The sequence below is a fragment of the Branchiostoma belcheri genome, unplaced genomic scaffold (genome assembly GCF_001625305.1).
Source record: "Branchiostoma belcheri isolate BF01 breed outbred unplaced genomic scaffold, Haploidv18h27 scaffold63, whole genome shotgun sequence".
NCBI lineage: Eukaryota > Metazoa > Chordata > Leptocardii > Amphioxiformes > Branchiostomatidae > Branchiostoma > Branchiostoma belcheri.
In genome coordinates, this window is record NW_017804276.1 from 1,605,107 (window position 1) to 1,669,253 (window position 64,147).

Genomic DNA, 64,147 nt, shown 5'->3' on the forward strand with positions numbered 1-64,147 from the left:
TTCGCACGCTCGCATCAGTTTTGGCCTTACCGTATACGGGTTCATACAAATACATTGGATCGACGGTTCAAACCTGAGCTACCTCGCTCAACAACAGAACTGAACCCTCAGTCACACTCACTGCTCCTCGACTGCCCACTAGTAGTGATGGCTCAAACCAAGAAATTCAAATTTTCCCGCCATCAGAAATGTCAAGGCATGCCCAGGCTTGCCCAGGGACCTTTAACCCGTCAAATTGGGCTAGTCTATACTTCAATTTTCAAAGGGGACACAGTATTTTTCATTTCATTTTTAATTTGCTGTATACATCAACTAGTATCATTTTGTAATATACGATATTTAATAATAATTATTTTGAAAGCAGTTTAATGCATTTGCTTGAGATTGTAATCTTTTAGCAGCTTTTTGTTGTTACCCCACTTCCCCATATATGAAAAGAATCTCCCAGATTTCCCACCAACCATAGCGAGCCAGTAAACAAGCAGTTGGCGGGAAATGCGATGCTGGAGGCGAGGGCTCTGTTGACTGTGATGCCCGGTAAGTCCCTCAAATTCCTCACAGTGTACACAAATAACGCACACACACGCACTCACAAGGTAGCTAGAACTAGATTATCGTTCTGGTAAAGTTTTAGAGGTATCAGCGGCCGGGAAAACTGAAACGACAGCTCGATCTTGGCGCCGAAACTTGCCTGAAGAATTTTCCACTCCCCGCGCCTCAGTTCCCGAGTTTCTCTCGCGTTCTTAGAAGTAAAATCGCGGGAATATCCTCCCCGTATGTATGGATCTGGGTTGTAAAGAATTAAAAGCACAAGTTTGTATAGCTAGTGACTTTAATATATAGTAGTCCTCTCCGGCGCTCAGATTGGGAATTTGAAAAGAAGAAATTTGTGGGGAGGGGGTGCTCCCAAGCCTCTACCAGGCACCGCGATCGCTTGAAAAATAGTAGAAATTGGCCAAAATAAAGGGTATACCAGGGGAGTTAGCCGGCCAGAGAATATCCAAATCGTGGGTCGCAAATTTTATCTTCTCTGGCCGGCTAACTCCCCTGGTATACCCTTCATTTCGGCCAATTTCTAAGTATTTTTCCAGCGATCCGCGGTAGAGCCTGGGTGTGCAACTTCAAGCTGGGGTGTTTTCATATGCAGATGATAATTTATGCATCACATGCAAACAAGACGCCTTTGTCCAAAACATTGGAGGCAGGATAATTTGGGCTCTAAATGCGATAATAATATCAATATGGGATCCATATACAAAGAAGGACAAAGACAAACTGGAAAGGGTACAGAATCAAGCTGCAAGACACGGAAAAAAACAACAACAACCTACAGTGGATGTCACTGGAAAATAGAAGAAAAAGGACCAGACTGTGCCTATACTAGCCCGGAAGAGAACAACAAATAGCCATGCCTTCAAGTACCAGAGTTATGAAGAATTCATTCTTTCCTAGAACTATCGCAGAGTGGAACTCGCTGTCACCTAGTACAGTAGGGGCATTGTCATTAGATAGCTTTAAACAATGTCTAGAGTTAGATGTTCAAGGGTTAGGTGTAACAAGTCGTTCAGTGTGATATAGCCAGCTGCCGCCGCGCCGCGTGCCTGCGAAGCTGGTGTGTTACGCCGAAGGGTGATTATACCGGCTATACAGATACAGAAATGGTTTAGAAAATTATCTGCATTCTGCATGTATAAAGTTGTGGACATGGTTGTTATCCCAGATTCTAAACCGTCTGGGGTCAAATGACCTCTCACTCCACTGTTCTCACATGGTTGCATCACATTTTTGTTCTAAAAGGGCAGTAAGAAAGACAGACTGCAGCGACATGGCCAGGTCACAGAACTCTGACGGGAGACCGCAGTTCCACTTACGCAGGATCAGCCATCGCACACTTTCTACTGCAGCGAACAATGTCTGGTAAGATTGTACAGTCAAACTTGTCCAACTCCAAGTTAGTGCTGTGTACTGGTTCACTGGATCGGTTCTGGACTGGTAAAAATATTTAGCCTTAGGTTCAAGTCCAAAAAAACCCTAAATGTCAAGAAGCGATTCCAGACTTATCACAAAAGAACCCATGTCACATAACCCTTTCTTTCCAAACCACCTAAAACGTTCCATAGATTGCAAAATCTGTGCTGCAAAATAAAGAAAACATTGCCATCGGGCATCGTCAAGTGTCAGTCTCCATGTTATATGGCCAAAGTTTTGCCCAGACAACATTGCAAGGTTGCCAACATGCAATTTCGTATATGCCAATGGGTTTAGGTCTGGACTTATGAGTCCAAAACTGAACCTAAACCTGTGGACTTGAATCCGGACCTGAACCTAAATGTGGGTCTAGGTACACAGCACTACCACTAACCAGGATGGTACCTAGGCTAGCTTTTTCCCCCCACCGACATATAAGCATAAAGATAATTAGGTTACCACTTGTTCCCTTGCGACTGCAACCGGCACTTTGGGACCGCACATGGCCCAATCTCTGCTTAATAGTAATATTACACCTGCACCATTTTCCTTCAGTTTACTGCATAGAAACAATTCTGTAGTATAGTAGTTATACAAATGAAAATACATATTGGTCAAAATATAACCGCAGCAGTAACAATTTGACAGCCTGATGGTTGAAATTTTTCTCGTCCATGTACCAGCTTCAGCGACAGAATCACGTTCATCGGGCGCGGGGACAATGTGCACTACCTGGTCAGCTCCGCGGCGTGGCAGCAGCGAATCTTCCTGTCGCGCCGCCACTGTCGCCTGGTCCGATCGCAGGCAGACGACTCACACAGGCTCATCGACTCCAGCATGACGGGGGTGTACGTCAACGATGTCAAGATTGCTGGTCAGGAACCTCTCTCATTGGTCAAATTGCTAATTGCCTTGCTGTCATAGGTTGACTGCTAATTGTGATTGACAGTCAGGATATGTCAGCAGTTTGTATCAGACTTTTGTCAGTGTATGTCAACAATGTCAAAATTGCTTGTCAGGAACTCTTTTCCTCTCATTGGTCAAATTGCTAATTGCCTCGCTATCATTGTTTGACTGCTTATTGTGATGGACAGTCAGGTGATGTCAGGATTGCTGGTCAGGAACTTTTTTCCTCTCATTAAGGACCTCTGTCATTGGTCAAATTGCTAATTGCCTTGCTGTCATTGGTTGACTGCTGTGATGGACAGTCAGGATATGTCATCAGTTTGTTTGTGACAGACTTTTGTCAGCCCTTTTTTTTTCATCAGAATATTAAACTGGAGGCTGTTTATTACCACCTGTGCAGGATCTTGTGTGTTAGAGGAGGGAGATGTGGTGACCTTTGGCCACCCCAAGGGTGATACCATTCAGGCGGGGACCAGGGTGAGACAACCGGACTCAGAGCACCAGTTTGTGGTAAGGCATTTTTTTTTCGCGTAACCTGAATAACACACCAGTTTTGTACATGTAAGTACAAGCTACGTAAGACTGGACTGTAATGTTTGAATCACTCACACTGGAATGGACCCCTACTCTTTTCGATAAGTGCGGTGGGTTCTTTAACATGCATGGCTTGTGGCTCTTCCAAACACGGGACCTCCATTTGATGTCCTTTCCGAGGGATGTCCCTAACCGAAGCTAGGTACTCATTTACACCTGAGTGAAGTGAGGAAAGTTGTGTAAAGTGCCTTTCCAGAGGCACAAGATAGGTGGCATCGGGCAGGATTCGAACCTGAGACCTCTTTAGTCTGAGCCAAATACTTGTGTCTGTGTGTTTGATTGTTGGAGACACTGACCAAAGTTAGGTCAAAGGTCCCCAGAAAGGTTATCTGATTTCCTGGCATCAATTTTCTGTTAAATGTATTATAAGTTATATACAACAAATGCTTACAAATACATTTTGTAAGTACTGAATGCGAGTAAATTGCTGAAGCATAATCATATTTGACTCCAGGTTATTTCTTAGTTAAATATGTGCTATATTTGGAACATACTCAAACAGAATTCTTGAATTTTGCTTCTTTGCAGTTTGAAGCTTGCAGTTGCACAGCTGAAAACCATCAACAGAATGTGGTCCAAGCAGGGAGCCAGAAAAGAAACAAGCAGCTTGTGGTAGGAAAAATATTCTCTTTATTAATATATGTCACTGTTGATAATAAAAGTCCAGTTTTTGATGGTCTTAATACTTGTGATTAGAATTTACTTGGCTAGAGTTTTTGGTGACTTGTTAAAGGTATTTGAAATTTAGTGAAGGGGATCATGACATTGTGAACTGGGTTGTTTTAAAGAAGTTACTGTGACAACATTTTCTTTGTTGGATGCTTGTTTTAAAGAAGTTACATTTGCTCTGTTGGATGCAGTGTGTTTCAGTTGAACTTGAATTCATTCAAAGATCCTTCAAAGGGGAAAAGACCATTTTATTTCTCACATAGATCTCCTATTTAATGCAGGATGAGTAAGTCCAGGCATAAGATTAAAGATAGATTTGTTTATAGTTAAAGGAGTTCACTGCTGCAGAAGGGGTTATTATGATTCATCAGAGAATATTGTTATGCTGGAATCCACTTTGTTGTGTCATATTAACCATGAGTTGAAGCCTGAATACAGGATTTAGAAAAGGATTATTGTCAAAAAGACATCTGAAATAATTTAGCCAAAAGTCAGATGCCTTTGTAATTGTATCCCCCAAAAAATCTATCAAAAAATAATACCTTCCATTGGGTGTTTTTTGTCCCAGGGAGCTGCACCCACAACTCCAGAAATGCTTGGAACATTCAGAGTACCCAAGACTGTCCCTAAAAAGAAGGCAAACTCTCCAGCCATACTCACACGTGGCTGTACTACTCAGAGAGGGGCCGCTCCGCTAGGTACCTACCATACCACACCTCCCAGCTCAAGACGCAGACCGCAAACCCGAAGTCAAGGTCGGGCCGTAGGTTCAAGGACATCAACACGACCTTACACCACCCAGAAGGATGCGGGCGTCCAATCAAATGACTCGTCTTTGGAATCAGACACGGAAACAGAATCGACCAATGAAAGAAGCCTGGCAAAGGAAAAACCGTCAGGAAAAGACAAACGTAAATACAAACAGGCCAGCCGCGGTCAAAGTGCCAAGCAAACCGTCCATGCACAACCCCCTGCTATACCTACAGAGTCTCCGAGTTGTAAGAAACCAGGCCAAAATGAAGGGAGCAAAAGTGTTGTAGTAGAGAGAACAGAGGAACACACAGATGACTACCCACTGGACTTAACCCTGAAATATGGAGAAACCAGTTACGATAAGGAAGCTGATCAGGAAGAAGTGAGCCAAACTGGATGTGAGAGCCAAGTCCTAACCCCTGGAGAGAAGTTCATCTCAACAGAAAACACAGATAACAGCAGTAAAGCAGCCGAAAAGCCAGACCAGGGCAGGCAAGAACCTTCTAATATTGATGTACAGAAGGAAGGAATGCAACAGTTTGCACAGTTTCACAATGGAGGGTACGTGAGAGAGAAGCAAGATGAAAGAGATACAGGCTCAATTGCCCAGCAAGATCAGGTAGTCAGAGATAGTGCCAAAGAAGTAGTAGAGACAGAGCCTACAGTAGAGACAAAAGTAGGAGGAGATGTCAAGGAGGATAGGTGTTCACCAGTACCTGTAGTAATATCATCAAAAGATGGGGTTGAAGACTCTTTGGGACACTCTGTGCAGTCAACGGAAGATAGCCATCCTGATCAAAGTGTGCTTTTGACACAGAGCGAAGAGCAAACTCAAAATGTTCAAGGTTTGGTAGTTAACGAGACTGTGCCACCTCCCAAGATTGTGGAAGGTCCTGTTCGTGTGCCTGAGCAGGAGTTGGATGAGAGTACGACTTTTCAGGCCCTTTCAGACAACGATTGTGAAGAAGAAGTGCAGAAGACAGCCAGTGGATTTCTTGATCCACACGTGAAGCCCGTAGGCATAACAGGTGATGTGTCAGATCACTGTTATTCTAGGAAGAAAGAGAACGCTGATGTCCTTACAGACGAACAAGAGATGAAAGAGACTTCTCCTGACAAGTCAACTGTTTTCCCTCACATAGCTGCTACAGTCAAATCGCCAAAGCCATTGGAGGATAGCAGCAAACAGGCTGAAGATGATGTATCAGTTGAGGAAGATCACAGTCTTGAGAAGAAAGAGATAGCTGATGTCTCTACAGATGAGCAAGAGATAAAATATCACTTTGCAGACAAACATACAGGTGTAGACACTACAGCCATGTCTCCTCAGCAAGTGGAGGCTAACAGCACACAGGCAAAAGACAATGGATTGTTTAAGGAAGATGACAGTCTTGAGAAGAAAGAGATAGCCGCAGATGATGTCCTCACGGATGAGCAAGAAATAACGGACTCCTTACCAGACAAAACCTGTGGTGTACACACTACAGCCACATCTCCTCAGCCAGTTGAAGACAGCAGCAAACAGACTGAAGAGAATTTGTCAGCTGAGGAAGATCAGAGTCTTGAGAAGAAAGAAATAACTGATGTCTTAACAGATGAGCAAGAGATAAAAGATCACTACAAAAACAAAAGTACAGATGTAGACACTACAGCCATGTCTCCTCAACCAAAAGAGGATAGCAGCAAACAGGCTGAAGAGAATTTGTCAGTTGATAAAGATCTGAGTCTTGAGAAGGAAGAGATAACTGATGTGTTCACAGATGAGCAGGAGATAAAAGATCACTTTGAAAACAAAAATGATGTAGACTCTACAGCCATGTTTCCTCAACCAGAAGAGGATAGCAGCAAACAGGCTGAAGATAATGTGTCAGTTGAGGAAGATCAGAGTCTTGAGAAGAAAGAGATAACTGATGTCTCTACAGATGATCAAGAGATAGAGGATCCCTTAGCAGACAGAACCAGTGGTGTACACACTACAGCCATGTCTCCTCAGCCAGTTGAAGACAGCAACTTACAGGTGGAAGATAATGTGTCAGTTGAGAAAGATCACAGTGTTGAGAAGGAAGAGATAACTGATGTCTCTACAGATGAGCAAGAGATAAAAGATCACTTTGAAAACGAAAATACAGATGTAGATGCTACAGCCATGTCTCCTCAGCCAGTTGAAGACAGCAGCTTACAGGTGGAAGATAATATGTCAGTAACTGTTGAGAAAGATCACAGTGTCAAGAAAGAAGAGATAGCAGAGGTCATTGCAGATGAGCAAGAGGTAGAGGCAGACAAACAGACAAATGAAGACACTACTGCCATGTCTCCTCAGCCAGTTGAAGACAGCAGCTTACAGGTGGAAGATACTAGTAATGTGTCAGTAACTGTTGAGAAAGATCACAGTTTTGAGAAGGAAGAGATAGCTGATGTTATAGTAGATGACCAAGAGATAGAGGATCCCTTTGCAGACAAAAATACAGATGTAGACACTACAGCCATGTCTCCCCAGCTAGTGGAGGATAGCAGCAAACAGGCTGAAGGTAATGTGTCAGTTGAGGAAGATCACAGTATTGAGAAGAAAGACATAACTGATGACACATCAAATGAGCAAAAGATAGAGGGTCCTTTTGCAGACAATACACGAGATTGGTCTCCAAGTAACCAATCTTGTGAAATGGAGGAAAAAGAAATTGATGTCAAGACAGACGACTTCACCGAGCAAGAACAGAGCATAAACATGACAGCAAGTCAGTCAGAAGATGAGACATTGCCAGAAGGGGAGAAGAAAGACACTAATCCAACATCGACAGAGACCACTTTCTTGGAGGAGGAATACTTTAAAAGCCATGTTAAGGTATCGGAGCTTGTGCAATCACCACCAGAGAAATCCGACACAATATGTAAGAAATCAGCCGTACATGTAGATGACACAGCAGCACTGGTGTCAGAAGATGTGCCAGTGACTGATGGAATGGATAAGGAAGAGGATGATGAAGAGGTTATCTTGTCACATGCTTCTCAAGACAGCATCACTAGTCCTTATCCTAGAAGAGGGGAAGATAGCCTCCAAGTGGTGGATAAATGTGATCCTCCTGTCTTCATTGAACCTGCTTGTGTTATAGATGAGGAGGATCCAAGCATTTCACCTCCCAGCCCCAAAATGAAAGATGACGATGGGACCACTATGGATGACAGTACTGCTTGGGTCTTACAGGAATTTGAGAATCTGGAGTATTCACCAGAAATTCCACCCGTTAGCAATGCTAAAGGTGCATCTCAAGATTTGTCACAGATGTCATTCACCCCAAGTGTTCCTACCGCGGAAAATGAGACAGAGAAAGAGATGATACCGTCAAGCCAAGGCTCGGACAGGCAATCTGGCAGTAGTGGGTCATCTGACAGCTATATGGGAATGCTGAGACTGAGCCCAAGTGGAAAGAGTGGCGATAACGCCACGCAAAGCGACGTAGAAAGCGAGGAAGGAGAGACACCGCTGAGTCAGAACTCAACTGGTAGCGACTTTGGTTTGTCTGGAGTTGTACCCTTCCTAGCCTCCCCAACTGGCAGTCAGGAAGACAGCTTGGATGCTCTACAGAAAGAAGCCTTTGCAGAGATAGAAGCAAATGAAGACAGCGAAACCTTGCCCACAAGCCATCCAACGCAAAACAAAGGAGAAGCTACTTTAACTAGTGTTGACAATGTCACTACAGACTTCAAGAAGTCAGTGACCTGGGAAGTAAAAGACACTGGTTTAGACACAGGTACTAAAGAAAATGCTGACCTGCACAGGGTTCATTTGGAAGAGAAGTTTGAAGACGAAAACTCAAGGTTCATGGTCTCAGACTCCATCGACTACAGAGCTGAATACGACAACTATTCGGATCTGGAAAGTTCTGACGAAGAGGAGCCGGAAAGCGTAGGAGAGGTAGGCCTAGGGTTACATCTGTCTGATAGTGAAGGAGAGAGTGAAGAGAGGAGACACAGTAGCCAGTCTGGTTCATGTCACAAGGGACATTCCAGCCATGCTCAAGTTAAAGAGCAAAGCAAAAGTGTTGGTGGTACTCTTGAAGAAAGCAATAAAGAAAAGTCGAAGGAAAATGAATTGTCAGATTCTTCTCGTATTGAAGATATACTCTCTAACAACTTCCAAGGGACAAGTACCCAACTTGCAAAGCCTGAAGAAGATAAAAAAGAAGTCCTTTCACTGGAAGAGATATCTGCAAATGATGCAAGTTTGTCAAAAGTTTTGCCGAGTCAAGAGAGCGAAACTGGAAAGCTTCCCTACATCTGTGAAGAAAAAGATGACGATGCAAAGGAAATGGAAACAGAGAAAACTTTGCAAGTGGTGCCATTGCCAGATGTGGAGAGGAAAGTTGCCGATCAAACCGTAGCAGAGTCAGCCCTCTCTGAAATGAAGCCCGGAAAGCTTCACAACATCAGCAAAGAAGAAGATACTGCAAAGGAAACAGAAACAGAGGAGCTGCAAATGATGACATTGCCAGATGTGGAGAGGAAAGTTGCCGATCAAACTTTGTCAGAGTCTACTCTCTCAGAAATGAAGCCCGGAAATCTTCACAACTTAAGCAACAAAGAAGATACTGCCAAGAAAACGGAAACTGAGGAGCTGCAAATGGTGACATCGCCAGAGAGGAAAGACACTGATCCAACTTCGACAGACTCCACCTTTTCAGAAATAAAGCCTGGAAAGTTTCACAACTCCAGTGAAGAAGTTGTTGCTGCCAAGGAAATGGAAGCAGAGCAGGTGCCACTAAGAGAAAATTCAGAAACTTCCACAGAGATTAAGAGTTCACAAGAGCAAGATAAGACAATTGGCAGTGAACATGATGTTTCAAATCCATGTATCAGTCAGGCAGAGGCTATGGATCCCCCACACAGAGAGTCTGAGCCAAAGAGGCAGCTCAACATGGAATCTGAGGATGAAAGTGTCACCGAGAAACAGTCACGTGAAGATCATGTCAAGATCCACAGTCAGACTGAAGAGGAAGGTGCTGTAGTAGTTGATCAGCTCACCTGTAAAGCTAGTGAAGTTCTGTCAACTGCTAAAAGGCCACACGATGAGATTGATGCAGTTCTGCCTCAAAGCAAGAGATTGCATCTGGAGGTACAGCTTGAAGAGACAGATAATGCTGAAGGGTTGACATCTGAAGAGTGTGAAAACATCACAGAAAATCCACCATGTGGCACAGAAGACTTCTTTGACGCACACTGTGAAGTGACTAAAAATGCAGACATAGCAGCAGACTTTCAGCAAAAGTGTGTACCAGTTGTCTCGGCAAAAAGCAGAGCTGACTATGTTAGGGATGTGGTGTCAGAGTTCTTCGCCCACCGTTTCTTCGTCAACAAGATGTCCTCAAAGTTGGACAAGATAGCGGACGAGGCTAGAAAGCAGAAGGTAGCAGAGGAGGTGAAAGCATTCTTCGCAAGTCCTTCTTTGAAGGAGCAGCCCACAAGCAGTTCTAAAGATGGCTGTGAAAATGTATCTGACCACTCAAGTGCCAAAAATGGAAGGGAAGGTCTTACTTGTAATGAAATTCCAAGGCCACAGGTAGAGAAGAGGAAAGCTATTGAACAGGCTGTGCATGAATTCTTCAAGAAGAAGAACTCTGCAGCAAATAAGCCAGAAGACACTGTATCCAACGAGACAGAAAATAAACTGTCAAACAAAAGGCACAGCAATGAAGAACGTATGCTAGAATGTGCACCAGAGGCAAAGAGACCAAGGCTTCAGGAGGTATCAGAGCAGCTTGATGATGTAAGCAGTAAGAATACACCAGAAGTAAAGAGACAGGTACTTCCAGAGGTGTCATCACCACATCCTGATTATTGTAGGAATACTACGGAAGAAGTAGACAATAGCCAGGTCAACACCTCTCTGCCAGAAAACCAAGAGTCTAAGACCTTTGCTAACATTCACAAAGATAACAAGACCAACCAAGATGAACAAAATACAACACCTGAACATGATGAACTGGAAAACAACAACAAAGAAGTCGGTATTCCAGATAACAGAGGTCTTGAAACTTACAATGCAAACGACAAAGATGGCAAAGAAACAGAGATGAGTGTAGCTGTGGGGAAGGATAACAATGACAAAGGTGGACATGAAGGTGAGATCTCTACTGAAGAGATGGACACACAATCAGGACAAGATACTGATAACAGAGAACTGGTAGATGCACAAGATGTGGAGTTGTGTTCCTCTACAGAAAGTGATTCAAAGGCTTCAGACCTCGTCAAAGTTGCCTCTGAGAATGAGAAAAGCAAGTGCATGCCCTCAGCATCACTTTCAGCTGAAGACAAAGTTGAGACATTGGAAGAAACGATTAAGGACATTGAGGAAGACGTGGTTGCTACCAAGACTCAAGATGACCTCTCGGGAATGGTCACCAAACCCAGTTGTCAAGTCATGGACACTGTAACCAGCAAGGCCTGTGAGGAAACAATGCCCGATACTACTACATGTAGGACCCTTTCTCCCAATGAGATTAAAGTTGTGCAGTGTCAGGATTTGACAAAAGTACCAAGCAAGGTAGACAAGGAAGGGATGTTGTCAGATCTGACAGAGTTTGAAGAAACAAGCCACAAAAAACCTTGTAGTAGCTCGCCATTAGACAAGAGCACATCTCCTTCCTGTTGTAGTAAAGAGCCAAGTCAGTCAGATCTAACTGTGATTGAAGAAACAAGCCATGAAAAACCATGTAGCACCTCACCATTAGACGACTGCACATCTTCCAGTTGCAGTAAAGAACCAAGTCAAACGTCTCAAGAAAGTGCAGTACCAGAAGTGTGCAATGAAGAAGAAGTGCAAGAAGACTCCGATACCGACGCAAACTCTGACTCCTCATGTCTTCCCTCGCTGGACGGTTATGCCGAGTCAGACAGGGATTCTAACTGCTCAGAGAACGAAACATTTCTGTCCCCGGAGAGTTACGCCGAGTCGAGTGACGCACAGTCAGATAGGGATTCAGACAACTCAGAAAATGACAGGTTTCTATCCTCAAACTCTATGGAGTATGGAGCAGAGTTTGACAGTGATGAAAATTCGAATGCTAGTGATGAAGATGATAAGGAAGAGGACAGCAGTGATGAGGAAGACACAAGTGAAGATGATGACAATGATGATAATGGCAACTCTAGCGACCAAGAATCTCTAACAGGCACTACTGCAGAAAAGACTAACGTTCTATCAAAAGATTGTCCTGATACAGAACAGGATTCTACTGTTGAGTCACCCAAGGCTTCAATAGCTGATAAACTAGGAGACACTAACGAAGATGTTACCAAGGAGACAGATAAACAAAGTAACGAGATGTCCCTACAGGGTCTGAGTTGTGACTTCGATGATGATGATGAGTTCAGTGCACCGAACATCAACATTGATGACATTGATTTTGACGATGAGAATTTTGATGACGAGAGTCCATCCATGCACACCAGCTCCGATCAGCCTTCTCTTGTAACTAACTTCAGTTCAGGAAAAGACGTCTCAGTGAAAGAAAACAACAATAAGTCAGAAATGGCAGAACCTGAGAAAAGTAAGAAGGTCACCACAAATGTTGCACCAAATGAAGACAACCTTGGACTTGGAGCAAGCCGAGAAAGTGCAGAAAGCACAACAACAACAACAAAAACAACTCCAGCCATTGAGTCAACAAACCTATCATCAGAGAAGGAGACAACAGACAAAACTCCGAGCATAGGAAAAGTTAAAGAAAACCCAGCAACACAGATGACTGAAGAAACACCAGGAGTGCTGCCAACAAATGTGGGAAGGACAAGACGCCGACTAGTAAATACCCCAGGTATTGCAGTTCATACTTGCTCTGTATTTGGGGCTGAAATTCATTTTTGGGAATAGGTGCATCTCAACTATAACTACAGTTTTATTATGTTTTTATGTTTACCGAAGGAAATAAACATTGTTTTTGCTCCATTCCTCTTCTTCTTTCGTTCCAAACAAATAAGATCAATTACCTAAACCAGATGTCTGTCACCATGGTAACTAGTGCTGGGCTACATCATGTTGCAATTTTATAGCAGGATGGATTTAGACCCTTGTCACCATATAACGTCATATGAATGTGTTAGAATTAACAGAGCAGATCATATGGGAAGGTAAACATTATGCATTTGCTTTGCAAATATTACCTTTCTAGTTTATCCTTTTTTCCCTGCAGGAAAGGTGACCACAGACAATGCCCCTAAGTACATGGAGCAGTGTCAGACCATCCTGGCCAGTCTTCAGCAGACCTTGGACAAGGAGCCCAGCTTAAAGGACATATCCAGGGTGCAGGCATGGAAGTAAGAAAGAAAGAAATCTTTTAGACATCTTGAATATCAAGAAACAGCACTGACTGAGATGTGGTATGGCTAGTGCTGTGTACCGGTTCGCTGGACCGGCTCCGGACTTGTAAAAATGTTTAGGTTCAAGTCCAAAGAAACCTTAAATCTAGAACCGATTGCGGACTTATTACTAAAAAAATACGTGTCACATACCTCTTTTCTTTCCAAATCGCCTAAAATCTTCCGTATATTGCAAAATCTTTACTGCAAAATGAAGAAAACAATTGCTATCAGGCATTGTCAAGTGTCAGCCTCCATGTTACGTGGCCACAGTTTTGCCCATACAACATTGCAAGGTTGCCAACATGCAATTCTGTATATGCCATGGGTTTAGGTCTGGACTTCAGAGTCCGGAACTGAACCTAAACCTATGGACTTGAATCCTGACCTGAATCTAAAATTGGGTTTAGGTACACAACACCATCATTGCACTATTCTGCAGTGGTTGGCTAGAGATTTGAACCCAGAACCCTTGGTGCCCTTACATTCTAAGACAATGGCCCTAACCAGTGGTTGACAAGAGATTTGAACCCGAAACCCTTAGATTCAAAAGTTATCAACACTAACCACAAGATCAACTTCCCTCGTCCACCAAACATGAAGGAGGCTGCTAAGCTTGGTGAAATGTCCATTTGCCTGAGACCATCATTACAGTGGACAGTGGTTGGCTAGAGATTCAAACCCACAATCACGATTCTAACCGAAGTTAACAACTCTAATCACAAGACCACATTCCCACCTAACAGGAAGGATGCTGCTAAGCTTGGTGAGAAGATGTTCCTGCCTGAGACCATCATCGCAGTGGTGGGTGACACCGGCGCAGGGAAGAGCAGCCTGATGAACGCCCTGCTGGACCACGCCTCTGTCCTCCCCACCTCGGGCATGCGCGCCTGCACGGCTGTGGTGGTGGAAGTCTCCAACAATGACAGGAACAAGAACTACGAGGCTGATGTCGAGTTTCTGTCCAGGAAGGTCAGTTGTAGATCTTAATTCATGATTAGCAATTTGATCTGATTGCTTTCGACAAGAAGGCTATAGAATGGTTTTGGCACTGTTCGGCAGATTATGCACAATAACTTTTGAAGGCATGGTCCGAGGTTCATGATTTTTGGCAGGCAGGTTGTCTTAGTGATAGGTATTGTCAAGGCCAAAAATGGGCTTCGTGGGGGGGGGGGATCTTACGTGACTGGACACAGGCAGCTGTTGCTTGTGTTGTGTTTCACACACAGAAACAAAAACAGGACAGGACAATACTCATTTTCACTTGAGTTAAGTGAGGAAAGTCGCGTTAAGTGCCTTTCCCAAGTGCACATGATCAGTGGCATGTCAGGAGTCGAACCCAGGACCTCTCGGTTCCAAGTCGAGCACTCTGCCATTGCGCCACACGACCCTGCACACATGTATTATATATATATATGGGTGACTGAGCTTTCAGTTTGTGTATCCGTTGAGCCAGGTGGAGTAGGTTGACAGCACATGGATAGGTGGTAGATTGACAGGCAGATCGTCAAAGGAATTGAAAGGTATCATAAACTACTCAGGAGCCAGCAGGAACTAGAAGTAGATTCTTGTGATTTTTAATTTTTTTTTTCAAACCGCCTTCTGCAGGAATGGGACGATGAGCTACGCCTGCTGCTGACAGATCTGATAGGAGAAGACGGTAAGGCCAAGAGGAAGCCTGACCCCCAGTCTGAGGCTGGTATAGCCTGGAGTAAAATCAAGGCCGTGTACGGTAGAGTGGAGTCATACGACGTTCTCTCCAGGCTGCCTCATGTACGACATCTACTGGGGACCACCAAACACATCTCAAAGTCAAGGGTATGTATGCTTATGATATATTCCATTCCTCTTAGTTATGATAAAGGTAGTCCAATAGCCCCTTTTCAGTTTTTCAGGCCGTAAACTATTGAAGATTTCAGGCGGTATAGAACAAAAAAAAGGAGAATGTGACATGATTTTTGTTTGTAAGGCCACACCAAGTTAATTTGTTGGTTCTCGGATTCACCTCTTTTCTTTCTGATTTGCAAAAAGAAAAAAGATTCTGGTTCTGAATAAACTAAAAAATGCTCATTTTTTGCCCCCAACAGTTGAGGAAAGTCCTTTTCTTCCTAGTTATTACAGTTTTTCCATCTATCAATGCAGCGGTTTGATTAAAAGCTCAAAATTTATAGTTCAAATTTTAATTCAGCCTTTTGTGTTGACTTCATGGCTCGTATCGTAGCATTTGGGGCTATAATAGGATGCCTTGACCTGTTTTTATTTCATTTTTTTTTTTTCCCTGTCACTTCATTTTTCGGAAAAATCAGAGAACCAACAAATTAAATTGGTGTGGCCTAAGTCCGGAAAAAGGTCCAGACAATCAGTTTTTTTTTTTAACTTGTAGCTTTAAGTTAACATTTTACAAGTCTGGAACTAGTTCCAGTGAACCGGTACACAGCACTACCTGGAACTGCTACGCCTGCTGTTTCAGGCCCGAGAGTTCCGAAGTGAGATTGACAAGTATGTGGACTCAATGGACGCCCCTCCCGCCAGAGGGCCGGGGTCACGGGACAGGTCAGGTGGTCAGCTCTGGCCAATCGTGAAGAGGGTGAAAGTTCAGATCCCCAACTGTGACGTGTGTAGCAGTGGTGCCATCCTAGTGGACTTACCTGGGGTTAGGGACTCCAACGCTGCCAGGGATAACATAGCCAAACAGGTGGGTTATACATGTACATGTCCAGGCCTTGAAATTAACTTTTCTTCCTATTGTCCCAAATTATTTTTTCTTCTTATTGTCCCAGCACTGTCCCAAAAATAAATTTAGATTTTCCTGAAGTGAGGATGAACTGTCCCAGCCTGTTTTTTGGAAAGTATTGTAAGACTTCAACTTGAAGTCAACTTTATTTTGCTATAATGTTCACTCCCAGCATGGAGGTAGAAAAAAGGAAAGGAGGGAGCACGTTAGCACCCGCCGCGGCCTTTTGTTTTGCTGCGCTAGATCCCGCTGGGTTCTATTGTCCGCCGGCCCGGCGGTACTTTGTTTGATGCCTATGTTCGCCGCGGTCTCTCCCGCCAGAATTCCATATATGGCTATGCAAATGAGCCGAAAATGACGTCACTGCCAGCGACAGTAGCCGAGTCCACTCCGAGCAGGGACCGACATACCCTGCATTCATCGAAGTAATCCTCAAATTTGATACAAAGTTATCGTAGAATAAAAGTTGCTACACTTATAGTTGTCAATGCCGGGCATGCCGTCTTGTCACTGACATTAATAACAATGGAAAACTCTGTTGTGCCGCTCTGGGGGCTACGCAAATCAGGGCAATTGACAAGTTCGTGCCAATTACAGTTTTGACGCCCGCGGCCAACATCGGACAATAGGCAGAAAGTTTGAGCTCCCTCCTTTCCTTTTTTCTACCTCCATGCTCCCAGGCGCACTATAATTGCAGAGTAGACGGGAAATTCCCAGGGACTTTTCCAAATCCAAAAACCGGGACGTGTGCCTGATAAACAAAAGAAAGGCCGACATTCTGATGTTGATTATTTTTTATTGTCCCCAAAAAATGTCCCAAAGTGTCTTTTTAGTTGTTTCAGTGTAAATTTTAGTGGTCAGTGGCCATTGGACCACCTTTAATTTCGAGCTCTGACATCAATGAATTATTTCACCAGGTTGGCAAGAGACTGTATATAAAGGCTTATTCATTCAACAACCAATGATTTTTTTACTCCCAATGTTTCAATGATCATCAGTCACCTTCTTCAGGGCAAAAATGACTTAGGTGTTGCTGCTGCAATGTACAATATTTATAGTAATTTACATGTCACATGTATGCGACAAAACTATACAGGTATACATGTTTGGGGCTGCATTATTTTGCACACTGGCTTTTGTTAAGATTTGTCACAAAATGCAATGTAACCATTTCTGTGAATTAACTCTGCATTTTCTACTCACCACAGTACTTTAAGAACTGCAATGCCATCTGGATTGTTGCGAGCATCCACAGAGCGGTGGACGACAAGAACACACACATACAAACCTAGCGCACATTAGCACCACCCAAAACAGTACTTCCATCCTGGGAGTGAACATCACTCTGGCTTACTATCACTACAAAATGTATTTCTGCTGCCCACAGTACTTTAAAAACTGCAATGCCATCTGGATAGTTGCGAGTATCCACAGAGCGGTAGATGACAAGACGGCCAAAGAGCTGCTGGGTGAGGGTTTCCGCAGACAGCTGCTGATGGACGGACAGTACGGCAGTATCGCCTTCATCTGTACCAAGACTGACGACCTCAGGTGTTCAGAAATCATCAGGTAACAGTTCAGGAATACTTAATTTCCTGTTCAAGTTTATGGGCATTTCAGAGAAAGTTCTTGTAGCCTTTGATTTGCCTTCATGTGAGACTTTAGAAGTCTTAAATGCTCTACAGGACAGTCACAAAATTCTAACATACCCAAATACATGTATTTGCACATTACATTTACACAAGTTTGTACATGTTGACTTTTAATGTTACAAACTAAGTGCAACTTTCCAGCTAAAAGCTTCTAAATTGAGTCAATTCTCCACTTCTTTTATCTTTCTCTCTCAAGTTTAAAGCTATAATTATGTTTACTGAAGGAAAACATATAGTTTTTCTCTCCAAACAAATAAAGTCAATGACCTGAACCAGATGTCTGTCACCATGGTAACCATGGTGCTCTGTTACATCATGTTGCAATTTTATAGCAGCAGGAATTTAGACTCCTGTCACCATATAATATTATATAAATGTGTAAGATTAACAGAGCAGACCATATGTGGAGGTAAATCTTATGCGTTTTGATTTGCAAATGTTACTTTTTTTCTAAATCACATCATAGAGCCCTGAATCTAGAAGAAGAAGTGGAGCAGCTAGAAAATGAAATCAACGCCCTGGAGATGGAAAAGATGTCCTTAACAGAGGAGCTCGAGTCACTGAGGGAGGAGGAAGAGGAGAAGGAGGATGAGCTGTCAGCCATCCAACAGGAGGTCAACGACCTGAAGGAGGAAGTCTTTGAACTGGAGCAGATTGTGGAACCTGTTGATATAAACCCTGATGAGGTATATAATAGTGTTTGCTCGAAATCCATTTTTCGGAAATAACTGCCACCTAGAGCTGTGTACCGGGACACAGTAAAGGTTCTGTACCAGAAAAATTGATGAGCTATAGGTCCAAAATACCTATTCCTGAAGCACCAGTACTGTACCTAAATAATTTCACACTAATTATAATTTTATTTATATGCATTATTTGTGGCCTAAAAGGTTTAAATAGCTGGTCCCCCATGGGTCCCAATTCTCCCAAAGTAAGGACAGTGTGTTTGTGTTACAGACTGACAGTGTTAACTATGCTGAAAGATCTGTTACATACACGTATTAGTTATGTTCCCTCAAGATGTCACTTTGGTCAAATTTGTGTTGCAGGGTAGGAGATAAAAACTAAAACATCTTAGTTTTGTATAAGAATTCTCCATAAACAAAATATTGTACTTATATCTAGGCGCACCTGTGCATAATAAAAAAATTGGTGTACAACTCTAATTTGAGGAATGATGTCACTGTGATTTCACTCCAATGATTTTTATCTTCCTGAAGGATTGTCATATGCAGTATTAACACACATCATGTTCTAGAGATGTAAAAAAATCCCTTTTTGTTTCATGATTGCTATAAACATTAGATTGCCAAATAAAGTCCAGCCCTTTTTTGTTCCACAGGAAGTGATCATTGATGATGATGACAGGGAGAAGTTAACCAGTCTGAGGACCACCTTGGAGGAGAAAAAGAACACAGAGCAGGACAAGAAAACAGACCTGAAGGAAACAAGATTACACATAGCTCACAAAGAGAAAGAGGTGGGAATGTATTTTGTTATGTTAACTTTACAAAAGGAAAGTTGTTTTTGCTCTGTTTCTTCTTCTTCCTCTTCTTCTCCAAACAAATTATGTCAATGACCTGGGCCAAGTGTCTGTCACCATGGTAACTAGTGTTGGGTTCCATTATATTGCAATTTTATAGCAGGAAGGATTTAGACTCCTGTCATCATGTATATGAATGTGTTTGAGAATTAACATAGCAGACCAAATGGGAAGGTAAACATTATGCCTTTGCTTTGCAAATGTTACCTTTCTAGTTTCCCTTTATGTCTTAACATGCTATGCCATATGGATCAAATTGCACCAGTTTGGACATGGCGAAAGGAATCGTGTTCATCATTTCAGTAGATAGTTGTTTTTACTTAGTTTCTTCTTCTTCCATTCCAAATACTGATCTCTAACCAGGCCAGTGCCCTGATTTGTTGACATCTCTCACCATGGTAACTGGTGTTCGGTTACATAATGTTGCAATTTCATGGTCTGCTCTGCTCCTGTAACCATATACATGTACTAGTAGTGCATATGTATGAATGTGTTTGTTGCTTTGCAAATGTTACTTCTCTAGTTTCCCTAGTTCTTTGCACTCAAAGCTTTGTAAACTGTTGGGTTAGAGATTGCTGGATAGGGGACTTTGTGTTTCAGATTACTGGAGTTGATCGTCAGGTATCCAGCAAACAGAGACAGATGTCAGTGATGTGTGCCAAGGCCCGTAACCAGTACTCCCAAACTCAGATCAGGGCAGACTTCAAGGCTGGCATCAGGGTATGTGCTGCTCATTTTTACTTCCTAAATGTAGATAGAAATTTCAGTCACTTATGTCAAGTTATGAAAGGCTGTAGATGCTATACCTGAAACATTTTGCCGTTTTCAAAATCTAAGTAACTGTTACTTTTAGAATTGGTGTCTCATTACCAGGGTATTTGATCTTCATTAACACTCATTCTAACATATTTGATGAAAGTTTAAAGAAATGATGAAGGAAAATCAGGAGGTAAAACTTTTACGGTAAGGCCATGTTGATTTGATTATATGGATGACATCCTCTGGGAACCACAAAACTGATGTGAGCGTGCGAATAAAAAAAAGTGTTGCCAAAAAAAAGTTGCTAAAGTCATTATGAAGTCTACATGGTTATGAACAAATGACACAGAGTATGTTATGGCAAAAATCTACTCTTCAAATTCTTTTCTTTACATTTTCGTCTTTTTGTTTTGTTTCCAATCTTTTTCTTGCAACTCATGATATATATTTCCTGTATTGTGCAACTGTTTTTACGATTTACAGTGTGGTTGAATTTTTTTGGGGGGAAATGGCCAAAAATTCATGCGCGCATGGATGTCATTCATATACTCAAATCAACATGGCCTAAGGCATTGAAAGGGGAGTGATGCTGATACCCATTGGACTAACAACCTACTGCCCCTAAAAATGCTATGCGACTACACTTCCTTTAGCTCAGTAACAGTCATGTATATCGTTGTCTCTCCCCCATTTGATGACTCCAGGAGATGAAGAGGAAAGCAGGACTGATGGGAGAAGATGCTGACAGTGATGATGATGAGGAGGAGGAGCAGGTAGAGGACCAGGATGAGGAGGACATCGCCCGAGGACTGCGCGTCTTCACCGTTAGCTCCACCGAGTACCTCAAACTCACTAACAAACTCACAAGGTACAAACTGTTGGGATGCTGTTAGGATGCTTTCTAATTCAAATGCAGGGGTCGAAATAGATTTTTGGGCCAACTTTTGGTTTTTTGGACCGGACCGATAAAATTTTTACGGTCCGAACCGGTCCACCGCTACTTTCCAGTTCTTTATTATTGGGTAATTCTACAGGTAGTAACAGTGGATAAAGCAAACTTGCACTGCGGTGCATACCGGCAAAAAATTAGTTGCACGACACCAAATTTACTTGCACCAAGTTGCACACATGAGGGGTATTTCGACCCCTGAAATGTCAAACGTAGACGCATATCAATATTCAGGGCTAAAAATACTAGGTGCATGTGCACCCAAATTTGGAGCTGTGCACCCATGGCAATTTTTTCCGTGGGTGCAGCAGTGAACCCACAGAAAATACAATCATTGTAACAGTTATACATTTTGTAGTACTTAAAATGAAACATGAAAAGTTCTTGAAATGAAACATACATGTAAGTATAATTTTTGCAGACGTTTTACCTATTTTATCTTATATGGTGCACCTAATATTTTTATTGTGCACCCAATTTTTTAGGTTGGGTTCACTAGAGCACCTATACCCCAAAATGAATTTCGAGCCCTGATATTAAAATCAATATTGGAATTAAAGTAACGTATGAAGTCATACACTGTTCATGTATTTCTATCACCAGGGACGGACCAGCCCAGGTCTTCAGTAGCGTCCATGACACCCAGATCCCAGCTCTCCGCGAGTTTGTTCACGAGATGACCAACGTTCGCCGACAGAGCGGTACGGAAAAACTCATCCGCAGTCTGGGCAGCTTTGTCAGTGACATCGCCAGCTATCTCTTGGACGAAGGAACCAAGGTAAAAGCAACTGTTTCAGTAACTTTCCTTTCATCTTTAAAGGCATCCAGTGCAGTTTTAGGCCTTGAAAACCCGATTTTTCAAAGCCAATATTCTAGTCATTTATCAACATACTGAGTTGAAACCACACTGTCCCAATGTACAGTCAAACCTGTAATAGCGGCCACCTTTGTGTAGTGGTCACTCGGCCATAGCGGTCAGTTTTTGACGGTCCCTTGAATATTGACAGGTTTGACTGTATATTGACCCTCATGGAGCAAAAATTCCCAGAATTATGACAGAAAATTTACTGGAAGGGCCCTGGGCTGATTTTAGGGTACCATCCAAAAAATAAAGGACTCATTTCTGCAGTCTTAAATGCCCAAAGTATGAAATACTGATTTAAATATGCTAATGTTAAGCAGTATGTGCCAATATCACAAAGATTGCCTTATTCAGAATTTCCAGTTTTGCTGCCCTGAAATCGCATTGGATGCCTTTACATTGGAAAACTTTAGTGTAATTGTCTTTAGTCTGTCCTGCCAGGGAACTTTGTTTATATTGACAGCCATTTAGTTTTTTACTTGACAGTGACACGTTCTGTTTGACTTCGAACCATTTACAGAACCACGGGACCCGTATGTCGGCAAAGACCATTTTTGAGCACCACCTGGGTGAACTGAAGACGTCCCTCCAGCCCGTCCTTGGGACCCTACAGACGGACGTGGACCGGTCCATCAGCATCTGTATCCACCCCAAGCTGAAGGAGGGGGTGCAGGCTGCAGCCAGCATGTGCCAGGCCATGGCCAAGAAATGGGGCGCTCCTACCTGTAAGGAGAACAGGTGAGGGGTTATGCCTCAGCATACTGTATCATAGTTATATATATATAGATAGTATGTTATTACTTGTCATTGAGTAGTCTAAGTAATTCTTATGATGACAGTCCTCTTAATATTTGAGAAAGGTATGTCAAAGGATTATCAAGAAAGTTCACCTGTGTTGGTAGTAATCATTATAGTAGAACGTTGAACTTTAACGCACGATTTACAGAGATCAAATTTACAGCGACCACTGTTGCCTTCATCAGGATAATTAATGACCAATCACTTCACAACGTGATATCGCGAGAGTTACGGTTTACAAACACGTGATCTTATTCACACACGACTTTACTGATACGTGACGTTTTATTTTAACCATCTCCCTGCATGTAGGTAATAAGGTATCAGAGAAACAAGCTATTTGTAAGCTATTAGAAGTCATTCACTGTCCATCACAAAAAAAGCTTCCTTTTTTGTTCGCATGTGGACCTCAGGTGATTATATATCGTCAGACTCGAAATACTGGGTAAATGTGAACTTTAGTGCACCCAAAATTGTAGCTGTGCACCCAACTTTTGCTGTGGGTGCACCCAAATATTTTTGTATTTTTGTACATATCAAATGTACCATGTATATGCAGGATATTCTTTGCATGTCAGAAAAACAATAAAATTTTTGTTTTAGTACTTTGTTAACGATTTTGAAGTTACATGTAGCTCCCATTTCAGATGTTTTGTTTTACATTGTGCGCCAGTGCACCAGTTCACCTATTCCCCAAGAAAGAATTTCGAGCCCTGTATCCCAAACTGCTAGTTTCTCTGGAAGTTTAGTTTCTGTGTGAGGTGTGGTAAGTTTTCGTCAATTGTTTGTGCTACTGAGTGTGCCAATCTAAACCATTTTACAAAATTAATAGTCTTTGTTGTTTCCCTATAGACAAGCAGGGGGCCTACACTACAGCACCTACAAGGCCACAGTACGCCGCAGCGGGGTCTACAAGTCCCCCACCTACGGACCCATCGACATGAACGAGGATCTGTCTAGCCCTCTCTACAACACCATCACCATATCATGGCAGAAAGTCTTTGAGTGAGTAGGAAAAAAAATAAATGCTCAATCTTCTTGACTTTGTAAGAGCCAATGGCCAGGATTGTCTGTCTTGTCTGTCACATTCAAGGTTGACAATTAACCAGCTCTCCCAACTCTGAACCTCACTTTCTGTCACTTCCACATGATAGTTTTTGTTGCACTAGTCTGCAAAAACGTGTAATTTAGAGCAATGATACCCATTCATTTCTCACCTTTAACGCTTTGTTGGACAAGTCCCATTGCCCACGGCAAGTAAAAGCACTGTTCAGGCAAGTATCGGACAAGGGAATATTTTGGATGCAGTGCTTGGAGCAAAATTACACATCATTTTCAAATAAAGATATTATATTCATACCAGTCAAAAATATGACCTTTTGTGAGAAAAGTCTCATTTTGGTAAATACCGGTAAAGCAAGCAGCAAGCAGCATTATAAACTTTAGTTTAAAGTGCTTTTTTTATTGAAAAATAAATTAAAGTCCTTTCTGCAAGTCAAATGTGTCATATTTTGGGCAAGTGAAAAGTTGGTTTGGGTAAGTGGAAATAACCAAATGAATGTACTTGCCCAATAGGGAAAGTGGAATTTTGAAAACTTGTCCAACCCTGCCCTTCTGGTGCTAAAAGCTAATGAGCCCTGTGGTGCTTTACTAAATTAAAGTGTTCCATATGTTGTATTACATCATTGGCTAATTTTATTACAGTTACTATAATAGAATATTCAATTTGATATCCATGTTTGCATGGCACCAATTGTATACCTTGAATATATTTTACAGCAATGGTACCCTGTTCTTTTCGCTGGACAACTGTAAGCAGAGTGTACTGAGGACCCTGAAAGAGTTCCTGCTGAAGCTGCGGACAGAGCTCCAGGCTCTGGGCATGGACGCAGACAGGGTCAACAGAGTGGGGCAACAACAGCTCAACTCCACCAAGATGAGGGTAAGTTACAGTGTCATTTTCTGAAGTCTTGCATGGTTAACTTCAATGGCAAAGAAACTTACATGATATACGGTGCCAATAAGCCCACCTGCATGTACCACCCTTTGAAATACATTGTAGCTTACATGTTTATATGTATACACTGTGCTCCATGTGTATCTAGCTGGTGTGAACAAGAGAATATATGCTTTGCATTTCTTCTGCACTGCAGAATTACTTCAACTGCAAACGTCGAACATGGCAAAACTCTATACTTTGAATCACGATTTTTTCACGGTGCACTTATATATTCACAGTTTTTACTGTCACATTTGTACTGCAAACTTATTACCGCAAGCACTTTCTTTTTCTGTGTCTGCTGCCACTATGAATGTATATTGTAGTTCCACGAACACGCCCATTTTTCTCAGACCACAAACTTTTGCTAATGTGAAAGTAAAGTGATTTACAGTACGCTACTTGGCAGTACTTAAGGCCACACCATCTTAATTTGTTGGTTCTCTGATTTTTTTCAGCAAAAATATGAAGCAACAGGGCAAAAAAATAATTAAAAAACCAGGTCTAGGCATCCTAGTATAGCCCCAGATGCTACAATAGGAGCCATGAAGTCAACACAAAAGGCTGCCAATATTTAAACAATGAATTTTAAACTTTTAATCAAACCACTGCATTGATAGATGTAAAGACTGTAACAACTAGGAAGAAAAGAAGGACTTTCCTCAACTGTTGGGGGCAAAGTATGAGCATATTTGAGTTGATTCGGATTTGGTTCTTCATTTTTTGCAAATAGGAAAAAATGAAGAGCCAAATCTGAGAACCAACAAATTAAATTTGTGTGGCCTAAACAGTTTGATTTGATTTGATTTATTGAGATGCCCTTTAGCCCCATGAGGGGTAATCTTCCAGGGCTCATTAACAGTACAACACATAAAATACAAGCACTGAATACATACAATCATTGCAATTACACATTAAAATAATTGAGGTTGAGGCCAGAGGTCATTTAACTAATTATGACTAAAATCAACAATAAAACTTGTGAGTTACTAAATTGCTTCGAATATATACAATATTGTTTCTCTTTTCAGTTGGACAATGCGGTGGCTGAGCTGAAGGAGTTCATCACAGGTCAGCAGAGAGAGATCAGCAGGGTCATGACCCCGGCTGTACAGAACCGGATGGAGCCGGTTTATGAGACGTGCACCAACGAGGCCGGGCCGGGCAGTTTCAACCGGATGAGGAACCACATGGACGTCTATGTGGCGTACGAGAAGGACATCATGTTTGACCAGGCCTCACAGATCCTTCTCAAACAGCTGGCTGACTTAGAGGTTTGTTATCCATATTATCTCTTTGAACCAGGTGGTGTCTGTGTGATGTAGTGGATAGAGCATCTGACTGTCAAGCAAGGAGACCCAGGTTCAATCCCCAGGGTTGGACCCAGACATGTCCGGACATGCACCCAGACGTTGTGCCCTTGGGAAAGTTAGAGGGTTCCTGGGCCCTGCTACTAGCGTTGGGGTTGGCGTTAGGAAGGGCATCCAGCCGTAAAAATCTTGCTTCAACAAAAAGACTTGTACTTTGTGCAAGCACGTCTAACCCCTGGTTCGAGGAAAAATGATGTTAAAACAGTAAAAAAAACCTTGAACGTGGACATCAGCGATGCCATCACAGGGAACAATGGGTCCTCATTACTTTTGATATGACATTATGTTTAAGGTAACCTTCCCACTACATAGTCCAGTAAACGAATATTGGCAGCAAAATGGCTTCAGTGTGGTAAAGGCTAATGAAAAATATGAAGGGCAATGTCACCAATACATTCACATTGTCAGACATTTTAATCTTTGAATTGTACAGTATATAGTATGTAGTATTATTCCTGTCTTGAAACTGTTATACATTATACTGTTATACATAACTGTTATACATGTTATATCAAATTTAATATTATTTCATTCAAGATACATGACATTGTAAATGTTTTTTGGTTACCAAAAATGAAACCTCAATCCTTTTTCTGTGTATGTTGAATCCTTCAGTGTACTTTTAGCAAAAGATTTTTTGTCTTCAGATTCTTCAGAATTCACAGCTTCTTTCAAATTTGACTTTTTATTACTTTATATTGTAAGAATTAAGGGTGATTTGACAGACAGATAACATGATTTTATGTGTATTTCCAGGTTGACATAGTGGCGAGGATGCAGGTCCTGTGTGACCAGCTGTGTGAGGACCTTGCAGTGCTGTATGAGCCGTTCTGGGAAGCTCCTGTTCACTGTACCATACTCAAGAAACACCTCATGGATGGTGGGTTGATGATGATGATGATGACAATGGATTAACATGTACACCAAGGGCTTGAAATACTGGGTGCATGTGCACCTTAGTGCACCCAAATTTGGAGCTGTGCACCCAAATATTTTCATAGGTTTACATTATGTAAGGATGTTAAATATAGACATGTAGACTACATTGTAAGTAGTATACAGCATATTCTTAACATCTAAGTGTCAGAAAAATGATAACACCATGATCATCGCCATTTCTTTAGAAATTAAACATAATTAGACATTCTACTTATTTTATCTCATATGGTGCACCAAAAAAAATTGTTCCTACAACTTTTTAGGTTGGGTGCACAAGTGCACCTATTCCCAAAAATGAACTTGAGCCCTAACACCAAATATGCCCAATTTCTGACCAAAACACTCAGTCTTCCTCAGCTGTCTTACCCAATTGCCACTATCACAAAACCCTCCTGTTTGTAAGAACTGATTAGAAGACCTGGAATGTTGGAACGTGCCAGGGTTAGACAAGTCCACTTGCACACTTGCTCAGGGCAAGTAAAAGCAGTGTTCGGGCAAGTAAATATCCTCCTGTATGGGCAAGTAAATTATTTGGATGCAGTGTTTGGAGCAAAATTACACATCATTTTCAAATAGAGATATTACATGTAATACTCAAGTACAAGTAAGTACATGTGATATTGACACCAGTCAAAAATATGTCCTGTTGTCAGAAATGTCTCTTATTTTGGTAAATAAAGCAAGCAACATTATAAACTGTAAAGTGCTTTTTTTTATTGAAAAATAAAATAATTTCTTTTCTGCAAGTAAAATGCATAGTTTTTTACTGTATTACTTCGGGCAAGTGAAAAGTTGGTTCGGTCAAGTGGAAATAACCATGCCCGATAGGGCAAGTGGATTTCAGAAAACTTGTCAAACCCTGCTTGCATTTGAATTTTGCAAATGACTCGTCTAGTCTGATGATAATTTTCCAGAATAAAGGACTTCTACCTACATTAATTTTGTATACTACCCTTGTCAGTTTGAAGCCTCAAGTTCTGTGTTATCAATAAAGAATCCATAATTAGCAGTTCAACATTTTGTATATTAATTTGGAACAATCTCTTCATGTTTGTTTGTTTCAGACATGCTATCCATCCATGGCAAGGTAAAGTCCCTATTTGAAGATGCAGAGCTGAAGGACCTCCCACCTCTGCCTGAACCAGCACCACAGACTCCTGCTGTCAACCAGTTAGCAGCTCATACAAGCTACTCCTTTATGAACAGACCAGGTGCGCAAATTTGTAGGGAAAAGTTTATTGTTAGAGGATCTTTAGATATGTGCTTGTTTGTTGTTTTCTTTGCTTGAGCCTTTTTTTATCCATGAAAAACTGAAATCTCCTCCTGGCTGCTTTTCATTGAGATCAGGAGGGAGGAGATTACATGTATGGTCAGATAAAATGCAGAGAATACAAATTGCATAGCAATCATATAGCCCTGATAGATCCATGTACCGTTGCACTCTCTTGTTAGAAAGTTGGTGGGTGGTGCACAACAACTTACATGTACATGTGTTTTGCAGCATTTGGTCATAGGGACAAAATGTGTTTTTACTTCTATTTTCCTGACAGGAGAAATATAGATTACATATAAATCTTGCAGCTTCCATAGATGAAAGATGACCATGTTTTCTATAATATATATGTATGACATTAAAAAAAACATCCTCCATCATAATGAGTTGACTGAATTTTCCTCCCTAGGTTCCTCCAACATGTCCACTGGAACTACACCTACCGGCATCAACCCAGTCTCTGTGGTAACACCCACCTATCCATTGACCTTGAGGATAAAACAAGAGTTGATGCACAGCTGTGGTGCCGCTACACCTCCAACCCAAAACTTCCATTATGGTGGCATCAGGCCTCTACCTGCTGGTACAATGACTGCACCTGCTAGTGCTATAGCTGGTATGAGATCAGGACCATCTGCCAGTCGTTTTGGTACACCTGTGCCAGGCTATATCCAGTCACATCAGGCTTCTGCGAACACATACGTCACCCAGCCTCGCATCAAGAGAGAGGAAAACCAGCATGTTGGATGTGCAGGAGCTTCTACACCGTTACTCAACCCTACAGCAGTTAGCCAGTTCAGGAAGAGAACCCTACAGGGCATGACTGGCCCTGGTAACAGCCAAGCCACTGCCCCACTCGTTCTAAAGAAGGTGAAAACAGAAGAAGGCTACTTTGTCACCATGGTAGGACAGGGCGGACAGGTGCTGAGATTCCCTGTTGTGGACACCACGGCACAGGTGCAACAGAACAGAAACAGCCAGCAAACAGGTGCAGCTGTAAGTCCGTTCTTGCACAGAGCGGCAACACCTGCAACCAGTCGTCAAAGTTTGTCAACAAGAACCAAAGCAGGGAAGCAGCTTTCTGCAAATGCTACCCATAGAGGCTCTGTCTCAGCAAAGGCATCAACGTATTCTGCCAGCAAGTCTGTTACAAGCCAAGGCTTGTCAAGTGCCAAAGCCAAAGGTGCATCATCCAAGACCCCAGGGAAAGGAGGCAAAGGGAAGGGTGCCCGAGGGAGCCAAGCTTCAGTGCCTGTTGCAAGACAGCAGGGTTGGCCAGCAGTGAAACAGGAGCCCAGGTCTCCTCTGAGAGAAAATCAAAGAAGGAACAAGAGGAAATTTCAGCCTGATGGTAAGATTTGTCCCCACATTGATTACCTTTGAATGTCGTAAATTATATCTGAATCACTTAAGCCAGCGCCCCATTAAAGGCATCCAGTGCAGTTTTTAGGAACTAGATTTTTCAAAGTCAATATTCTAGTCATTTACATGTACCTACATGGTGAGTTGAAACCACACTATCCCTGTGTATATTGACCCTCATGGAGCAAAAATATCCAAAATTCTGACAAAAAAGAGTTACTGGAAGGGCCCTAGGCTGATTTTTAGGGTACTTGTACTTGTACTTGTACTTGTTGAGGTCTCCTCGAGTCAGTCGTTCGAGTGGCCAGCCTGCGCACAGAACTCGTCTCTTCCTCAACAGTCCCCTCCACTTCTTCCTATCTTTTGCTAATTCCTTTTAGGGTACCTCCCAATAAATACAATACTCATTTTGGGGCTTGTTTCTGCAGTTTTAAATACCCAAAGTATGAAATACTGATTGAAATGTGCTAATGTGAAACAGTATGTGGCAATATCATAAAGTTTGCCTTATTCAAAATATTTCCAGTTTTGCTGCTTTAAATCGCATTGGATGCCTTCAAGTAATTAAGTACATATTAGACAGAGTTGTAATAAACATACCCCCAATATTAACTTAGGTTGTCTATCTTACTCTAAGTTACAGTTTGTTTCATTTGTTGTTCCAGAGATTATTGACCTCACTCTGGATGACTAGGGGGTCATTGTGCAGTACCAGCTTGGAGAGGTAGGTGGCCTCCATCCCTGGAAAACTGAAGACAAGTCCATGTACATGTTGTACTCTTCAAAGGTGAAGTCTAGAATCGAGACCTAGGGACACTAAACACTGAGACTACAGGTACAATTATTATGCACTTTGGTTGACTAGTAGTCATTGTGCAGTACCGGCTTGGAGAGGTAGGTGGCCTCCAGGAGTCCTTCCCCAGAAAACTGAAAACAACTCCATGTACACATACTATTCAAACAAGAAATGTAGAATCCAGACCTAGGGACACTAAACACTGTGACTACAGATACAATTATTATGTATTCATACATGTACTTCACCACTCAGAAGTTTATGACTTAGACCTCAGTCTAATAAGAAAATTGTTGCCACAAAAGTGCGAAACATTGGTTAAAAACTAGGTGTTAGATGAATTGAAGCTGTCCTTTGACAGAACAACTTGCACATCTGAAGGCTGTAGATGAAATGTTAGATTGTTCATATCTAGAAAAACAATCATGGTGCTAACTTGTTACTTTCAACATCAAATGAAGTAAAGTTTTTTCACTGCTTGTTAATGTTGCAAAAGCAATAAAAAGGAAAGATAACAATGTGGAAAGGAAGAAGCAAAGACTTTATATGTCTACAACTAGATTTCATTGACTTGCAATACAGACTCAATGATAATGATTATGATACTCTAGTCTGGTAATTGTTGATCAAGGGCAACAATAGGGGAGGGCTATTTGTAGGGATTGGCTTTCTGAAAAAGCAGTAATGTTACAAAAACTCAAAGTACATTTGTAACACTTCACAGCCATGTATATTCTGTTGTATTTAGCTAGCAAAGTTTAACTACCGGTACCTATTTTTTGTTAGTTTACTAACTTTTTTCAAAGAAGTTTTTCAAAGAGGTTTTATCTTGGTTAAGTTTTGTCCAATGACTGTACATGTGTTACATTATGTATCATTATATACATCTTGGATCCTACTAACTTGTAGCTGTTGTTACCTTTTAGAGTCCCTGTCACAGTTTTGTTCAAAATCTAACTTTGTTTTAGTTTTTGTTGTTAATGTTACCAGTTGCCTAACGTGCCATCCGTGGCTTGGTGCATAACATATTGCAATATGTCCGTATGCAATAATTGTATTTTTGATGATAGGTTAGGAATGGTATACATGTAAGATTAAACATCACACTCATTTATCAGAATATATTTTTCAAAGTTTTAGCATATAGCTCATATTGTTCAGTTTCCACATGTTCAGTATTAAAACTGGCTGTTTTCAATGATTCTTGTGTTCTTATTTCAGTGATTTTGCCTCAGAATTTTCTCCAGATCCCTTGTTTTTCATTTGGTGCCTTAGGCCAGACCAATTTAATTTGTTGGTTCTCAGATTTGTTACAAAAATTATGAAGCAACAGGGCGAAAAAAACTAAAAAAAAAACAGATCTAGGCATCCTATTATAGCCCCAAATGCTATGATAGGAGCCATGAAGAAAACACAAAAGGTTGGGTTAAAATTTAAACAATGAGTTTTGGACTTTTAATCAAACTACTGCATTGATAGATGAGAAAAAAAAAACTAAGAAAGGAAGAAAGGGATTTCCTTAACCGTTGGAGGCAAAATATGAGCATTTTAGTTGATTCAGAATCTTTTTTTTTTTGTTTTTTGCAAATCAGAATAAATGAAGAGGCGAATCCTAGAACCAACAAATTAAATTGGTGTGATTTGTTTTAGTAGTCAGTATTGTTGAGCTTTTGCTCTTAATCTCTATGAATTCAAGACTTGCATGGTCAGTGCCTTTTTTATGAAAGGTACATGTAATGTCTATGGTGATTTATACTTTCCAGTCTGTTTACAGCACAAGTAAGGCCATGTTGATTTGATTATATGGATGACATCCTCCGAGAGCCCCAAAACTGATGCGTGCGTGCGAATAAAAAAAAAGTTTTGCAAAAAAAAAGTTCTTTTCATTATGAAATCTACGTGGTCATGAGGGTTGAGCAAATGGCAGAGAATATGGTTTGGGGAATAATCTAGTCTTCAAGTTCATTTCTTTACAATTTCGTCTTTTTTCGTTTGATTTTGGCATTCTACGACATTGGTATAGTTTTTGTTAATTTTTTTTGTAACTTATGGTATATTTTTGCTCATTTTGCAACTGTTTTGTACGATTTACAGTATGGTTGAAAACTTTTTTTTTTTGAAAACGGCCGAAAATTTATGCGCGCGCGGATGTCATCCATATAATCAAATCAACATGGCCTAAATATAATCTCAACATAAAATCTTCCATTTCCATCTAGACACTAAATCAAATTCTGCTTGCTGTTGGAGAAATATGCTGCCACAATATTTGTTACCAGATCAATAAAAATTAATAATTTGTGTTCATTCAATGTTTAAAGTCCTAATAGGAAAGTTAATAGCAATATGGCTTTTGCAATGACACAAAGACCAAACCAACCACATACAAAAATATTCCTTTGTATTTTGACTGAGGTAGAACTTCCATTACAATCTGACTTAATGCCTTAGTTATACATTGTACATACAATTGACCAGTTCTTTCAATAGAAAGGCAACACTATACAAGCAACGCTTAGTGTTGTTACAGACCATGTCAAAAGGATGGTCCATCATAAATTAGTTGAAAGTTATAACCTAGAGACAATTCTATCATTACACTAAAATGAGGTATATACTTACATTTGGAAAATATGTTATTGATAATACATTTCACCAGTGTTACAGTTAAAATCATTGCGATTCATTCGTAAAAGTGAACAAAGAAATTGTTACATGTAGAAGCAGGTTTCTTTACAAGTAACAAAGTTCCCCATTCAAATAACTTTGTCTTATAATTGCAACCAGACCACTAACATGAGAGAATTCGAACTGGCTGTATGACTATGAAACGAAGTACATTTGCATATACCAGACATGAATATTAAAAAAGATGCATTAACATAATGCGAACAGTAGTTGTCAGTACAGGTACAATGTGCATGTAATGATGCATTGTACTGATTTCATCTAACATATACCAGTAGTTAATAAGTGAAGCCAAGTAATCAGAAAATCAATCATGACAAATTACAATGACTTGCAACAACTTCCTACAACATGTAGGAATTTAGAAAAACAACTTGTAACATGCATAAAGGAATGTTATTTGGGTCTATGTACTGTAGAATCTTTTATTTTGACACAGATAACTTTGTGGTAGATGTTGGATAGAGGTTTTTACAGTGTTTTAAGTTACTTTGCATTTGAAACAAAACTGTCTTGTTGTGATTTTGAGGTGGATAGGTAGCATGAACATTTCAAGATTAGGCCACGCCAAATTAATTTGTTGCTTCTCGGGTCACCCTGTCCATTTTTTTCTGATTTGCAAAAAAAAAAAAGTTTTTTTTTGTTCTAAATTAACTGCAAAATGCTCAGTGACATATTTTGGCCCCAACAGTTGAAAAAGTCCTTTTCTTCTTAGTTCTTAAGTTTTTCAATGTAACAATGCAATTTTGTTTCGTTAAAAGTTCAAAATTTATTGTTTTAATTATACACCAGCCTGGTATGTTTACTTCATGGCTCATATTGTAACATTTCTGGCTATCATGGGGTGCCTTGGCCTGTTTTTTTTTTTGCCCTTTGCCCTGTCGCTCCTGATTTTTTCTGAAATAATCTGAGAAACAACAAATTAAATCGGTGTGGCCTTACAGTACTGTACATGCATGCACCATCTGTGCTGCCATACTGTTTTACCCAATGTCCATCATCTGAGGTGGGAACATTTCACTAAACCTTGTGTCATTTCCAAGGGTCCTCCCTACATGCTCTCTAATGCTTGTCATTAGCACCCCCTGTTCTACAATGCTCGGAGAGTTGGAATAAGGGAAGAAACCCCTGGTATGCATAACAACAAGATTACCACTCTTGTCGAAGCCAGGGGAACCAGAGGACCCATGGAACATGCTGGAAGTGTGATAGTTAGCCCTGCCAGCTACCTGTCCGGGGAAGTCTGTAGGGTTGTCTGGAATTCCTCTGACATTGCGTATGTGGACCTCAAAGTTTTGGTCAACTACAGCAATAGGACAGAAGTCAACTCGTTTTCTCTGACCACCTGGATGACCAACAACAATCACTACTCCATCCTGGTGACATACATGTAACTCTGACACAAACTGGCCTAGGGGTGCTGCATGGGGTGGAACATGTTCTAGTTCAAGTATGGCATAGTCTAGTTCTGCATCGTAGGAAAGATAGTACGTTGGGCAAAACCGTGTACGGAATGTTTGCATGGAGGAAAAGTGAAAAGTTGCGGTATATCTATCTGGATTATTGTTTGTCCTCAGAGCAGGTTCAACATACAGTTGAAGGAAGTGGTAATTGGTCATGACATGCTTTGGTCCTACCAGAAAACCAGTTGCTGTCCCTTCTGGGCATACTAACAAACACACAGACTTCATTCTCTCTGTGATTGTAGGGAAGTCCTCATAGTCAATGCTGTAGTCTGTGACACTGGAGAAGTGTTGAACTCGGCTGGACAGCTGGTCGTGGAATTCTCTCACTGTCGTTGTACGCTGTGCCTCGTCTTGCCTGTCTCTGCTTGGAACAAAGCTGATCCCTGGGTACTTCTTCTGGACCAGGGCAGTCACTTCTTGAAGGATATCGACTCCTAGGTGTAACCTACAGATAAATGTCAAATACGACTTATTAGATTCTCAGTATAAATAATATACATGTAGAATTAATTTTGCATATTTTATGTACACATGCTGTCATATAAGTTTAGATTCTGCTGGAAAATGCAAATCAAGCCTTGGCCTTTTAAATCTAGTAGTACATGTACTTTGTGCATGTGGTTTCTCACATACATGTAACGCAGTCAGTTTCTATTTTGACTTACATCTACTTCACATAAATGACAGACACATTTGTCATGGGACAAATTTTTTTCACTAACTGTAATGTTTAACTTGAAAATGCTAAAAATATGCATTTTGTAAAAACATTTGTTACGTATTTGAAGCAGAGGTAAATTTAAAGGGTAGACGTGTGCAGCCATGAACATGTATTTTAACACTGATCTGAGACAAATCCCACAGGTAACAAAGGGTGATGCATTGAAGTTTATGACTTACCTGTCCATTTCTGACACAGGGCTGGAAGCATGATCATCAGATGTCTTACTTGCCAAGCCTGCTTGTTCTTTTTCTGCAAGCACATGTAACATTTGGACCTAGGGATGGCTTCAATTCCATAGCTACTATATGTGTATTGTTAACTTATCTGGTAAGTGTACAATAATGTCATGTAACTTGTAAGTTGCGATTGCAGAACTGGAATATGTGTCACTAGTGCAGTACAACTTTTCCTACAAAGTCCATTGTACTTGTAGTTATTTTTATTTGACAATTGTAATTATAATTGAAATTATGATATAAACCTAGACTTTTTCCCCATTTGTAATTCAAGTTGTCAAAACTGTGAGTAAACTTTACTTACGTATACATGACTTTGGTGGGTAGACAAGATCTGTGCTCACTTTTGGGACAGGAAATATCACTGGATACTGAGGGCATGGAACAGTCCTGGAAAAAGTGCAGAAACATATTGTGTTTTGAGACAATTTGCACAATAATTAAAGATTCTTGAATTCACTTTAAGAAATACCATTGATATACATGTGGTACTGCATGGGCATGTACTTACCTAACATCCTGTTGACATTGTTGCTCCAGAACCTCACCTGGGAAGAGACCTGGTTTGTCTTTCCACATCTTTGCACAGTGTGCACACTGGAGGAACAGGTCACACCTCTGTCCTGGCCAGTCCTGGATGACACTCTGCATGTCTCGATGAATGGAGAGGAATGTTTTCCAGAGTTGTGAGATGTCACCAGCGTGTCCAGGTTCCTGATCGGTGACTGGTGCACGTACAGATAGGTTGAAAACCACTTCTCTTCCACTTTCGTCATCTGTTGTTGATGTTGATAACAGGATTTGTCTGTTGTCTACCTCTGCCCACACACCATTCTTCCAGTTGACACGATGTGCTATGTGACGGTGTAATCTGACAGATGCTCTCTCAAACAGGCCTCTTGGGCAGAATGTTGGGAAGTGGTATTGCATTGTCAGCTGTTGGTAGTCATCGGGAGGAGGTTGGGGCCACATTCTGGACAGGTCTTGGGGAGGGTCAGCAGACAGATACCATGGGATGTGGAGCGAATGGGAAGATTGCAAACCAGGTGCTACTTTGGATTCTAGGACCTCATAACAAATGTCAAACTTGATCATGAGCTTGATGAGGCTTTCTATGTCCTCCTTGCTGAATCCAAGCTTGTGCCACAGGCACCTGACTATTGCTACAGAAAGATTCGCTGTGCTTTCAAACTCCTGCACAGCTCTGGCAAATCCCTGTTTGGAGAACTGCCCTACTGTGGAAAACACGACATCATTAAAGTCCAGTTGGTTTTTGATGTCGTGGTTGACGATTGCTTTGAAGATTTCCACCAGTTTGGCGGGACGATGAAAAATGAGATTCTTAAGCTTTTCATCGTCAGGATACCATGTGATCAATCCAACAGCATTAAGATAGTGAAGGGCAGCAACCAGCCTTTTATTTGTGACAGGAGGAGGACACATTGATTCTTCTCTGGCTTTCACTGTTTCAAAGGGGAATACTAGAGGCTGGTTGGCACTTGCATCACTTTTGTTCACTTCTTTCTCGCTAGATGCACCTACAGGTATTCCAGCAGCATTTGTTTCCTGATCATGTGCAAGGCATGAAGACACTTCCACACAGCTTTGTGTATCAACAGTTCGTAGTGCAACACTCACTTCCACATCACTAGCAGTATCATATCGACTATGATCTGATTCAATGTCCGATTCTTCATTATACATGTAGGACTCATTGTCTGATTCAATTTCAGACTCTTCGTCATACATGTAGGCCTCATCGTCTGGTTCAAATTCAAGATATAGTTTTGTGAGACTAGCGTCATTCAAGTGCACGAAATGTTGGTTGTCATACTCTACACTCTGAAGCATCTCGTGAAGGTCAAACCAACTTTTTGGAATAGTGTCTTGCCTGTTTGACCCAACTTGCTTGCATAGCTCACGAATGTCTAAACTTAAACTATCTATGCCACTGAAATCAGATGAGCTAACTATTCTTATTTCTACAGGTCTGTCAGGCTCATGCAGATTGGGAAGATTGTTCAGCTGGGTTTGAAGGCATTCTTGTCGGCGTTGTCTTGCAAGATTCCCGAAACATTCATTGCTCTCAATGATGTCAAGCTGGGATGTGATGTCTGCTTTCCACTTTGCCTCATCATTCTGTACTGTCTGTGCAATATAGTGCAGCTTCTCACCAATTTCTTCAGAGGAACATTCATCTTGGTGAGTTCCCACCATACGTATAGTGGCTCTTGGGACCTTCATTCGGACAATGTCTATCCAACACCCTATGTCTTTATGATGGGTTTGACGTGTGTACTTCTTGATGTCAAAGATAAGCAGGTAGGGAACATTAGGAGTAAAGAAGCAAGGACTTGTGAGGTGGTACATCTCATGACCACCAAAGTCATTGATCTGTATTTCCAGCCCTCCTTCTGCTGGCCATGTGTGCTGCTCCAAAATAACAGTACGCTGCTGATCTGTCGTGAGTTGTGAACTGCTATTCATCAACGTTTGTGCTAAGCTTGTTTTTCCTGCCATGGTTTCCCCCACCAAGACTAGCTTCTGGTAGCTCATCTTGTATGTTTCAGACCGTCTTAACCCTTTGAGATATGTATGAATTCCATCCATTCCCAGATCTAAACACACTTCCCTAGGTGGATGGGTTAATTGATTTCCTTCTAGAAGAAGTCTTGAGCCAGGCTTGTATAAAGTTCTCATCCTATCAAAAGTTAGAGGAAGACATGACACCTCGTTTTCTTTCAAGTCAAAATGCTCCACATTTACAAGGTTACCAATGTTTTGAGGAAGAAACTGCATCTTGTTATTTGCTACATCTATGTAGGTAAGTTTCTTACATCTACAGAAGGTGGATGGCAAGACTTCCAACTTGTTTGATGAAACATCAAAGTGCTCCAACATTACCAGATTCCCAATATTTGCAGGGATGTTCTGTATCATATTGTTTGCTATGTTTATGTAGGTAAGTTTATTACATCTACAGAAGGTGGATGGCAAGACTTCCAACTTGTTTGAAGATGCATCAAGTTTCTCCAGGTGACTCAAGTTCCCAAGAGATTCTGGAATTCTTTCCAGTCGGTTGTTGTCTATCTGCAATAGTATTAACCTTGAACAGCCCCCTATGCTTTGTGGTAGTGTCTTCACATAGTTATGAGACAATGATAGTTGTCTCATAGAAACCAAGTCACCTATGTTGTCTGGTAATGTGTCAATATGATTTAAGCAGATAATCTTTAATGTGCAGCATTGAAAGATGATTTGAGGGAAATAGCTTATTCCATTACTATTAATGTGCAGTTCAGTTAAATGGTTTCTAGCTCTCTCTGGTACATGTACTAAGTGTTTCAGTTTTTTTAATCTGTTTCTTATGCATACCAACTCTCTGAAACCTCTGCCAAAATTTGGAAGGTGATCTACAAAATATTTCCCTTGCCTATTGCTATTTGATATTTTCTCTAGGAAATCTAACAAGATTGGATCAGGGAGATTTTCATTTTTCTCCAAGAGTGAAAGAATATATTTTAGTGTAACATCACCTAAATGAGCTGAAAGTTGAGAATGAGAATACCTAGTCTCTAAAATGTGAGGTAAATATCGTTGCAGATGTTCCAGACATTCATTTCTGGACTGTAAAGGTATGAGGCTTACATGTTCATCTGACAGAAGGAAATAGAATACCAACATATCAAAACAAAAATCAATAGCAATTTTCCTTTCCATTATAAGTACATACACAACTTCATTCACCATATTATCAATGTGCTTGAGACTTTGTTTTCCAGTGGATAGATTCAAAATGAAGTCATCAAGCTGTGACACCTCTTCTGGCAAAGATTCAAGTATGACAGCATTGATCTCCAGTTTTTCTACACCAATCACTGTTATCAGCTGTCTGACTACTGTGTTAAGCATGCTGTGTTGCACATTTGAGTTTGACACAATTTTTGTGTATTTTGAATGAGAAGGAACCACTTGCTGCAAAACTGTGGTGATGTCATCAGCTGTAGCATCATCCTTCAATTTGTGCAAGATAGTAGACACGGCAGGCTCCTCTTTATGTTGAATAATGAACACATCAGTTGCACAATGTTCCTCTGAGCCTTGAAGCAAAGCACGCAGTAATTCATTTTCCTGGATATATTTAAAGGTTTCTAGTTGTAATGTCACCGGTGCATCTTCACAGACATCCTCCCCACTCATCATGTTTGTATGTTCTAGCCAGGCTTCAGTATACAATGGATTTTGTGACAGCTGTGATGGAATTGGGAAGGTAGGAGGGATAGTTGATCAGTAACTGTTTATGTTTTTAGCATGTTAATATTGTTAGTTTAGCATAACCTTTTACTACATCTAGAATGGGACCCTTTAAAAAGCATATTGAATATTTGCTTAAGCTAAAAGTCTGGAGCCTATATTTTTTCGAAACATCCAATATATAATAACCTTCGCCAAGAAGGTTAATAATGTTTTCATCGGCATTAATCTGTGTGTCTGTAAACATGATAGGCATTTAGAAGGCTTAAATGAATTGTCTTTATATTTGGTAGATGGGTAGGTCTTGATGAAACCTCGAAATTATTAGACTTTGGGCCCCCTAGTGGCTTGTTATGGGACTGCAGCGGAATTTTCGGTCTTGATATGCTAGGGGCACGAAATTTAAGTGGTAGGTAGCTCTTGTACGGTGGAAGAAGTGGTGTAGGTTTGGGCCCCCTAGTGGCTTGCTCAGGAACTGCAGGGGCATTTCTTTAAAAATATACAAAAGAGGATAACTCAAGAAACGGTTAACGGATTGTCGTGATTTTTGGTCTGTAGGTAGCTTAATTGACACTTGATTATGCAACAATTATGCAAATCTGGATGTTATTTGCATAATTTATGAGGAAATTCTATAAATCAGCTGCATTACATTATAGCACTATTCAAGCTTGTGACATATGTAATTGAGAACGAAACACAGGCAGATATTGATTATGTAAATTAAGACTTAATTTGCATGATTAATGAGAAAATGTTATAATTCCATAATGGTAACTGCCTGGAATTTCATACTTCGGGTATTTGAAAGTTAAGTAAAGGTGAACATCATCAAACATAATTTATTCAAATCAGGACCTAATTTGCATAATTTATTGGGAAATGATAGAATGGCTTTCTTTGTTGAAATTAGGTGGTCTTTTGGTGGAGAATATGATCAACTGATATAATCCATGCAAATAAGGACCCTATTTGCACAATCAGGAGGAATAATCTTTGTCAGTCATAAAGATTAACATCATTTGGCGAAGGTATGGCATCGTGGAACTCTAGTTCCAAATTTCACACGGTTCTATACACGGCCTTAATTTTATGCTGCCCATAAGTGCACCCACCCACAAACAGCACCAAAAACATCACACTTTGGCGAAGGTAATAGAAGGGTCATACAGCAAGGCAACAGTAAATACACCCGTCATACATGTAGCTGTGTGTGTTGACTTGAAGATTTAGATCACATTTTTGCCCAAACGTTATCATTTCTGCCCAGCTTGGAAGTATAAGCTACTAACGTTACGTATTTTGAATCACCCCCCTCCCCATCAATTTGTTAACTTTTCATGACTATTTTCATACTTCGCGATCGATTTTGTGAAGTCTAACGTGATAAATAACTATTTTCATACAGTCAGAAACCTGTTAATACTTTTTATAACCAAATGATCCTGACATGAAAGAGACAACAACTATGAAAAGTACGCAGAACGATAGTCTTACCCACCTGCGTAGCTGAGTTGAGTACCTTTGCCCCATTTGGAAAGTACCGTAAACCGAATGACTTACGTAAGTCTAGTTTGTATCACTCCGCGTATTGAGTCACACGGAAGTTACTTGTAGTACTTGTAATCCGTTGTCCTTTTTCGCTAGAGTGTAGCTTTATCTGAAAGTTAAAGACGTGTCACTGAATAAATACCTTTATCAGAAAGGGAACAACCAATTCCTATAGTGATGTTCAACAGTCTAGTTGGGTTGTACTACCTTACTACAAATGGGACTTTACATATGACCATGCGGCAGGTGTCACGGAATTAATTAGAGCAAGGAGCCGAGACCTGGGTAGAGGAGTAAATGAATCCTCCTTACGCATTTACAAGCTGTAATGTTAGTCACAGAGTTATTGAAGACTGCTGCAATGATGATTAGATGGCAATAATGCTGACGTTTGATTGTATAAGGTCGAGAAAAACACCTACCTACCTGTTGAAATGGGAAGTACCACGCCAAAGTTACCTTGTATTCATGAGCCCTGATTAAATAGTCCATTGAAGGTCTCGGACCGGAGTTTTTTTTCCCGTGTTCGAAGTAAGGCCATGTTGATTTGATTATATAGATGACATCCGCGCGCGCATGAATTTTCGGCCGTTTCCAAAAAAAAAAAGTTTTCAACCATACTGTAAATCATACAAAACAGTTGCAAAATGAGCAAATTTAAACCGTAAGTTGCAAAAAAAATATTTGAAAACGATGCCAATGTCGTAGAATGCCAAAATCAAACAAAAAAGACGAAAATGTAAAGAAATGAATTTGAAGAGTAGATTATTCGCCAAACGATACTCTTGTGCTCTTTGTTCAACCTTCATGACCGACGTAGATTTCATAATGAAAGCAACTTTTTTTTTTTGCAAAACTTTTTTTTTATTCGCACGCGCGCATCAGTTTTGGGGTTCCCAGAGGATGTCATCCATATAATCAAATCAACATGGCCTAAATCTGACAGCCCAGGCCAAACCGGCTGTCACTTCTGTCAAGAACGTGGGTCGGAAATTTATTACACTAGTTGAAAGGGGTGTCATGCCGCTACTTAATACACTTGATTGATTTATTAGTATCCTGCTTCCAATCTATCTGGGAGGTATTAAGGCCAGTATAAAGGTAAATTTTAAAGGTCATTTTTCTCACATATGGCTGCATAGAAAAACGACTTTCCCCAGGGTAACAGCTTACAACTCGAGGTAGTTTAGTACCTCACGATTCGAATCAAAAAACCAAAAAACAAGACTTCCGAGATCTCATACCTCCATGAAATATGGGCTTGACATGTAGATGTAAATTATGCAGATGACCTCTAAATTAACATAATAAACGCATCGTGATGTTAATTTTTGATTAACTTACACATGTCCCAAGTATGAAATCATTTACCGCTAAGGAGTCATAGAATTTTCAGATTACTCATGCAAATTAGGTCCGTATTTGGAAAGATATAAAAAGATATGTACACAGCCATAACAATATAAGAGAAATTGGGACGAAAACATATCAGACAAAGTCATGTACATGTTTCCCGCACTATTTTGAACCCTGGTCAGACATAAACTCCGACCCGTAACCTTACTCTGTGATGGCTTGACAATTTTGATCAATTTATACTTTCAGAACAGGTTACTAGTATCTGAGGAGCTCATAATGTATCTGGGTTAATTTTTTTTTTTTGGTGTTGGAAACACGTAGAACGATAGTCTTACCCACCTGCGTAGCCTTTGTTCGGACAAGTCTTGCAAAGACCGTAAACCGGACCACGCAAGTGTAATTACATGTAGTTGCAATTAGCGTTCTGCCATTTATTTACAATAATAATGAATGTGTTATCATTATTATTGTTATTTCAGTCTAAATCCTGTTTTTTTTTACAAGTAACACGTTTTATTATTTTGCAATTAAAGCTGTCATGAAGATTACTTGACTCATGCTTCAATCTTTACTTTTGAATTATTATTTGTATGTACGATAAGATGATAAGATTATGTGTTTGAAGGACTTTCCTTAACCATTGGGGGCAAAATATGAGCATTTTTAGTTGATTCAGAACCATAATCTCTTTTTTTTGCAAATCTGAAAAAAATTAAGAGGCGAATCCGAGAACCAACAACTTAGTGTGGCCTTGACATTTGTTTTTGTTGTCAATATTGTTTAGCTTCTGCTTTTAATTTCGATGAATTCAAGACTCGGTCAATGCCTTTTTTCTGGTATTGTCTATGGTGATTTATACTTTCCAGTCTGCTAATAGTATACAAGCAAATGTAATCTAAACATAAAATCTTCCATCCTTACACTAAATCAAACTGTGCTTGCTGTTGGAGAAATTTGCTGCCACAGTATTTGTTACCAGATTCAATAAAAATTGATGTCTGTACTTCGTTCAATGAAAACCTTATTATGTTATTGTTAAAAGTCCTAAATTATTATGAAAGTCAATAGCAATGTGGCTTTTGCCATGACACAAAGACCATGCCAACCAGGTACAAAAATATTCCTTTGTATTTTGACTGAGGTAGACCTTGCATTACAATCTGACTTGATGCCTACTATACATGTACATTGTACATACAATTTACCAGTTCTTTCAATAGAAAGGCAACACTATACAAGCAACAGACATAGAGACCTATAACCTAGAGACAATTCTATCATTACACATACATTAGGTATATACATGTACTTACATTTGAAAAAAATATGTTATTGATAATACATCTCACCAGTATTACAGTAGTGTACATGCATGCACCATATGTGCTGCCATATTGTTTTACCCAATGTCCATCATCTGAGGTGGGAACATTTCACTAAACCTTGTGTCATTTCCAAGGGTCCTCCTTACATGTTCTCTAATGCTTGTCATTAGCACACCCTGTTCTACAATGCTTGGAGAGTTGGAATAAGGGAAGAAACCCCTGGTATGCATAACAACAAGATTCCCACTCTTGTCGAAGCCAGGGGAACCAGAGGACCCATGGAACATGCTAGAAGTGTGGTAGTTGGCCCTGCCAGCTACCTGTTGGGGAAAGTCTACTGGGTTGTCTGGAATTCCTCTGACATTGCGTATGTGGACCTCAAAGTTGTGGTCAACTACAGCAATAGGACAGAAGTCAACTCGTTTCCTCTGACCACCTGGATGACCAACAACAATTACTACTCCATCCTGGTGACATAACTCTGACACAAACTGGCCTAGGGGTGCTGCATGGGGTGGAACGTGTTCTAGTTCAAGTATGGCATAGTCTAGTTCTGTATCATAGGAAAGATAGTTTGTTGGGCGAAACCGCGTACGGAATGTTTGCATGGACGAAAAGTGAAAAGTTGCGGCATATCTATCTGGGTTATTGTTTGTCCTCAGAGCAGGTTCAACATACAGTTGAAGGAAGTGGTAATTGGTCATGACATGCTTTGGTCCTACCAGAAAACCAGTTGCTGTCCCATTTGGGCATGCTAACAAACACACTGACTTCATTCTCTCTGTGATTGTAGGGAAGTCCTCGTAGTCAATGCTATAGTCTATGACACTGGAGAAGTGTTGAACTCGGCTGGACAGCTGGTCATGGAATTCTCTCACTGTCTGTGTTCGCTGTGCCTCGTCTTGCCTGTCTCTGCTTGGAACAAAGCTGATCCCTGGGTACTTCTTCTGGACCAGAGCAGTCACTTGTAGAAGGATATCAACTCCTAGGTGTAACCTACATATAAAAGTCAAATATGACATATTAGATTCTCAGTATAAATATATACTACATGTAGAATTAATTTGTATATTCTATGTACACATGCTGTCATACATGTATAAGTTTAGATTCTGCTGGAAAATGCAAATCAAGCCTTGGCCTTTTAAATCTACTGTACATGTACTTTACACATCACTGGTGCCCCAGCTGTTACATTGTAGGTAAAAGAAGTGCATGTGGTTTCTCACATGATGCAGTCAGTTTCTATTTATATTTCAGTCCATACCATGGTATGGATGAAATATATTGTGTTCTCTGATGTTCCTTCTCCTTCTCCTCCTCCTGCCACACAGTCAGAGGGATTCAACTCCGCCATCATTCAGCCAAATGACTTGAAATTTGGCATGGAGGTAGAGTGGGCCAATACCCCCAGGTGTTTTTTTCATTTTTTTGATACATGCCTTTAAAAAATTTTTTTGAAGGTTTTTTTGGGCATTTTTCGCCAAAAAATGGATTTTTGGCTCCTGAGCCCTGGTTTTACAACCAAATGATCTGAAATTCGGTATAAGGGTACTTTGAACATGTGTCTACAGAACAACAGTCACATATTTGGCATACACCACTTCCAAATGACTCATTTGGGGGACTTTAATGGCTATTTTCAGCAAAAAAAGGGCCAAAAGTGCTATACCCGTTCCATGTTCTATCTAAAGAATGGCACGTTCTATCTGCCGTTGGCCATGGAACAGGTGTTCCATTGCGGGTTACCTGAGGTCACATTGCACGTAAGTCGTGCGTAATGACCCACACATTCAATTTTATGTGCCTAAGACCTTCAAAATGTATCAAATCTCATCATTGTTAGTATTTGCATACCTGTAAGAAGATTAGTAAAGCTTTCGAGATTCAATGTGCTTGTTGTTGCATCTTTGTTCTCAATTACATCGCTACTATATAATTCATTTAATTGAGAATCTTTGCCAGTTTTACACTGGCGTAAGTTTGGAATAGTCCACTTTTGCGTGGGAGGGAGATGGACTGAAATATGCTGTATTTGCTCCCAAGCAAATGTCGGCCTCTCTAGTTTGACTTACATCTACTTCACATAAATGACAGACACATTTGTCATGGGACAAATTTTGTTCATTAACTGTAATGTTTAACTTGAAAATGCTAAAAATATGCATTTTGTAAAAACATTTGTTACGTATTTGAAGCAGAGGTAAATTTAAAAGGTAGACGTGTGCAGCCATGAACATGTATTTTAACACTGATCTGAGACAAATCCCACAGGTGACTAAAGTGTGATGTATCAGAAGTTTGTGACTTACCTGTCCATTTCTGACACAGGACTGGAAGCATGATCGACAGATGTCTCACTTGATACGCCTGCAGAATATGTCACGAAGTATTGTTCTTTTTCTGCAAGCGCATGTAACAATATCTGTCATTTGGATCAAGGGATGGCACCAGTTCCATAGCTACTACATGACATTGTGTATTGTTAACTTATCTGGTTACATTGTGCTAGACTAAGTGTACAATAATGTAAGTTACGATTGCAGTACACCTTTTCCTATAAAATCCATTGTACTTGTAGTTATTTTTTATTTGACAATTGTAATTATAATTGAAATTATGATATAAACCTAGACTTTTTCCCCATTTGTAATTCAAGTTGTCAAAACTGTGAGTAAAATTTACTTACCCATACATGACTTTGGTGGGTAGACAAGATCTGTGCTCACTTTTGGGACAGGAAATATCACTGGATACTGAGGGCATGGAACAGTCCTGGAAAAAAGTGCAGAAACATATTGTGTTTTGAGACACAATGATTAAAGATTCTTGAATTCACTTTAAGAAATACCATTGATGTACATGTGGTACTGCATGGGCATGTACTTACCTAACATCCTGTTGACATTGTTGCTCCAGAACCTCACCTGGGAAGAGACCTGGTTTGTCTTTCCCCATCTTTGCACAGTGTGCACACTGGAGGAACAGGTCACACCTCAGTCCTGGCCAGTCCTGGATGAGACTCTGCATGTCTCGATGAATGGAGAGGAATGTTTTCCAGAGTTGTGAGATGTCATCAGTGTGTCTAGGTTCCTGTGCAGTGACTTGTGCGCGTACAGACAGGTTGAAAACCACTTCTCTTCCACTTTCGTCATCTATTGTTGCTCTGGTCAACAAGATTTGTCTGTTGTCTACCTCTGCCCACACGCCATTTTTCCAGTTGACACGATGTGCGATGTGACGGTGTAATCTGACAGATGCTCTCTCAAACAGGCCTCTTGGGCAGAATGTTGGGAAGTGGTACTGCATTGTCAGCTGTTGGTAGTCATCAGGAGGAGGTTGGGGCCACATTCTGGACAGGTCTTGGGGAGGGTCAGCAGACAGATACCATGGGATGTGGAGCGAATGTGAAGATTGCAAACCTGGTGCTACTTTGGATTCTAGGACCTCATAACAAATGTCAAACTTGATCATGAGCTTGATGAGGCTTTCTATGTCCTCCTTGCTGAATCCAAGCTTGTGCCACAGGCACCTGACTATTGCTACAGAAAGATTCGCTGTGCTTTCAAACTCCTGCACAGCTCTGGCAAATCCCTGTTTGGAGAACTGCCCAACTGTGGAAAACACGACATCTTTAAAGTCCAGTTGTTTTTTTATGTCGTGGTTGATGATTGCTTTGAAGATTTCCACCAGTTTGGCGGGACGATGAAAAATGAGATTCTTAAGCTTTTCATCGTCAGGATACCATGTGATCAATCCAACTGCATTGAGGTAGTGAAGGGCAGCAATCAATCTTTTACTGACAGGAGCAAGGCACATTGATTCTTCTCTGTATTTTACTGTTTCAGACTTATCAGAGGGGAATACAAGAGGCTGATGGGCATTTGCATCATTTTTGTTCCCTTCATTCTTGCTACATACATCTTTCTTAGCAGCATTTGTTTCCTGATAATGGCATGAAGGCACTTTCATACAGCATTGTGTTTTTAGTGCAACATTCAGTTCCTCACCAGTAGTATCATCTCCGTCATCATCTGATTCAGTATCAGATTCTTCTTCATACATGTAGAACTCATCATCAGATTCTGATTCAAGTTTTTGTGTAGGAGCTTCATGTAGTTTCAAAGCCTCTAGTTCATCCAATTCTTTTAAGTAGGGTTGCAGGTCATCCAAGTGCACAAAATGCTGGTTGTCATACTCTGTGCCCTGTAGCATCTCATATAGGTCAAACCAAATTTTTGGAATAGTGTCTTGCCTGTTTGACCCGACTTGCTTGCATAGCTCACGAATGTCTGAACTTAAACTATCTATGCCACCGAGATCAGATGAGCTAACTGTTCTTATTTCTACAGGACTGTCAGGCTCATGCAGATTGGGAAGATTGTTCAGGTGGGTTTGAAGACATTCTTGTCGGTGTTGTCTTGCAAGATCCCCTAAACATTCATTGCTCTCAATCATGTCAAGCTGGGATGTGATGTCTGCTTTCCATTTTGCCTCATCATTCTGTACTGTCTGTGCAATATACTGCAGCTTCTCCCCAATTTCTTCAGAGGAACATTCATCTTGGTGAGTTCCCACCATACGTATAGTGGCTCTTGGGACCTTCATTCGGACAATGTCTATCCAACACCCTATGTCTTTATGATGGGTTTGACGTGTGTACTTCTTGATGTCAAAGATAAGCAGGTAGGGAACATTAGGAGTAAAGAAGCAAGGACTTGTGAGGTGGTACATCTCATGACCACCAAAGTCATTGATCTGTATTTCCAGCCCTCCTTCTGCTGGCCATGTGTGCTGCTCCAAAACAACAGTACGCTGCTGATCTGTCGTGAGTTGTGAACTGCTATTCATCAACGTTTGTGCTAAGCTTGTTTTTCCTGCCATGGTTTCCCCCACCAAAACTAGCTTCTGGTAGTTCATCTTGTGTGCGTCAGACCGTCTTAGCTCTTTCAGATATGTATGAATTCCATACATTCCAAGTTGTAAACACACTTCTAAGGGTGGATGTATTAAGGAACACTGGCCACCTCAATTTTGGAATGTCACTTTCCGAATTTTGAGACACCTATGTTGAAACCCCTGATTTTCAACTTTGTTATTCCTGGATGTACAGTGAACTTTTGCATGCCATTGGAAAGATCATGCTATCTTCAGTACCAGGTTGCTTTTTTTATGGTCAGAATGTACAAATTTATCAAGATATTTGACTTTAAAAATTGCAAGCCTGGCGGTCTAGAACACACACCGTCATGCCCAGCAGCTTAGCCTGGCAGTCCTAAACTTTAGCCCGCGGCCTGAGTTAGCCAGCCCGCATCCAGACCGCATCCAATTAGCCTCATGAACACCCCATGAAAACCACTGAATTAATGAGAATTCACATTTTCACACCTGTGTAATTAACAAGTTTGTGATAAATTCATGAGAGGTCTGGGCTCAATGGTTAGCCCGCGGGCCTGAACAGGCCTGTCGGTCTGTGGACAGGCTGGGCTGATGATTAGGCCTTATGATAGAGAACCTTCAGACTTTAAACACCAAACAGAAAGTGGGAAACAAAAATATGCTTCCAAATTGATGCTTCCAGATTGATGATGGTTTACACTTCACTTCATATCACTCCATATTAATAAACACCCTTCACATTTTCAGCTAATATTTTCAATAAGTGATTACATATTATTGACAAGTATGATGTACAGGTATGAATGATGATAACTTTCATGAATATTCATTTTGAACATTTTCTGCAAAAGCTTCAGAAATTTCTACTGGAAGAATTTTTCCTGTACATGGGAAGAATTGTTCTGCTATTAAGACTGCAAAAAGTCTCTTTCTAGTAGAAAGCTTTTTGAACATGTTTGAGGAGGTGGATTTTGCTCCTGCTGTGCTACCTGGGCTGATACCTGGGCGGGGTGTAACATTTGTGTAACGGTTATGACTAAAAAAGACCAGATAGCATCATAAAAGACCCTTGTCTCAGCAAGAACACTTCATATTAGACCTGATTGGTTGTGGTGTTGGAAGCCAACTTTTGAGGACACTTCATGGTCACTTACAGTTTCTGTTTGGCAGGTATAGTCCAATCTGTCCTACTATGGATGGGCAACTCCCCTGGCCAAATCCCTTTGAAACATCATGGGGGTAGAAATTTATCTTTTTTTTTAGAGAATGAAAACTTGGCTAAGTACAGGTCACAACAAAACAAGATGAATGGACATGGTTAAATAAACAATAACTCCATGGAAACATTTAAATCAAAAGGAAAACATTTGGAGTTTTAGTGCCATAATCCTGCCATGTATAAGCCTCAGCCGATGTACACTGAAAACATAAAAAGCAAGGAATCGATCCTCAATTTGCAACATGAACTTGCTTTCAGTGCAAGGAGTTGTACAATGCTTTAGGAAATTCATGTTACATTTTCTTTTGTAATTATTCTGTTCCTGCACCTTTGTCATGCGGGTCATACCTCAGGTCACCTATTGTTCCAGGCATGCAAATGACCACTGTCCAATTATCAAATTAGAGAGTCTGGTCGGGCTACCCTGACATGGGTGCACTGGCACTGGCTCAATAGCCCGAAAAAATATCCTATCAGAAAATCTCATGACATTGTAATGACAGTGTCAGATGGCCTAGGTTCACACGCTGAGAACCATGTCTTGGCCAAATCTTTCTATCCCACAACTAGTTTGTAGTGTCATGATTAGATTAGATTTAGATTATGAACAAAAAATTAATGATGAGAATCTTTACAGGATTTGTAATAAGTCTAAATTACAATTTAATTGGAAGTGCTTGCCCAAGGCCTAGAGTCAATTCTATATTGCTATATTCCACATTACAAATTGTAACCATTTCGAAAAAAAACACAATGTTTCTAGATAATTTCAAAGTATGACTTAAAAAAAGTAGAAAATTTTCTAATTGTTACAATATTTGTGAAACATCTCAAATAGGTTATATATATAATGAAAAGAGCTGTTCATTCAGTTTGGATATTTCCCAAAAATTTAGGAACAGAACGTAAAATGCTTGTACAGCGCAGGATGTACATGTATGATAGCAGACCAGGTAGCCTGGGTGTAAGAAACAGGGGCGAGCTGTAGCGCCTATAACCCCCCCACTGTTACATGGGTACCAGACTGCTGCCAGGCTAGCTCCTTGGCTCCTGGAGGGCCAACATTTGCCCAAGGAAATGTCACCATAGAGTGATAATAGACATCCGTCAATAAGCCTATGAATTACATTGTGAACGCTTGTTATCCCCTAGACACAAGAACACAGTTTCTTTAAAAATGGGTGACAAAAGGGGAGGGGAGATGATTATGATAAAATTAACAAGTTCTAACTTCCAAGCAACAACTTGAAGTTAGTCTCCAGTCAGAATCTGATCAATGTTAGACGTGTTTACAACTGGAGAAAGGGGATGCTTTTGGAAGCAAAAGCATTCATTGAGTTATCAGACTGCATGAATTGTCATGACATACAAAAAATCAGATGATCATTGATCAATTACTAAGGTGACCTTGAGAGAATATTGAGGTAATGTTGTAATTTTGTAGAACAGGATTCTTCTTCAAGTGAATGAGTCTGAGAAACAAGTAATGACATTATATTTAGTCTCTATGGCCGGCCAACTCCTCTGGCCAATGATGTTCCCCTTAGCCGATTGCTACTTATTTATTTAGCCTGCAAAGGAGTCTGGTGGAGACTACATTACATGTATATTGGTGTGGCCTAACAGTTGTATATATTTATTATACAGTTATTCCTGCCGAAATTTCTAGGAAGGATTCTATCTGCAGGAATCTACAATGTCTTAGTAGGTTTTTCCTGCAGAAATTTCACAATAGCTAGACTTAGTTTCATCCCGCATAACAATTGTTCCTTGATCAGAATAATTACCTGAAAACTGTTGAACCATGGTTGAACAGAAATGGACTGAGGATTTTATAACTCCATTGCTTGAAAGCAGGTTTAAGTTGCAATGCATGTATTAGGCTTCTTGCTCATATTATATAGTACTAGAATTTTGTCCGGCAAAACTGTCTGTAACATAATTTTCCCAATGTTTCAACTGAACTGAACTGAACTTCAATGACATTCAGGATGCTCATGAGAAAAAATTGTTTCATTTTCTACCCCTAGCTGGTACAGAACGTGTTTGTAAGCTCTTCTTTCTTTTTTGTGGTCTACATGTAGTTGAAAGAGCATGCGAAGCTGAGTGATTGAGTGAGTGAGTGAGGTTGAAAGCGGCAAAAATGTACAACACTGTTAACAGATGGGTGTGGATTATGCTCTCCTTCCTTATTTTCTGCTCTGAGAATGAAGTTTTACACATCACTTGGATCAGACCGCGGGCTGAAATGTAGTCCGTGAGGTCTGAATCCTTACCCCACCAGGCTGAAATTGGCACAGACAGTCTGCAAACATCAATCAATTCACGCCTTCCATGCCATTGTTTTGGGCTTTTTGCACCTCTTTGACCAGAAATTCCAGACCGCGGGCTGAAGTTAGGCTGACGGTCTGAATGGTTTTTGAGTAAATCAGCCCGCGGGCCGGGATTCTACACATGTAGTCTAGTGCCTTAGACAAGGTCCTGTAATTAAAACTTGCGGGCTAGTTGTTAGGCCTGACGGGCTGTTAGGAAAGACCACCGGTCTGCTTGTATTTATTATTAATGATATCTTAAGTTATGAACACTGCAGAACAATAATTTTCATATCACTGTGCTCATTACACCAAGAGCTACACACTGATGTGAAACTTGAATGTTGAAAATCAATTTTTACTTGAGTTTCCAAATGCCTTGTGACTTTCCAAAATTGATGCGACCAGTGTTAAGGGATTTTCTATTAGGACAAGTTTTGAGGTTGACTTCCTCAGAGTTCTCATCCTATCAAAAGTTAGAGGCAGACATGATACTTTGTTTGCTTGCAAGTCAAAGTGTTGCACATGTTCCAGATTCCCAATGTTTAGAGGGAGAGCCTGTAACACATTGTTTGCCATGTTTATGTAGGTCAGTTTCTTACAGCTACAGAAGGTGGATGGCAAGACTTCCAACTTGTTTGATGAAGCGTCAAAGTGCTCCAACATTACCAGATTCCCAATACTTGCAGGGATGTTATATATCGTATTGTTTGCTATGTTTATGTAGGTAAGCTTATTACATCTACAGAAGGTGGATGGCAAGACATCCAACATGTTTGAAGATGCATCAAATTTTTCCAGGCAACTCAAGTTCCCAATAGATTCTGGAATTCTTTTCAGTCTGTTGTGGTCCATCTGCAATATTGTTAACATTAAACAGCCCCCTATGCTTTTTGGTAGTGTCTTCACATGGTTATGAGACAATGATAATTGTCTCATGGAAACCAAGTTACTTATATTGTCTGGTAACATGTCAATATAATTGTCATTTAAGAAGATAGCCTTTAATGTGCTGCATTGAAAGATGATTTGAGGGAAATAGTTTATTCCATTAATGTGCAGTTCAGTTAAATGGTTTCTAGCTCTCTCTGGTACATGTATTACTAAGTTTTTCAATGTTTTAAATCTGTTTCTTATACATACCAACTCTCTCAAATTTCTCGGAAATTTCTCTTCTAGAAATAGTAGATCATGTCTCCTCCGAAATTTCTTTGAAAGGGGATGTAAATTCTCTTCTAGAAGTAGTAGATCATGTCTCCTCCGAAATTTCTTTGAAAGGGAATGTAGAACACGTTCTAGGAAATCTGACATGATTGGATCAGGGAGACATTCATTCTTCTCCACAAGTGAATGAATATATTTCAGTGAAACATCACCTAAATGAGCTGAAAGTTCCACAGAGTGCCTATAGCTAGTCCCTAAAATGTCACATAAATATTTTTGAAGATCTTTCAGATATTCAATTATGGACTGTATAGGCATGTGGCTTACATCTAACAGAAGGAAATATAATACCAGAATATCAAAACAAAAATCAATAGGAATTTCCCTTTCCTCCATATATAAGGCCATCCACAACTATAGTCATCATATTATCAATGTGCTTGAGGCTTTGTTTGATATCAATGCCGGTGGATAGATTTAAAATGAAGTCATCAAGCTGTGACACCTCTTCTGGCAAAGATTCAAGTATGACCTCATCAATCTCTAGTTTTTTTACACCAGTCACTGTTATGAGCTGTCTGACTACTGTGTTAAGAATGCTGTGTTGCACATTTGAGTTTGACACAATTTTCATGTATTTTGAATGAGGAGGAACCACTTGCTGCAAAACTGTGGTGATGTCATCAGCTGTAGCATCATCCTTCAATTTCTGCAAGATAGTAGACACGGCAGGCTCCTCTTTATGTTGAATAATGAACACATCAGTTGCACAGTGTTCCTCTGAGCCTTGAAGCCTAGCCCGCAGTAATTCATTTTCCTGGATATATTCAAAGGTTTCTACTTGTAATGTCACCAGTGCATGCTCACAGACATACTCCCCACTCATCATGTCAGACTACGGTTGGTATGTTCGAGCAAGGCTTCAGGAAGTATAGGGGATTGTTTGACAGCTCTGCTGGGAAGGTAGGAGGGATAGTTGATCAATTTATGTTTTTAGCATGTTATCAATCTCAGTTTAGCATAAAAATTTACTCCATCTAGATTGGAAAAAGCATATTTTTTTATTCATCAAAACATGAAAACATAACAAGGACAGTGTGGCACTGCACTCAAGTTTACAACTTATATTAATAGCGCCACACAACAAAAAAGTACAATTAACATTTAAATACACAAAGTTGACATGTCAGTGCGCCGTAGTCCCGCCACCCCAAGACATTAACAATGTTAATGCTAACAAAGTTATTTGAAAATCACGATTACGTGGTAGCCTCCTATATCTCATTGGCGGAAACACATCCGCCAATCAGAGCTAGGAGGAGAATTTAAGCCCATTAACACAAGTAGTATTTGGACTTCTATATCTAATTGACTGTTAGAAACAGTCAAGCAGAGCTAGAAGCGCTTGGTATCTCCAATGTAAGTCTGAGTGAGTAGCATATTGAATATTTGCTGAAGCTAAAAGGCTGGAGCGTCTATTTTTTCTAAACATCCAATATATAATTCCAAATTTCATACTATTCCATATACGGCTTTAATCTTATACTGCCCACAAGTGCACCCACCCACAAACAAACGGCACCAAAGACATTATAAAGACATTACATCGGCGAAGGTAATAAAATGCCATACAGCATGGCAACAGTAAATACACCCGTCATATAGCTGTGCGTGTTGACCTCAAGATTTAGATCACATTCCTCATACGTTATAATTTTCTGCCCAGCTGGGAAGTATAAGCTACTACGTACTTCGAATCACCCCCCTCCCCATCAATTTGTTAACTTTTCTTGGTTTGTCATATAACGATTAATTTTGTCATATAACGATTAATTTTGTGAAGTCTAACGTGATAAATAACTATTTTCATAAAGTCAGAAACCTGATAATACTATTCAGAACCAAATGATCCTTATATGTAAGAGACAACAGCTATGAAAAGTCCGGAGAACGATAGTCTAATTAATTACCCACCTGCGTAGCTGAAAGTTGCCTTTGTCAACCTTTGTCCCCTTTGGAAAGTACCAAAAACCGAACGACTTACGTAAGTCTAGTTTGTATCAGTCCGCGTATTGAGCCACACGGAAGTTTACTTGTAATCCGTTGTCCTTTTTCGCTAGAGTGTAGCTTTATCTGAAAGTTAAAGACGTACCACTGAAGACCTTTTATATATCAGAAAGGGAACAAGTAATTCCTATAGTGATGTTTAACAGTCTAATTGGGTTGTATTAATTTTGTTCTTTGTGCCCACCGCTGCGACTTACAAATGGGACTTTACATATTACTGCTAAAGTCTCCCAACCCATTTATTTTTCAAAGAGTCGGACATTTCATCTCCTACTGCCTCCTGAGAAGCAGTCAAACTCCCTAATAGCATGACAAGAATACTAAGTAGTTGAATAGAATAGATTAGAATAGCAGTTACCTTGTTCCTCTTACCTGTTCATATATTGCATAAAACTGTTTATCCTGTAGCTGTATGCATACCAACATTATTAGATTTAAGTAGAGATAGTAGGTTTGATAAGTATATCGTACACGTAGAACTTCATGTTAGCAAATACTAGTAGTCTTATATCACCACATTTTTCTTGTCAATATCTGTTTGCAGTTAGCCCTCGGGCATGAACTTGCAATAAACCACTCTTATTAAAGAAAGGAGGGTAGAGGGGTACAATGTAAATGGATCCTCTGGGTGCATTTACAAGTTGTTATGTTGGTCACAGAGTTATTAAAGCTGCAATGATGATCAGATGGCAATAATGCTGACGTTTGATTGTATAAGGTCGAGAACCGGGGGTGATTTTTCACTCCATGTAGACGTGCTAATTGACAAGCAAAAGTGTTACAGTAAATTTGCAGCTTGCCTATGTTGCGTTGATGGCGACCGTTAAAGCTGACTTAATGCCCTTTACAGGTCGGGAGAAAAACAGCTTAGTACCTACCTGTCTGTTGTAGTTCTTCTTCGTCAAATGGGAAGTTCGAATTCAGAGTTGACCTGTGTGCCTTTTTGTGCCCTGTATACATGAGCCCTGACCAAATAGTCCCTTTATGACTTTCTTTAGGAAGTCATACTTTCAAAAAAAGTTTATTATTTTACGTGCTCAAAAAGTATTTCAGAGTAATTTCAGTGGTTTTGCTTTTGATATTACAACAAAAATTGAACAATATCAAAGGTCTTTATTCACTTGGTCACGTACGCCGTTTTGGGGGTGTATTAAGAAATGGGCCGCGGCGGATCATATGATGCAGGCAAATATTTACGAATACCTTGCTTTGAGAGCAGTCCAAATTCCACTTTCACCTGGCATACCACAAAATGTTTATTACCTAACAATGACTACGTTGAGTGTTTTTGTTCCTCAATGCCTCAATAGTGGTCAATATTGACCGATGGAGGCCGGCCATATACATGCAAGTGTATGTGTGCGTGCGTGTTTGTGTGTTCGTGTGTGTGTGTGTACATGTGTGATGTATGTGTGTGTGTGTGTGTGTGTGTGTGTGTGTGTGTGTGTGTGTGTGTGTAATGTATGTATATGTGTGTGTGCGTGTATATGTGTGTGTGTGTGTGTAATGTATGTGTGTGTGTGTGTGTAATGTATGTATATGTGTGCGTGTGTGTCTGTGAGTTCGTGTGTGTGTGTGTGTGTAATGTATGTGTGTGTGTGTGTGTGTGTGTGTGTGTGTGTGTGTGATGTATGTGTGTGTGTGTGTGTCTGTGTGTGTGTGTTTGTTTGTTTGTTTGTATCGCAATGATGGTGAAATGACCGCATAGTTTTATTTTATTTAATTTTTTTGCACAAATAAAAGCATTTTAGGTTAATATTTCTTGTTCTGGACATCCGATAGCCACGACTCATTACCTTGAAGTTCGTTCGTCGAAAAGGTTATGTTGCATAAATGTATGCTGTGTAATCCACCACTGATTATTCTTTTGCTGATGTCTCTTTTACAGGGGTCGTCATCAGGAGTCAGCTAGTAGTTCTGGTCTTCACACCGCACCGTCGGAGGCTCCAGCGGGTTTACACTGGCAAGGCCGCCCTCTCTTTGTCCTTCTTGACACATTAAATACAGTTTTTTATGTGTATCAATTAATGGGAATATTCTATAAATCTGCTGTCCATGAAACGCCTGCTCTGGTTCGGTACCAACAAAGGCCATTTTTTCTGATTTGCAAAAAAAATCAGAATCAACTACAAAGTACTGCAAAATGCTCGTATATTGCCCTGAACAGTTGAAAACAGTCCTTTTCAAATCAATGGTTTATTGGCGACTCAAATCAACCATACAGTGGCAGCCCTTTAGCTGAATTACAGTATGGCATTACAACAAGAGAATTTTTACACGTAGTCTATACCATTAATACCCAATCTCTCTCTTCTCTTGGCTTGGCTTCGTGATCCGAAGATTGTAATCAATGCAAGTTAAAATGCCTTACGTTAGGCCTGCACATAAACACATATTAAAACTATTCAGTTAATTTGTTAAAACATATGAATACAACAATCTAGCAGGTAATCATGGTAGATGAGCAACGCCTGTACGTGTCATGTTTCATTAAGTAGATCAGCCAGGAAAGGCAGTGTAGTCTTGCGATACCTCTCAGTTCTACATTTGAACTGTGTTACATTATGTTTTGATCTAAGGTTCCTGTCATGCAGGCTTACACGGTTGAGGGACAGCCATGTCGAAAAACTTGTAGAATTCAGAAGTGAAGTAGCAAACTTATAACATAGCAGAGTATGATCATTACATCTTAAAGAGATAAATGTTTAATGTAATAGAAAATACAAAACGAGAAAAAGGTCAACAAAATAGAAAACATTAATTGCTGAAATTAGCTACTAGTAATCTGAAATTACAGAAAGCCATCTTGTCATTCTATGCAGTCTAGCAGATTGTGAGCAGAACGTCAAAAACCCAAGCCTGTTTAACATTCAAGCAGCCACAAGTTACTTTAGCTGATCACTTCAGCAGCTAAGTGTCAGAGAAAAGATTTTCATGTTACGGATGTGAAAATAAAGTTCAGTTTACCTATTATACACGGTATTATAAAGTCCACTACGCCAAGTTTGGTTGGATGGAAAACGACCTGCACTATTATTGGTATAATGGTAAAGTAGCCTGTCTGAGTTTAGATTTAAATCCTGTGCAATTAATTCGAAAGTTTTATTGCAAATTCATGCCCGAGGGCTAATTGCATGAACAGAAGAAACATTTGGTATAAAAACAGATAATTAGTACACATAGAACTACTGATAACTATTAAGAAACTACTATTTAAAAAAACTACTGGGTTTGACTTCTTTTTTGAAGACAGAGGAAGACAAAGGATCCCACTTTTTCTGTAATTTGTGGGTTTTCTGATGCTAAGAGGAGAGTAGTTTTCTTTTCATTTGTATATGATATATTATATATGAGTGGAAGTTTGTGTAGAATTTGGAGGCTACGTCAAAGAGTTCATTTCGTTCATTGCTATAGAGGGTACAATTTGAGATAAAATGCGTTTCGTCTTCCACCGTATTCAACGTACAATGTTTGCAAATTCGTTCATACACTAAGTCTTGGAGCTTCTAATATCGCCCTCTCTCAATTTTGAGAGGGTGTGCACTAATTCTTAATCTACTTATTGCAGAGCGAATGTTAAAATCGATTAAATCCATGTATTTTTCCATAGAATATGCTGTTTTACATTTTTTTTTTGTAGAACCTTAGCTTACCAGAATCAACATTTAACTTGTGGGGAAATAGTTTGTGCATACATATCAGAAATTCTTAACCTTAACATGGTGCATATAGATTTGATATCATACGAAGTGTTACATGAATAGAACAATTAATTAACAGCCGAAGTCTGTATATAATAATAATAGTTTATTGGCAACACTCCTTGTACATGGCAGCGTACAAAACCGCTGAATTACGTACACAGGTTTAAAAACAAACAATAAGGTGAGCTAAACAAACAAAAGACATTGACAAACAAGGTACAAACATAAACAAATACTGGCTGTACACAGATATAGATCAGAAGTATCTGCAAATATGTATAAGAAATGCCCATACGTTTGTTGGATGCTTCATAACCTCTCTATGATATAATAGAATTGACGAATTACTCATAAGGCAAAACTTGAATTTTGCACTGAATTTTGCTTGCACCAAATGGCAATTTGAACACAAATAATGCGTTCAAAATTTCATGTCTGAGTCATCTTTAAACACAATCAATTTGAATATTACGAGTCAGCAAAGAATACTACAATGTATATTGTCATGATAAAGCTTGCTTTGAAGTTTTGCATGTTGTCCATAACGAATACAGATCAATGTTTCAACACTGACGAACGCATTGACATGTTATCATCTCTAACTAACATCCTGCCATTTGACACAAACAACGTCACCGACAACGCCTTATGTTCAACCATTCTCAGGGGTAACCCCTCATTGTCGTTTGTCAACAACTGTAAAATATTTGATGTGGTTTTCAACTTTATTTTGCAGACAGGACGTTTTGTTTGATTTAGTTGATTGACTTTGATTTGTACACCAGCTCATTATGTACCTTTGTCATTTCTTCTTCTTATTATCATTACTTCGTTTTATTGTTTCCTTTTATGTGTGAGGAGACGCTAAGATAAGTTTTATAACTTTTTGCCCAATCCTCGAAAAATAAATGTGAATAAAATAAAATAATGTTTCAAGCATGTATTAATCTAAAATATGGTAAACAACATGCCAGAAGCTCTACTGAAACTGACAGTAAAAGGAACGTTTTGGTTTCATGGAAACTTTTAAGATTTTCTACTTTATGCTGTTACTTATATAACTTTATTAATCTACCAAATTGATGTTTTCACACACGTATAATATACACATAATTCAGTATAACAAGTTAACATCACAACGATTTGTTTACAATCATCCACCTCCTATCATCACGAAAGCCGACAGTGACTTGATTTTATGGATGAAATTTACGCTTAGCAAATATTTTAAGTTATAAAGAATTAGGCTCTAAGATGTTTTGCGCATACGTTCTTGATTATGCAGATAACAATACCTAATCCTCAACTTAACCATTGACAGACAAAGAGCTATATACAATACTACCTGGATAAAATACTATCTCCTGTAGTGACATAAGAAAACTTAGTTTGCTAACTCCTACTCTATATAAAAGAGTAGGAGTTATTCTAATAGATGAAATGCTATCTCCTAATCTAATTTAATAACCTTGGAATTATATTAATATTGTCCACGGAATTACATTTTGGGTATCTAAGGATCTTCTCCCTAGGTGTAGTCGAACTATATACAAATTGTGTCAATTCCCATTAAAGCAAGTGCTAAATTAAAAGTTTTCAAATAAGGTTTTATAACTGTGTGTAAAATGCTCCAAATGCATATTATATATTATATATGCGTGTTCAACAAGTCGGATAAACCTTTTTAGACAATTATCATAAATTGATAGATAACGTCACAAACGGTCTATGGATCGAGGCTGATGCCACACCTTTACCTGCCCAAATACATGGTCATAGGGACAGTTACCGCGATACTGATGATGTACATGACAAGACACAGCCTGTCCAGGACCTTAGCCAGCAGCGTGTAGTCAGACACTTTCTCTTCGTTTTCACGGCCTTGGTCAGCTCTCCAACTTCCCTGACCACGGCATTGGTCAGAACTCCAACTTCCCTGACCACCGTGATCAGCTCTGAAAGTCCAGATGATCCGGAACCATCCTCAGTAGGGGTCGATGGCTGCTCGTCCCTCCCGTTGCCATCACCGAAATACATAACTGTTTCGTCGACGGCCTCCGACACGTTATCGTCTTCATAGGCGCAGTTGGTCAGCTCTATGGCGGCGTGGTTGATCACGCCAGGCTCTTCATCGTTTGCTTCCTGATTTGCTGTCAGATCACCAAACAGCAGCATCCTTAAGAACAAAAACGTACATCTCACTGCTATTCATAATAATTCCTTTATTACTAGATCTTTATGTGCAGGAGTTGATATTTGTTTGGTTATAACATATTCAAATTAACGACATAACATGATGAAAGATGTTTGGTTCAGACAGACAAGATACAGGTCATCTGATTGAAGTCCTGGTAAGTTTCAGGTAAAATTTCCTGGTATTCAAGAAAATAATCATATGAAGAGTTAGATAAATGTATCAAAATGCCAACATGGAGGAAAAATGAATCATGATGCTGTAAAAAAATGTTTATCAGAGAAATTAATAAGGCCACAGCAAGTAAATTTTATGGATGACATCCTCCGCAGATTCCAAATCTAATGCGAGCGCGACGAAAAAAAAAAAACAAGGCGGGCCGAAAAAAACAAGGGTCTTTTGAATTTGAAATCATTGTACAAATGGTTTTAGTTCAGTAGGAACATCACATTTACACAGCCAGCATCACATCACTGCTTTAAGGTAAGAAACACAACATTAAATCAGAGCCTTTTCTTGTCTCCTCTCTTTATAGTTATCTGCCATCCACCTTCCGGCATGGCAACAGACATTTTTGCCCATTTTAGGCATGTTGACCACTGTCAGAACGCAACAAAATTTCTTTTTATTTTCCAAAATCAGGCGAAAATTAATGCGCGCGCTGATGTCATCCATAAAAATTACTTGCTGTGGCCTAAGAAAAGAACATTAAACTATCTAGAAACTCATTACAAAGTTGCAAGTGAGGTAAATTTTTAGATATTGTCACTTTATACACAGATATCATTGACGACATCCATTGCCATTTTGAATTCGGTGCGGTAAAACTGTAATTTCCAAGGTCAGGTCATTCTTTTAATGCAGTAAGTTGAAATAACCCTTTTCCATAGCATATATAATATATTTGTCAAGCCACACTAATCTAATTTTAGGGATGACATCCGCGCGCCCATTGACTTTCGCCTGTTTTAAAAATAAAGATCACATCATGGCCTGGGTGCCACCGTCTGTACATGAGTCCGTGGTAGTTTGTGACAGTAGGGAGTCTGTGGTAAGTACGGAGAACGGCACCCAGGCTGCTGACGCTTCACAAACAACAACACAGTACATTAGCGACTAATAAATTCCGCAAAAGGCCAGCATGTGCCGGCTTGTCGTAAAAGTACCGCAAATTCACAATAACAGCTTTGTATTCCTGTGGTTTAGCAGCATGTTTGGGGGCCTGAATTTTTTTATTCGTCCGTAGGCACTACTTTGGGGGTCTTCGGAGGGTCTTCGTCATTCATAAAATTAGGTCAGACCTCAGAGAAGGAAAAATATTGCTTGCTTCGTATCGTTGCCAGGATCTAGTTCTTCCAAATCCTCTAAGTATAAATAATGCCGAAAATATGCAAAGAAATGACATTTAATGTCAATATCAGACAAATTAACTTAATTTTTGTTTTACCACCCTAATTGGATTATATTGGATGCCTTGAAAACATTTTTAAAAAAACGAATAGTAGGTACTTTGACATGTAGCGCAGGAAAATTATCTTCGCCGCCGGAGACAGGCTGCCCTCCCGGTCATGAATGACGATGATGACCAGGGTGAAGAACAAGAATAATCCCATCAGGCCCATGCAGATGATGATTGCCGTAGCTGTAACATTATAGAGATGGTAAACAGTTTCTGTAATGGAGCTTTTTGTTACAGTCACATTTAACAAATGATTTTTAAAGCAATACGGTAATGTAGCATTGAATTTTACTCACCAAAAAATGGCAATACCCCCTTGACAGGAAGAACGTCCGTCACGAACACGAGGGACACGACCATGGAGAGTAGAATGGTCACTCCGAACGAGATCCGGTCGCCCCTGTCTAAGGGCATGACGAAGGTGATGATCATCATCGCGACCAGGATGACGCAGGGTCCAACAGTAGTGGCGATGTGGAACAGGGGGACCCGCGACAAGTGTAGAACGAAGCAAGCTTCCCTGTTGTCTTTAGCAAACATCTTGTCCTTCCGGTACCATTCGCCTTCGTTTTTCACGGCAGAAAAGGTGCCGCACTCATCAGACCCGTTCTCTTGGCCTTGGCATCCTGTATATATATGTATAATGTACGTTCCGCGACATCATACCTTAACCAAATCAGGGTAACCGTTGGAACTGACTAATCATACATCATTGATTATGCAAATAAATAACAAGCCTAATTTACATAAACTATCTAAGTTGATCATATTCTCAACCAAATGACAGTCTTATCTTAAGAAATAAGGTTATCGTAGAATTACTTTAATAAATTATGCAAATGAGGTCTTGATTTTAACTATGTTAAGCGATGTTCACTTACGCTGAACTTTCAAATACGGCAAGAATTAAATTCCAAGCAGTTACCACTCTAGAATTACTGCATTTCTATTAATTATGCAAACTAATTTAGTTATTCAAATTAAGCCCTCATTTACATAATCAATATCTTCCAATGTTACCTGAGCATAGCTCCTGCATAATTGATATCTAATTTTGTGAAGCATCACATAAGCTACCGAAGGAATCAAAATGACAACGATACGTCAATCAGTTCTTTAGTTATCCTCCCTTGAAGATGTTTTTAAACAAATCGCCCTGTACCAGTACCAAAACTGCTAGAGGACTCAAATCCATGTTATATTCTTTCGAGCACAAAATCCATGATCCTAGCATGTCCAGATCGCGAG

The 64,147-nt window shown here is 40.1% G+C and overlaps 3 protein-coding genes across 3 annotated transcripts in view; 1 reads left to right on the top strand and 2 right to left on the bottom strand.

Moving 5' to 3' along the window:
• Nucleotides 1-444: 444 nt before the first annotated feature.
• On the top strand, nt 445-30,851 carry LOC109483212. Its single transcript, XM_019786191.1, is given in 28 exon segments — nt 445-537; nt 1,798-1,917; nt 2,652-2,842; nt 3,275-3,384; nt 3,997-4,080; nt 4,706-11,445; nt 11,551-11,772; nt 11,842-12,701; nt 13,077-13,200; nt 13,989-14,214; nt 14,851-15,060; nt 15,713-15,937; nt 17,364-17,545; nt 18,095-18,314; nt 18,971-19,108; nt 19,772-19,891; nt 20,635-20,798; nt 21,483-21,657; nt 22,262-22,479; nt 23,392-23,544; nt 24,319-24,481; nt 25,570-25,812; nt 26,665-26,788; nt 27,912-28,058; nt 28,530-28,952; nt 29,066-29,150; nt 29,152-29,471; nt 30,148-30,851. Coding segments are annotated over 27 exon segments (11,988 nt in total). The 5' UTR covers nt 445-537; nt 1,798-1,825; the 3' UTR covers nt 30,177-30,851.
• Nucleotides 30,852-33,840: 2,989 nt separating this feature from the next.
• On the bottom strand, nt 33,841-56,502 carry LOC109483213 (malignant fibrous histiocytoma-amplified sequence 1 homolog). The gene is made up of 7 exons (XM_019786192.1): nt 56,421-56,502; nt 53,035-53,399; nt 52,727-52,896; nt 46,772-48,895; nt 46,571-46,656; nt 46,194-46,284; nt 33,841-34,877 (listed from the first exon to the last, which is right to left on the bottom strand). The coding sequence occupies exons 1-7, from the start codon at nt 56,500-56,502 to the stop codon at nt 33,950-33,952; spliced, it is 3,846 nt and encodes a 1,281-aa protein (XP_019641751.1). The 3' UTR covers nt 33,841-33,949.
• A 4,272-nt stretch (nt 56,503-60,774) lies between these two features.
• The window catches only part of LOC109483215 (neuronal acetylcholine receptor subunit alpha-5-like), a 7,438-nt gene continuing 4,065 nt past the window's right edge, over nt 60,775-64,147 (bottom strand). The window contains exons 7-10 of the mRNA XM_019786193.1: nt 63,196-63,525; nt 62,950-63,082; nt 61,125-61,422; nt 60,775-60,789 (exon numbers count right to left, since the gene is read on the bottom strand). Of these exons, the coding sequence (XP_019641752.1) occupies nt 60,775-60,789; nt 61,125-61,422; nt 62,950-63,082; nt 63,196-63,525 (776 nt within the window). The remainder of the gene's footprint in view (nt 60,790-61,124; nt 61,423-62,949; nt 63,083-63,195; nt 63,526-64,147) is intronic.

Excerpts from the sequence above, each read along its gene's own strand:
- LOC109483213 (XM_019786192.1), bottom strand. The coding sequence starts at position 56,502 with ATGTATACAGGGCACAAAAAGGCACACAGGTCAACTCTGAATTCGAAC. Across the intron at positions 46,657-46,771 it reads CAATGTCAACAGGATGTTAG|GACTGTTCCATGCCCTCAGT; the intron begins GTAAGTACATGC and ends ACTTTTTTCCAG. Across the intron at positions 46,285-46,570 it reads CCCACCAAAGTCATGTATGG|AAAAAGAACAATACTTCGTG; the intron begins GTAAGTAAATTT and ends ATGCGCTTGCAG.